We start from the raw sequence: 72,089 nt of genomic DNA on the forward strand, positions 1-72,089 counted from the left end.
GTTACTGGACCCAGGTGACTCTAGAGGATAAAGTGAGAATGACTTAACATAACAACTCCCTCATTAAAATCCAATTCATGTGCTTGTCATGGCATTGCCACCCTGATGTCGTGGTCTTCAAAAATGAAGGACAAAAACATTTGCATACAAACTCTTCTGCTTCTCCATAATTCACCCTATCTCTTGCTCCCTTTTTATTTATATAAACACCAACTGCAACAAAAATAAATAAATACTGTAATGATTAAATTAATAAATAATATATACAATGCTTACTATGTGATAAATCCTATACCAAGTGATATACAATTATTTGATCTTTACCCTGGGAAGTATGTTACTATTATTTTCACTTTACAGTTGAAGAGAATGAGTCAAAAACAGATTAACTAGCCAAAGTTCTGCAGAAGTGGTAATGAGAAACTTCTGTGGATTCAGATTCTAGAGTGGAAAGAACTAATCTCTTCATCCTGAGGGAGGATTTAGAAATTCTGAGACTAGAGAAATTAAGTTACTCCCCTTTGACTAACAGAATAATATAGTTATTTTTCTCCTTTTAAGAATAATTTAAATTTTCCTTTGTTGTCAATACATAATATTAAGACTCATTTCTTTGATGAAAGATAGTAAACATGGTACTAATAAGATTTTCGAAAGATGAAAGATTAGAAATATTAAGAAGAGAGAGAGAGAGAGGAGAGGGGCTGAAAAGGATGAGAAGTAGCTTGGGTCTATTTCACCAAGACAGGAAAAGAAAAGGCAAATTAGTTTTAATCTAATGGGAACAGAAAAATCATTTTCTCTAATGTACTCCCTCTTCTATGCTAACTTTAATTATTTAAATAAATTTATTAATTAAATCATTCATGTATTTATTCATTTGTTGTAATTGTTGTTTATATAAAAAAGGCACACAGGATTTGCAACTTAAATTTAATACTAGATCTGCTATTTTCTAAGTCTTAGCTTCTTCATTACTAAAGTAAAAGTGGTAGGCTAGATGATTTCTCTGGTGCCTTCCATCTCTGAAATCTGTGCTATGCTCTTATTCTACTACCAATATACTCTCCTAGTGATAACTAGGAGAATAGTTCAGATTTTGGAAAACTTATTTGCATCACACACATACTGAGTAATACATAATACATAATATATAATACATAATCCATAACTATATAGGGAAGAAAAAACACTAATTGGATTGTCATCATATTAAAAAAATTTTTTTAAGAACAAGTCAGATCTGAATTGGCTAACAGGATATTTATATGTTGTTGCAAAAGATTTTGTGTATGTATAGATGAGAGTTGCAACTACTCTGGGGCAAGTCTCAGCATAAAAACAATTTTACCATCTATTTGGAGGACAGAAGATGACTGGTAAAACAAAAAAGGGAGGCTAAGAGGGACTATCTCAAAAAATAACTAGTAGAATTTACTTGAAACATCAATAACAATCTCTAATTATAGTATATATCATAGACAATTCTATTTTTTCCTCATCAAATTAAACCTTAACAAAATAAGTTGTGGAATTAAATGTCAATTGCTCTCATTAAGTAGTTATTAAAAATTTGGTAAGTTTTGAAGAATTTTTTTGAAGACCAAGTCATAAATTAAATATGGTCCCCTCTTATAATCACCCTAGATCTTGAATGTCAACAGAACAATATAGTCTGGATATGGCCAGGATTAGAGATCCCCAGGAGGGCTCACATCCATGAAGATAGGCTAAGAACAAGAAAGTAAAGAGTTTCAGGGAAGGACATTAAATTCAGCATATCTGATAACTGGAATAAACAGGAACCTTAGCCTAAGATACTGTGAAACCAATAGCAACAGATACAATAGAGGTTTCATAGTGTTGGAACTGGGGCTAAAAAAATCTGACAGAAGACATTTCAGGATCTCAGCAAGGAATCTGAGGATAACTTTTGTGTCAACATTTTTCTCTTGACTCAGGGGGTTAAAGGATACTTCATGAACTTCTAATTTTTCTAACTTTGTTAACCCTCCTTAGATAATATAAGAAAGTCATTAACAGGCCCTACCCCTTAAAGGAAGCTCCTGGCTTCCTTTACAAGCTACAAGTTACAAGTTTATTTTAACACACACACACACACACACACACACATATAATATACAAATCCTCATATATATATATATATATATATATATATATATATATATATAGAGAGAGAGAGAGAGAGAGAGAGAGAGAGACATAGCTATGCATATATTATATATGCTTTATGTATGCACATATTTATGCATGTAAATGTATATGTATCTGTGAACATGAAAGTATCACCCATACAACTGCCCAACCTTTCTAGGTCCTCCTAATTTGCTGTGTCTTCACTTTCTTTTGACTCTCTGGATATCAGTATAACATAAAGGTTATGTTTTTCCATCACCCATTTTGTAATACTCATTTTCAATTTTTTGGAGATTCTAATGTCCCATTTCTCACACTCACACCAATATTGGAAAAATAATGAGATCAAATGAGATCACACAGTAAAGTGCATGGCAAGCTTAAAGTGCTCTATAAATGTTAGCTGCTCGTTGATTTATTATTGTTACTCAGAGGACCAAAAAGATATGACTATATTTTAGACAATTGTATGTTTGGCATTCAAAAAATGCCAGGTATTATATCAAAGTCTCAATAGCAGTCATTTTCCACTAACTTGTCTTTTCTGATCAGAGAATAATCATTATATTTTCAAGAATATGGGCAAAGGGACTTACTATATGATTTTAATGGTATAGTGATTTCCATTGGAGAAGAACTTCTACCATGTGAACACGTTTTCTGCAACTTCTAATTTTAGGTAGTTTTCTAGAGCCCTGAGAAGTTAAGCAACTTGCTACATAGATAGTAGCAGAGGTTAGTTTTTAACATGAATTTTTCTCACTCCTAAACTAACTCTGTCTACTGCATAACAATATCTGTTTCTTTAAAAAATAACTCATCTTACATGGGTATGGAAAAACCTTTAGAGGAGCATTTCATACTATTAAAATGCTTTCTTTTTGTAATCAACATAATAAGCAATGGGTTCTAGCCACATATTTAAGTCAATTGAGTGATGGAAAAAATTGTATTAATATAAAATATCATTTGCAAAAACCTACCTGTTCCCTGCTAATACAATTATTTATTTGTGACAGGCTCATGTTTGTGTTCAGGTTATTCTCATTTTTTTCAATTAATAAACACTTATTTTTTTCCATATATATCTTTTCTTATCCAATGGGAAAAAGAAAAACTAAAACTTTTGTAAAATATGTGTAGTCAAGTAAAGCAAACTCCCACATTAGCCAAATCAAAAAAATGTGTCTTATTCTATATCTTGAGACCATCACCTCTTTGTCAAGAGATGACTTAGCATCATAAAAAAAAAGAAAGCATAGCAGACTTCATCACTGATTCTTTGGAATTGTGATTGGTCATTGCACTGGTTCTTAGATTTTTCAAAGCTGTCTCACAATATTGCTATTATATAAATTGTTCTCCTGTAGGTTATTAATTATGAATGTTCTTTAAGTCAGTTTTTTTCCTAAAAAAATTGTTATGTTTTGCTTTTTCCTTAAGTATCATTCCCTTCTTCCTGTATCTTATTTTCTCAATGTTTTTAAATTGTGCATTCTCTGGTATGAATTTTTGGTTTAGGTTAACTGAAATTTGCATTTTTTTCTTCAGTGACATTTCCATTAGCACTATAAGCACATCTGGGACTTCATGAAAAACTGCAATTGACACAACTTTCTGATAAAAAACAATTCAGTTAAACCACCACTTGAGTATTTAAGAATGAAATTTAAAGGAAGACATAAAATGGATGAAAGATAGAAAAGATCTGCTAAGATATTTATCATAAACTTTCATCATCAAGCACAGGGAACTTCCCTAGTTATAATTTATTGATGTTAAAATAAAGATAATATATTAGTTTGTGACATAGCTATTTGGGTCCCCTTTGCCCTGACCCTGGACAGGACACACTTGAGGCTGACTCAGGAGCTGGCCAGGTCTGCAAAGACAATAAACTAACATGTAAGGTTCCTACCCTTTGGTGCTTACATTGTTTTATATTTAAGGGTAAATAAATGAAATACACAAAAAAACCTCAACAAACTCAATTTTCAGGAAAAAATCTAAGTATATTTGAATTCATTAATGATGAGTAAGTTAAGTAAGAATGTGCATAAATTCTGTTGGTGCCTATTGATTATACCCTTGGATTCACTGGTCACTTTAGCTATTTCTGTCTTTTTGCCTCCCTCTAGAAGAAGGAGCTTTTAGTATGATCTTTTGTCTTTAATATGACAAAAAAAGGAAAATATTGGATGTTGAAGGGGGTGTGGGGAAACTGGACACTAATGTCCTGTTGGTGTAAACTGATCCAACCATCTGGAGAGCAACTCTTGACTATACCCAAAGGAACCTAAAATTGTGCATACTCTTTGTTCCATCAATACTGTTTAGGTATATATCCCAAAGATATCAAAAAAGGGAAAAGGAACTATTTTACAAAAATATTAATAGCAGCTCTTTTTGTGTTGCTTAAGAATTAGAAATTGAAAGGAAGTTCATTTACTGAGAAATGGCTAAACACACTGATATATGATTATAGTGGAATACTATTAGACTATAAGAATAAGCAAGATGATTTCAGAAAAACCTGGAAAGACTTAACATATATTGATGCAAAGTGAAGTGAACAGAACCAGAAGAAAGCTGTACACCAATGACAACAATATTATATGATTAAAGAACTGTGAATTACTTATCAATAAAATGATCTAAGACAATATCAAAGGACTAATGATGAAGCATACTATCTGCCTCCAGAAAAAAATAATATTTTGAATATATAGACTGAAACATGCTATTTTTCCACTTTATTTTTTCCATTATTTTTCTTTTATTCATATCTTCCTGTATAAAATGACTAATATGGAAGTGTTTTCCATGGTTTCATTTGTACAACCCATATCTGATTGTTTGCTGTCTCAAGAAGGAAGAAGAAGAGGGGAGGGAGGTATAGAATTTGGAGCTTAAAATTAAAAAAAGTAATTTAAATTTGTTTTAATATAATTGGGGAAAAATAAAATATATTAAATTTAAAAAAAAGAAGGGACCTTGTTTGATGAGACAAGGCTCATAATTACACAATTGCTTATGGTGAGTCTGTCTCCTCTCTTCCTCATCCTTGGGTGATATGTCTCCCAGTCATGTTAGAATTTCCTAATGTATCTTGGTATTTGAGAAGATACAGCTTTTTTTCTTGACTTTATGTCTTATATCTTCCTCAGATGCAGCTTGATTGGGTTATTTTAATTATCCAGGGGCTACTTTCAAGCCATATTTTCATAATGGAAATGAGAAAAATGAAATTAGCTGCTCCAGGTCCAGGTGTCAGTCTACCCCTCCTACCTCCCCCCAAAAGGAAAAAAAAGGATTTTAGTTCTCATTCCATAAGTAAAAGTTAAGGCAGGCTCACTACTACCAAAAATGATTCCTTGCACTAAGCTATCTTCTGAGTTAGGGAAGCCTTTAATTTTTTTCTCCATAGCATCAGAACTTGTATATGTGGGTATATACATATATATGTATATATATATATATCTATTCATGCAGTTATGTATGAGTATACACATATATATTTATACATATATATTAATTTAATATATTGAATGTATGTGTGTATATATATACATATACATGTACATATACATACATACATATATATATTTAAACCTGAGACTACAAGTCTACTTAAATAAAAACATTTGGCCATTTGGTGCAGTAGAGTTGGAGGTAGTTGGAGGTGGACTTAAATCTTGTCTCTGATGCTCATTCACTAGATGTATAACCTTGAGAACATTCCTTAATATCTATTTCAACTTTCTTATCTGTAACTTGGGGATTCCTAATATTTACCTGACAAGGCCCTTGAATGGATCAAATAAGATTGTAATGATATCACACTATTTTATATATATATATATATATGTGTATATATATATATATACATATACACATATGGGGATATATATATATATGTAGAGAGAGAGAGAGAGAGAGAGAGAGAGAGAGAGAGAGAGAGAGAGAGAGAGAGACTTCTTTTAAGGTTTGAAAAGTACTTTACAAATATTATATCTTTTTTCCCCCTCCTAACAACACTGGGAGGTAATTGCTATTATTATATCCACTTTATAAATGAGGAAATTGAGGCAAACATATTAAGAGACTGGTGCAGGGTCACACAGCTAGAAAGTGTCTGAAGGTGGATTTGAATCCAAATCTTCCTGGCTGTAGGTCTGGTGCTCCATCCACTGTGATACCTAGGTGTCTCTTCAAAGTTGTATGTACATGATATTAGTTGTTTTTTTTTTCCCCAAACACATTGTAGATACTTAAGTCCTTTTTGCAAGACTAGGTAAACAGACTAGGAAAGTAAGGGGACAAAGTGAAAGGCTAGTCCCTGACATTTTTTTTTCTTTACGCAAAAGGCTAGTCTCTGATATTTTTACTTTATCTAATTCTGATATTCTCACAGCTTTTCCCCATCCTGAATCTTTTCTTGGGATCAACATCAATAAGAAATTTCTGCTTAAATCTAAGTATCTTCATCAGTCCTCCCTGATAACCTCATTTTAGCCTTTAATTACTTTCTTGCAAGATATAGGAAAGAAGGTGTTTACTTATTTTGTATTTGCCATTTGACTTTTAAATAACTGCTTTCTCACTCTGCTTTCTATAAATTTTTTTCTCCCCACAGGGAGAAGATATATCTAGTTCATCTTTTTTGTTATTATTTGATTTTTTGTTTCTGTTTTATGGGACAACATAGTAAAGTGAACAGATCCTGATTGCGAAGTCAGAAGACCTGACTTCTAATCTTAGACTTGATATACTAGATGAGTCAAGTTGAAGTCACCTTAGGCCTCAGTTTCCCTCTCTGCAAAATGAAGTATTTATATTTAAATACCTTCTGGGGCCCTTCCTATTCTAAATTCATGACCAATTATGCCTGGAAGAAAAAGCATTATGGAAAAATGTCAGAGCTGCATCTCTGGAGCCTTATCTACTCTGTGACAGAATTTTTTTCAACCATTATAACATTTTGTCAGATAACCAATTTTGTTAACTTATTAACTCATTCAAATCTCTCTCCTATTTTTACTGAATTATTTCTGTTTTGTTCATCCACCACACCTTCTATCAGCTAGAACAGACTATTGAACACTTATACTTTTTAAAGAACAGACTATTGAACATTTATACCTTTTAAAGGGTCATGCTCTTTTTTATTTTTTTTACAGTTAAAAACACACTTGAAAATCATTGAATAGTTTTTTCCAGTGGTGAAACTGAGTAATTTCCTCACTTAAGACAGTAAAACAATGCTTTTGTGAGTGTACTTTAAGAGATTCAAAAGAAAAACAAGAGGGGGAAATGAATGGTATTAAAATAAAAGAGTGTTAAAAAAAACCCCAACTATTCACAATGTGTGTTTATTTAACCTCACTGTCAAAATCTACAGGAACATGCTAGCCTGATTGGTGTAAAAATTGGAGTCTATCCTCTACCTCTTTCCATGTGGCAAACAGACTAAAAAAAGAGAGAGTCTTATAGACTAAAGTAAAACAACCTTCTTGCCAAATTTGTTGGAGTTTAAACACTTAGAAGCTGATTATTTCATTTTCCTATGAATTCTTCAATTATTCTCATCCTTTTATAATTGTATTAAAACATCAGGAATGACTAGGAATATGTTTGTTTTGTTAACCTTAAGGATTTTTATATATTTTTTCATCCTCCAGTTACCATGAACTATTTTCAACAGAAAAAAAAAAAATCCTAACGTCCCGCTAATTTAGATCCTATTTGCCAAAAAATCTCAAGAAATAAGACTGGAAGAAACCCCAGGTTAGCAAGCTGTTGCCTCTGTGCTGAGACCTGCAAACTCTTCCAAACCAATCACTGACCTAGCCTTGAAAGGCTCCAATCAGAAACATCCCACAACTTCTCCATGTGAACTCTCCCAGCCCAAGTGTGCCCACTCTCACTGCCTTGTCCCTGCTCATCTACAGCTCTGCAGCTCAGGTCCAGGGTTTGCTCATTTTCTCTGACCTCTTCTTCCAGACTGAGTCTTCTCTCCTCATTTACAGTTGGACATTTTTCCCCCTTCCTCTTCCCCAGGACAGAAGTAGGGGAAAAAAAGCAACTCTTTCCAGTGGCAGGATGGTGAGGGGAGCAGAGGTCTTCTGGCAGTCTTTGTGCTTCTTAATCCCGGGACGTCATCACCAGGTGGGTATGACTGAGGGAGCGGGTGACATTCCGGACCTACCAATCCACTTATTCCTCTGAAAATGCTTCAATGAGGCTTAGAAAACAATTTTGATCCCTTGAATTCTGCCGGCTGAGAGTTCTCCGGCTATTTGTTAGCGGGTCACTAGAGGGCTTCCAAGAGTTAGAAATGGGTGAAATGTGCTTTCCAATGAAACCTAGTCCATCCCATGGGGCTTTTTGTTTTACAGTTCAAAAAAGACGGTTTGTCTTTTAAAACAGATTTATATATTAAGAAAAAAAAAGAGGATAAATGAACTTCGCAAACGTGTATCGCTGTCTAATTTGTATGAATCATTTTGCAAGGAGCATTTAGATTACATTGAAATAGTTGAAATATGGAGTATTCTTGGCTACGAAATATTCTCTACTTACATACTTTAACCTTTAGAAAGTTCTTTGCACTAGTATCAGGGACTTCCACTTTCTTAGAGCAAAGCATAGGACCAGCTGCGCAGGTAAGGCTGCTTCCCCTTTTCCTTCTAACAATGGAAAGAAAATTAGATAAATGTTCACTTTTATTCATTTTTCAATTACTTTTGGAGGTCAGGGAAGGAATAATAGTAGTAGTAATAATAATTTATTTTTAAAAGTCAGCTGAGTTTTTGGGTCACTGGATAGGAGAAAAATGTAGCTGATTTTAGAGGGCATCAGTATGTGACTCCAGTCTGTACTAAGAGCTCCTTTAATATAAGTTAATGAAGAAAATGTCAAGAAACCCTTGTCCATTTAAAATTTAAGTGTTTATATGTAGGGCTGCTACAGACCTAAGGAATACAAAATTATATACCACAAATCTGTCACAGCAGCATGTTAAAAAATTCTGTCCATTATTTGTATCATATATTTTGTGAAACCAAAATGAGAAATGCTTGACAGTCAAATTCTGGACTAAAATAAACGATTCTGGTTTGGCAGTGGCAGTCTACTCTTTGATGTGGATATTCTATTTTAACTTGAATTTGGAAACTGCTTTATGTCATATCTGCACTTGAATCTTGGGTTTTTTATTTTCTTTCTTCTCAATTTTGTTTTTTTCAACAATTAGAGGGTATATTTATGAAAGGAAAAGAGTGTCATTTTCATCTCCTTCACTCTGGTAGGGGAAGAACTGGAGTGGTTTGAGCTGGTGACTCAGTTAATTCTGTTTCCATTCATTCTCAGATACAAATCACATTTCCCTTGTGGAGGCTGATAAGGAACCAGAATCTTGTTGTGGCCAAGTGTTACTGTCATTAAAACATTCCCAGCCCCATCACCAACCCTTTCTTTCTGCCACTACTCATTGGAGAATACTTAGGAATCAAAGAAAGGGGTCTGCTAAGACTGGAAAGCATGGATCATCCCAGCTGGAGCAATTTGCAGGCTTTAAAGTTTCTTCACCATGTGGAAGCACCGGAGAAATGACCTGCCCAGACAAGCCAGGCCAACTCATAAACTGGTTTGTCTGCTCCTTGTGCATCCCAAGGGTGCTGAGGCTTTGGAGTAGCAGACGCCCGAGGACCAGGAGAAATCTGTTACTAGGGACTGCCTGTGCTCTCTACCTGGGCTTCCTGGTGAGCCAAGTTGGTCATGTGTCACCCCAGCATCGAAGGGCCCCAGAAAAGGGGCGCCACCAGAACCTGGATACTGCTGGAACTTCTTTTTTGGAGTTACCCCTGGATGGCACACTGGCTCCCCCTGAGAGCCAAGGAAATGAGACCACCCTGCAACCCAATGTGGTCTATATCACCTTACGCTCTAAGAGGAGCAAACCTGCTAACATTCGAGGTACAGTGAAGCCCAAGCGCAGGAAAAAATATCCCCTGGCTTCCTTATCCCAGAAACAGGAGATATGGACTAAGCCATCTATCCAGCCCCATGGGCTGGCAATGGCAGCAGATGCTGATATCCCTGGGAATTCCCACAGAGACCAGACAGACAGGGGCTGGGGGCATCTTTGGAGACTGGCTCAGGGACCAGACCTCAAATTGCCCAGGACTGCAGAGAGCAACATTAGGATATACAGTGAAAGTGCCCCCTCATGGTTCAGCAAAGAAGACATTAGTGGGATGCGCTTGCTGGCTGATAGTGCAATTGGAAACATCCAAGAACTGCCTTCCCAGACTGGAGTTCGCTTGTTGGTTCTGGGGGGGAACACGAAGAACAAATGGCCGTCTTGTGGCAACAGTCCTTGTGGTTTGCTCAAGAGACCCCTGGACATGAGTGAGGTGTTTGCTTTCCACTTGGACCGTATCCTGGGCCTCAACAGAACCCTGCCCTCTGTGAGCAGGAAGTCTGAGTTCATTCAAGGTAATTTTTTCACATACTGATCTCTTTGCAACTTCTGTCACTCTTGGATAGAATCTTCTCTGCCTTTCCCTTTATTTTTCTAAATGGTCTTCCTTACTCATATTTCTCTTTTGACTAACAGCAACAACAGAAGAATTTCTTTCCATAGAGTTAAAATTCATTAATATCTTAGTATACTATGAGAGTTTTAGAGAAGTTTGATTGTGGAGGGGGGAAAAATGGCTAATTGGGCACCCCCAGAGATCTTAGCCTACTTTTCAGTGGCTTATTAAAGCTTATTTTACCTAATGGTAATTTGAAAAAGGGGTGGAAAGGAAAAGTTGGTACTTACCCTAATCAACAACCCAGGGACAGAGTTTATGGTTTTTAAGTATATTAAGGATTATTGAATACTTTTCCTAATGGAAGAGAATTAGGTTCAACCCAGAGTGCCCTGGATTTGAGCAAAATACAGAAGCAAATTTACTGGCAAGAGAAGTTGTTAACAGACTAAACCATGAAAGAACATGAACAAATTCATGGCAAATACCTTTACTCTTTCAAAGAAGTCATTTTTTTCTGATGTGGGCACTATTTTCACTATGTTGGAGACTTAACTGTGGCTGCCAAATTTATCTGCTTGAGACTAACCTAGTCATGAACTTCTCCAAGCTTAATATATGAGACCTTTTCAATAAATAATTCCTCTCATAACTTTTAATTTTCATTTTATTTTATTTGCTTTGAAAGGCAATAGGGATTAAGTAACTTGCCCATGGTTATACAGCTAGGTAATTATCAAGTGTCTGAGGTAGAATTTGATCTCAGGTCCTTCTGACTCCAAGTCTGGTGTTCTATTTACTGCACCACCTAGCTGCCATTACTTTTTTTATGGGATTTTAGATTTGAAGCTATAAAGGACCTTAGAGTCATATAATTTCATTTTACAGTCGAGGAAATTGAGACCCGAGAAGGTGAAATGGTTTGTCCAAGATCAACCAGATAGCATGAGAAGTGGGATTTGAACCCATTTTTGGGTTCCTGTGTTCCTTTGCTACAAATATTTTAAGGACCAAAGTCACTTCCAAAATGAAGTATTAGAGGAGGCATGTAAAAATAGCTGGACTGGTCACTGACCCTTCTTGCAATCCTTTACTGCATTGTCTTTTTTGTATATATATGAATGTTTGCAAAGTCTTCTACCCATATTGTTCCATTTGATCTTCATTGTTCTATCAGGTAGTAGACTTTAAACATAGGGTAGTTTTCCTTCTTGGAACATTTAAGTGTAATTAAAAAGCAAGAGAATGAATTAGTTTTCCTCTCAAAGTCCCTTTCAGTGCTGATTCTAGAATTGTGATTCTTTTGGAGGAGGGGTGGAACCTCTGTCTGCACATACCATTTAGTTTACTTCAGGAAGGGCACAATAACTGAATATGAAGATAGCTTGAGGTAAATAGCTTGAGGCCTGTCATACCAGGCCATGGTATATAATCAGACCACAAATTTGACCATGAAGTGGTTCCCAAATACTGATTCAAATTAGGATGCTTCTGGTCAACTTTTTTTACTTTTTTGAACAAGACTACACCCAGGGAGTCCACACTGAGTTTGAACTGAGCAAAGTATCCTGGAATAGGTAGGAACAAGTCAGATCTGGGCTCCTCCCTTTCTCTTTTTAATCATCTCCCTTCCTCTTGAGATTCCAATATCACAAATGGAGTAGGTTTTTAATTTTCATGAGGATGGAGTCCAAAACTTGCCTGCTAATGTAGAAGACCTTTGAACTAGGAAGCTTGGATTCAAAAAAGGCACCCACTGAGGAGGCTGTGGGATTTTCTGGCAACTTCAATTCAGTGTATGCTAGAATTATGGAGCCATATCTTGGTCTTCTGACAAATGGGTTTGATTCAGCAAAGTTATAAAAAGCATTAGGATATTTGACTCACCTTGGAACTTAACATTACTTTCTGCTATTAAAACTAAATGAGGATGCTCTAACTGATCTCCATGCCATTCATTCTGTGAAGGAGGGAAAGCTATCATACCTAGGGCAAGTACATTGTAATAGACTGATCAGTGGGAAGACCCTAGTCATGTCATGTTAGAAAAGAGCACCTATAAGCTGAAGGGATATTAGCACTTTCTCATTTTCTACTGTGGATAAAAATTCAGGAATTCAATCAATGAAACAGCAAGCACTGTTTGAGGACAGCTAGATTAGAGCATTGACCCTGAATTTAGGAGGACTTGGGAAATCCAAGCTTCAGAAACTTACTGTGTGACATTGGACAAATCACTTAATCCCATCGCCTGAAAGAAACAAAACAAACAAAAAGCAACCAAACTAAAACCAAACAGAAAAAAAACCTAAAACTAATCATTTAAAATATTAAACAATTACTCTTTGTCAGGCGTTATATTAAACATTGTGGATTTTTTAAAAAGGTACAAAGAGTTCCGGCTTTCAAAGAGCTTATATTCTAATGGAGGAAACGACATATCATGTATTGGAACGTACAAGATGAATCCTGAAAAGCTTTACATTGGCTTATGAGGTGAAGATTTGAAAAGCTGACAAACCTGGGAAACTGCTTCTAGAGAAGGTGGTATTTAAGTTTAGTCTTAAAAGACGCCATAGATTCTACGAGTTTGAAGTGAGGAGGGTGAGCATTCTAAGTTTTCTAGGGAAAACCAATGCAAAGTCCTGGAGATGGGAAATGGAGCATGTCTGAGTAACAGTGAGTAGGCTAATATTTCTGGACTATAGAATTCATTGAAGAAAGTAATGGATAGATAATGGAAAGAGAGCATGTTGTAAAGAACTTTATTATTTCATTTTATTTTATTGTTTTTGCAAGGGGTTAAGTGGCTTGCCCAAGGTCACACAGCTAGGTAATTATTAAGTATCTGAGGCTGGATTTGAACTCATGTTCTCCTGACTCCAGGGCTGGTACTCTATCCACTGCGCCACCTAGCTTCCCCTGTAAAGAACTTTTAATAACAAACAGAGGAGTTTATCTTTGTTCCTAGAGGTAATTAGGAGTCATTGGAGTTTTCTGAATTGTAGGGGATTAGAAGAGTGAACACACTTTAGTAAAATCGCTTTAGCAGTTTTGCACCACATGGATTAGGGTATGGAGATACTTGTGACTGGGTGTCCAATTACTGATAACCTGAAATGGAGCAAAAACTGAGTGAGGAAAGAGGAGACATTAGATGAACAATGTTATAGAGAAAAATAATTCAATCATTTGGCAACTGACTGAAATCTAGGTTGAAAAAGATTAAATGGAGAGATGAGAATAAATTGAGATTTCAAGTCTGTGCATCTGAAATGATGTTTTTTTTAAGAGAAACAGAAGCTTGGAAGAAGGGAAATTTTGAGGGGAAGATGAGCTCTATTTTGAATAATGAATTTGAGGTTCCTCTGAGGCATACTATTCGAAACATACCATTGGCAATTTGTGATAGGCAGCTAGAACTCAAAAGACTGAAGCTAGAAATAGTACTCTTGGAGTCCTCAGAACAGAGATGAAAATCATGTCCTATAGGAGTTGATGAGCTCAACAGAAGGAAGTGAAGAAAGAAGTCCCAGGACAGACTTTTGGGGAATACTCCCAGAAAGCATAGTGTGGATAATCATCTAATAAAAGGAAACTAGGGGGAAAATGGCCAGACAGGTAGGAGAATCAATAGAAAGAAGGGTCGTGAAAATGCTTAGGAGAGGTTATTCAGGAGGAAAGATGGTCAATAGTATCAAAAACTGCAGAAAAAAAGGCAATCAAGATAGGAACTAAAAGAAGGTCATTTGATTTGACAATGGAAAGATTATTGATAAATTTAGAGAAAGCTGATTCAGGTGAGAGAGACTTTCTGAAAGAGATCAAAAGTTGATGATAATAAAGGGAGTAAAGGCAGATTTCTTTTTTTGCTGGGATGTGTCTGAGAAAGGGAGAATAACTTGGGGTAACATTTTAAACATATGGAAATTTGAGCTTTGCTGGAGGCATCAGGGAAAAAAGAGATGGAAGCCAGGACATCAATTAGGAGAATATTGCAATGGTCAAAGGAATAGGTGGCAAAGGCCTGAACTAGGGTAATGAGTAGGAGTGAAGAGGACAGATGTGAGAAATGTCATGAAATTAAAAACAAGATTTGACCATTGTCTGGTTAACTGGGATGATTGAGAATGAGAAGTTAAGGATGACACCAAATTTGCTAGTAGTATCTTCAAAATGAAGATAAAGGAGAAAAACAGATAATTGGGGCAGCAATTTTTAGAGGGAATGTGAACAGAAGTGCATGTGAAAGTTTGGCCTCTGAAGAGAAGGGCCTTTTCTTCATCAAAAATTGGAGAATGTAGGGGTGGCTAGGTGGCGCAGTGGATAGAGCACCGGCCTTGAAGTCAGGAGTACCTGTGTTCATATCCGGCCTCAGACACTTAATAATTACCTAGCTGTGTGGCCTTGGGCAAGACACTTAACCCCGTTGCCTTGAAAAACTAAAAAAAAAAAAAAAAAGACTGGAGAATGGAGGCAAGAATAGAAGATAATGACAATGGCATGTGTCATGACAAGAGATGGGAACAAGAAAAACCTTAGTCTCTGAGAAGTTTGATTATATTATTTGTATTATATTGTCAAGGGTTGGTAAAGAGACATATCAAAGCTAGGTATTGACACTTTATAAAACAATCAATAAGGTCAATATTATCATGATATTTGTGTGCAAATACATATTGATGTATACATAGATGTCTATGGTTACACAGTAATAGACTTCAGAGGTAGAATTCAAGCCTAGGCCTTCTGACTCCAGTCATGGTTTTTCCCATCATACCCTGCTGCCTCCCTAAGAATGAAGATTGTAAATGTAAATTTTAGAATACAGTATTTGTGAGCTCTTTTTATAATTTTCTTCCCATCTTTTGGATAGTTCTTCTTCAATTATTTCCACAAAAATCCTTACAAGCCTTATTTTCATATGGCTGTAACTTAGGATTCTCAAAGACTATGCCAGCCACAAGCTTTTGGTCAGCCCTATAAATCTGGCAAGGCTTCCTATATAGTCTTGATGCCAGGCAGGCAGTCTTTCCTTAAGGGAAAAACTTAGCTAATTGTGGAGAAGTGCATTACCAGAAAATTGGAAACCTGTAGGAGATGTCCTTTTTGGGCCACAGCCCTGAAGTAGAATGTGGAGGAACAAGTCTGCAGAGTATTCAAAAAAGAAAAATGAAAGACACCTAGAGGACTTGGTGAATAGAATCCTGGATCTAAAATCAGGAGCTTCTTAGACCAAATCTAGCTCAGATACTAACTAGATGAATGACCTTAGCCAAATCACTTAACCAATGTCTACCTCAGTTTCCTCAATTGTAAAATGGGAATAATAATAACAACACCTGTTGCCCATAGTTGTTGTGAAGATCAGATGAGATAATAGCTATAAAAAGCACTTAGCCCAGTTTTCTGGCACCCAGTTGGTTTTTAAGAAATGTTATTTTTATAATATATGGCCCAAAACATAGCATATGAATATATCTTAAGTATAGGTTCATACATACAATGTCCACTTACATACATATAATGTCCTCTTCTCTTTTAACCTTTCTTGACCAAGATAGAGAGCGAAGAGGAATGAGGACTAATGTTGACCAGTGGGGGTCCTTGAAGTAACTGAAGCTACATAGGAATGTGCAGGCCAAGCACAGAGCCACTAGTTCAGTTACAGACTAGGCTATGCCTTCTGTCATTGAATGTGCAATTGGATAAAGTCTATGAGGAGTCTGGGATTTTACACTGTAATATATGTATATGCACATAAATGTAATAATACTAATATGTGCATTTTGATTGTTTTACAAAATGCCTTGGCCATTAAATAATACCTAGCTTAGATATGGCTCTTTACCAACACTACAAAATAATAATAATAATAACTAAACATATATTTTAAGATTTGCAGAGGACTTTTAAATATAAAATAGCTCCATAGTCATATATATTGTGCTATATAGTTTACAAAACATTTTATAATATATTAATAAAATAAAATTTACTGATAATCAATAACACAATGTTTAATAATAAATACTTTAAGATTTTCAAAGCACTTTATGATATAAAATAGCTATATATTCATATACATATCTATGATTTGTAATTTTCAAAGAACTTTACACATTTAATAATAATAATGATTATAACTAATATTGACACAGTACTTAAAGTTTTGCAAAGCCTTTCATAAGATAGTTAAATCTATCTATTTACAGATGTCTCTATGATGTTTAAAGGATTACAAAACAACTTGCTCTTAAAATAATAAGGTTCATAGAGTTCTTTAAGGTTTACAAAGCATTTTGCTTATCTTATTATGTATTTTGATTCTCCCAATAACCCTATGAGACATAGATCCTATACTTACCCTCATTTCATAGAAGACAGTGAGACTGAGAAAAATTGTGACTTGTCTTGGGGTACTACAGCTAATAAGGTTCTCAGGCAGTAGTTCTTTCTGATCCTCAGTTCATTACTCTATCTACCTAGATCTTGATGTATCAATAAACACAAATACACACATAATGAAAGTAAGCACAATTCCTTTAAATAGATCATTTTGTGAGAGTTGAGTCCCAGACTTCCAGACTTCATCACAACAGTTAAATGAAAGGAAGATGGAAATTTGTGAAAACTGTTTGGTGTGGGAGGACTCTGTGGTTACTTTAAAACTCATTAGTTGTTTTTTATTGGGCTGACTTCTTTGTGTGTGTGTGTGTGTGTGTGTGTGTGTGTAACTTTGTATTGCATTATTGAACCTGTGATTTCATTGACAATAGGGAACTCCAGTGAGTCAAATTGTCACAATACAATTTTTTAATTTCAGAGAATATCCTGGAGGAAGACAAGCTCAGTTCTTTGCTCAGTCACCCTGTCAGACATTGCTGATTCCAAATCTGCCTTTCTATCCACTGAATCAGCCTCGATTCACCCTTCAAACAACTTCTCTTCCAACATTTGTTTATTTACCAGCTGACCAAAGGAAGTGAAATTCAACCTTAAAGAGGCATTTTAAATTTGATCTTTAAAATGATGAGTCTGCTTCTTTAACTAAAACCATAGCATGGTATAATTCCAGATAGAAACCAGCTTTAGAACCCCCCATGCCACGCAACTGTAACTTTTAATTCTTGTGCCAAGGATAAATGATTTGAAGCATATTCTGTATGGGTGCGTGTGTGCATGGCTGTGTGTTGGAAGGCGTTCTTGGAAACAGATAGTGAAGGTCCAAATGCCACCTTTGATGCTTACTACTTATGTACCCTTGTACCTCGGATAAGCTAATTAACTTTTCTGGGCCTTAGTAAAATGAGATGGTTGGATTAAATGGCCTTAGTGGTCTCTTCCAGCTTTTGATCTCTGATAATATTATCCTTGAGACACCAAAGTCTGTGTTTGCATGGGTGGATAGGGCTGGGTTAGAGAGGAATTTATTTGGATATAGTATAGCTGCCAGGGGAAGAACTGGAAGAACTCCTGGAACTCCTCATTTTAACCACTTTTTATTAATTAGATGCCAAGCCCAGCTATTTCAGACTGTAAGTACTATTAGAATTAGTAATATAAATTCTTTAAATTTCTGTGCACTGGGTCAAATCTTGATTCAGACATCTTTTACAATGTAGATTTCTACTTTAGTATCATAAAGATCTTCAGACAATAGATCCCCTATTATGAAACTGTGCAAAAAATCTGCTTTAACCTTCATACTTTATAGATAAAGAAACTGAGGACTAGAGAAGTTACTTGTATTGCCCAGTTACACATATGGGAAGATTCAAAGCTGGAATTTAAACTCAAGTCTAGTGACTCCAAGTTCAACCCTCTCTACTGCACCTTACCTTCCTTTTTCATCTTTTTTTCTTCATATAAATTTAATCTATTGTGACATTCAATCTGCACAATACTCACAGGCTAGGAAGACAGGCAAACTAATATATAGCTTTGAACACTAATTTTTTGACATTAAGAAAACTATAGATATAGATATAATGAATTATATATATATATTAAAATTTTTATTTAAAGTTTTGAGATCCAAATTCTATTTTTCTTTTCTTTCTTCTTTCTCTCCCTCAGAGATGGTGAGTAATCAGATATAGGTTATGCTTATTTAATTATATAAAGCATTTCTATATTAATTATTTTGTACAATTGAATAAAAGAAAAAATGAAATAAAGTATAAATAACATACTCCAGTCTGTATTCAAACAGTATCAGTTCTTTCTTTGATGGTAGATCATATGCTTCATCATTAGTTCTTTGAGATGATCTGGGATCATTATATTGCTGAGAATAGCTAAGTCATTCACAATTAATCATACTTTATTGCTGTTATTCTGTTCAATGTTCTCACTTCACTATGCATCAGTTCTTGTAGTTGGTTCCAGATTTTTCTGAAATCAGCCAACTTATCATTTCTTATAACACAACCATTATAATCATATACCTCAGCTTGTTTAGCCATTCCTCCATTGATGAACATCCCTTCAATTTCCAATTCATTGACAATACAACAAGTTTTAATATATTAATGCTATATATTATATGTCTAAAGCATATATACATACTTATATGATATTTTATGCATCTATAGGTATAAAATATGCATTTATAGCATTTTGTATATAGCAATATATGATGTTATGGATAATTTTAGTCAAATAATTCCTTTTCTTTTTTTTTTTGATATCTCTGGAATTTAGTTCTAGCAGCAATATTGCTGGGTCATAACCCTTTGAGAATAGTTCCAAATTACTCTCCAGGATGGTTAGAATAATGAAATTTTGGCTTGCATTAGGAAGAAATCAAAACTTTTTCAATAATATTGGTCTGTTACATGTATGGGTCAAGCTGGCCTTTGGAGAGATTCAAATGAAGAACAGTGTTGTTTCTATGTAAATTATGGTTATGATCATCAGATTTTTTTTGGTGTGTTTCTGACAACTAGATAATTTTTTTTGAAAAACAAAAAGGTTTCCAAGTAGCTTGAAATTTATTTAGGAAAAAGATACAACTGACACTGGCCTTGTGAAAGCCAAGAACAGAGGAAAAATAAAATAACCCCCCCCCCCATGAAATATTTAACAACACTGCCAAAGCTTCCCCTTGTAGTCTGTTTGACAGTGTGAATGAATTTCAAGGGATGCTGCTGGGCAGCCTTTAAGCACTCTACTATTATTCATACTCAGCATGGAAGATACATGATGCACATGCTATTTTTAGGATGAGGCTTTATGGCCATAGAGCTGACATGTTAAATGAAGGTGGCTAGTTCCAGGAATTCTGGATGGCTCGACTGCTTGGTTGACAAACCACAGACTCTCCCATAAGTTTCCATTGACAGTCTCCTTGTTTCCTGATCTACCATACACTTTCTTATTATATTAGAAGAGAAAATCATCTTGGGTGTCCTTTTTTCCCCTGCTTTATTCCCCCTTCCCTGATGGGTTCTGATAAAAGTACAGTTAGTTGCTAGGTGAAATTTGAGAAAGAGAGAGTAGAGGAGAGAGGGGAACCTCATAATTTGGTCCAAGTTGTAGGTGAGTCCAGTAGAGCATAGAGGAGGTTTTGAAAATAACCCTGACAAATGCAATACTTTCAGAAACATCCTGGCTTCCAAAAACTTTCAAATTGCTTTGACCCTAAGCAATTTATAGTTTTACTTTGTATATACTTGTCTTCTGACATTGATGATAGCCATACCTTTGTTCTGGGCCTACCTGCTACTCCTTAACATTAGGGAATTGGAGTTATTCTTTTGACTTCCATGTCAAAGCTGATGAATCCAGGCTCTCAAGGAGGCAAAGACTATTCAACAACCCATTAAGTGCATAATGTCTCCATAATATGATTTAAGAATTAGGTGATAGAGCTACAAAAGCAGGAGCAAAATAGTCCTTGCCCTCAAGGAGCTTGAATTCTACTTGGTATGGTGGCATTGTGCAAAAAGTAAACAGAGATGAAAAACAAAGGATATACTAAATAATACAAAGTAAGTTCAAGAGGGAAAAATAATTAATAATTGGAAATATCAGAAAAGACCTTCATGTAAAGAAAAGACTTTGATATAAATAGATTTTTATCTATCTAGTCCAGGTCTCTAGTATGATGATTTGGGGTGAGGAATAGTGGGGGTGGACCAAGGTCGGCATAAGGGCTGTGTCATGTTGCCTTTCTAAAGTGAAATATTTCCTTCCATTTTGCAGGGGGCGGGGATAGTGAAACATGGAAAGCCACAGAATTTCCACTGTCAGGGAGGATGTCAAAGGCTGAGGTAGAGATCAGAAATTCTTTCCTATTGGATCAGGTCCTGAATATGGAACATAATTTCATTTTATAAGCAAGGCACATAATTAAGTTTGGTACAATTTATTTTTTAATAGAGTATCCTCTTTTTAAAGTCATTTCTATCTTTACCTAATTTTCTAGTAAATTCCTTGGATCTCCCAAATTGGGTAAGTCATGAATTCATCATATATTGCTCAGTAATATATCTATTATTGAGAAAATATAACACATCAAGGCAATCTGTGACCAAGAAATACTTTATTTTCCAATATCCCCTCATGGACTAATGGGCTCGGTTGCTTAGGCTGGAAGTTTTGCTTAGATTGCTGGGTTGTTCCAGCATTTTGTTCACTCGTTAAAAAAGTTAAGACCTTATAATACCCCATCCCTAGATCCTTATGTTTTAAAAAGTAGTTTCATAACTATTTTTCATTTGTTCTTTTAAGCAACCCATGAGGTCAGACAAGAGTTATCATCACCCTACCTTCCCAATGAGAAAAATGGAGGCAGAGAAAGATGAAAAGCCTTGCCTCCAAGTCACTTACCAAGTCATTGGTGAATCCAGGATTAGAATTTTATCCTTCTACTCCAATCTTTTTTCCAGATCTCATCCCATATCATATGTTACAATTCTTTCATTGACTTTAGATTAATCTCATGGGCAGATGTATAATAATTCTGGGTGGCTATTTTTGAGGCACTGCATCATTCATGTTTGGTTCCTTATGAACTTAAGGGAGGGGGGATTTAAAAATATAAACACTTTTTTTCCCTTTTGTGTATAGTTAGAGAAAAAAATATTTCTCTTCAGGATGATGCTCTTGCTACCACTTTCATCCTTGGAATGTTGAGATATACTGGCTACTGACATAAAGTAGGCCAAGGCCTGCATATTTGAAACAGCAGATAGACGATAAACGTCTTTATTCTAATCCTCTGTTCCTGATACTTGTGACATATAAAAGAAATTGGTCTTTCCTTAGCATTTAATTAATTCTTCAACCATGAAATAAAAGGCAAAACTTGTTTCTTTCACTTCTCTAGTCTTCAGTGCATTGTCAAAAGATTTGCCCAAATCTCTATAGCCCAAGAATGAACAAATGAAAAACTCATCCCATCTCCTAAGTTTCCCTGAATTTAAATTGAAATTGTTTTGAATCTTGAGAGCCTAGCCCATTTGCCCTCCTAATCACCTTCAGGTTAGATGGTCCTTCAAAAAAAAGTGCTCTGAGAGTTTATCTGTCTCCTTATGTTCCTGTCTAATATTTTTGTTTAAATGTCAGTCTGACTGTGATAAGCACTAGAGAAAAAGAGAGATGGATAGTAAGTACTGCAGAACTCATTAACAATTAGGGAACTGCTCCATTATCATTGGTGCCACATAATGGATTGACAATTGCCATCCACAATTAAGGAATAGCTACATTATAGTCAATGCCTTGTAATGGATTATTGACAGTTACCTCAGTCACCCAAAACTCATTTTCGGTAATGAAAATTTGCCATAGTTTCATTTGTCCTTTTCTATTTTCCTTACTGTATTATGTAAAGTTGTTTTTTTTTAACAAAGGGTTATGAGCAATGTTGTCCCTTTCCAATTTATCTTGTTTAAACAGAGGCTGAGAATTTGGCACATATGTAAAAAGTGCTTCTCATGAAAGATTTTAGGATATTTTCTTACTGAATCTACTCAGTTGGAAATGCAAACAGGAATACTCTTGGTTACATCCAACATACTTAGCATTCACCTAAAGTTTGGTATCACACAGGAGTCAATGTTCAAAGCAAAGGGTATGGATGTTAAAGTCAGCAAAGATATTACTGAGCTTATCAATTCTTCTATCTGAATTTAAAAAAATGATTTATTATAAACAATAATGAATATTACTAAGATGCTATGTGACCCAAGTGACAGAGAACTGAACTTAAGTATTTAGCAAGATCTGGATTCAAGTCTTTCAGTGACAGATTGAAGACAGGTTGGAAGGATTATAGATTGAGTGCTGGAAGGGATGTTAGAGGCCATTTAATCCAGCTTCACTATTTTACAGATAAGGAAACTGAGGCCCAGATAGGTTAAATGATTTGTTCAAGGTAGCCCAGTTGCAGAGCTGAGATTCAAAAGTAAGTTCTCAGATTCTAGGTCTCACAGTTTTCCATTCTTCTAGATAATTCCTAGAGTCTTTGTGACTAAGGTCAAGTTAATTAACCACTCAGTGATCAAGGCAGCTGTGTAATAAATTATATATAAGTTGAAGAGAATTTGCCTCTTACTTTTTACACTAGAAATTTACTACTTTGATAATAATGGTAGTCAACATTTGTATATTCACAATAGCCTGGAGAGGGAGGTGCTGTGATTATAATATCCATATCATTACATGAGGGAGATCAAGAGAGGTAATAATGAATTGCTAAATGACTGAGGCAGGATTGGAATTCACATTCTCCTAAAGTCAAATCTAAATCTCTATCCACTGTGTCACTTATCTGCCACAATTCAAAGCAAGAACTCTGCACCACAAAGACTTTCACAGTAAACAACAAACATTTATTATGCTCTTATCATTTATCTACCATCTACTCTGCCCCATGTACTTTACAGTTATTGATGCTCATAGCAATCCTATTATCACCTATTATTTTACAGATGAGGAAACTAAGGCAAACAGATGAAGTGACTTGTGCAGGGTTGCACATCTTGTAGGCTGAATTTCAACTCAGCTCTTCCTGAATCCAGGCCTCTTACTCTCTTCTGTAAGCCACTTAGCTGTATATTATTTGATAGGCATTTGGGATTAAAAATAAAATGTCTCTACTAGTGAGTAGCTTAAATTCTAAAAGTACAGACAACAAAGACATTTATATTTCATTTACAGAATGAATAGAAATAAATACAAATAGCTGGGCACTAGAAGTTAAGGGGATCAGGAAAGATTTCATGTACAAGATGGTGCTATAAGCTATTTTGTAGGAATACAGGAATTCTGAGAAGTCAATCTGAAGAGGAGATGACATCCAGTCTTAGGAGATGGAAGATAGAAAAGCACAGAGAGGAGATGGAATATCATGTTGTAGCAGTCATCTTGGTTAGATCAGAGAGTTTAGGATGGAGTATAGTGCCCATGGAAGGTAGACAGTTTGGGCAAGACTGTGTAAGACCAAACTGTTGCTAAGTAGGGAAGTTTCCATTTGATATTAGAGGCAATATAAAGACACTAATGCTTAATGGGTAAGGGAACAGCATTCTCAGGTCTACTTTACAATTGTTTGCATTTAAGTAAGTGGAATTCAGTCCATTAATTATTGTAATAACTTATTTCTTCTGGACTGTGGTAGGGATCTTTGTCTATTCTCATTGATTTCTCCCCTAATATGGCAATGATTCATGATTATGGTTCTTTTTTTTCCTGCTCTGCATCACTTCAAGCACTTCTCCATATTTGCTAATATTCTTCATATCTGCTTCCTTCCACCTCCCCACTTCCTGCCCCAAATTTGGACATATAGTTTATTTCCATTTTTTACAAGTATAAATAACATTGATGTAATCATCTTTGAATAAAATTTTGATGATATATTTTCCAAACTGTAAAAATTTGAATTCTTATTCTAAGTAGAAGGTGATGCAGAAAATAGAGCAATAGACTTACTAGAGTCCAGAAGATCTGAGTTCAAATGTAGACTCAAATACTTCCTATGTAACTGAGTAGGCTACTTAACTTTTGGTCTACCTCAGTGGCCTCATCTGTCAAATGAATATAATAATCCAGGATTGTTGAGAGGAAACAATAAGAGAATAGTTGTAAAGCACTTTGCAAACCTTAAAATCTTTTATAAATGCCATCATTATTGTTAATTTATATATGTTCATTTGCTTCAAGGGGATTTTCTTCTTTTGCTTTTTATTATACAGAATTAAAATACTTGTGAAGAGAGAAAAATTCAGGAAAAGTTTTCAGCTTACTTACTTAGGCAAGTAGGTGTTCTTTCCACTGAGTCACCTAGCTGTGGACTGTGTGGTAGGCATTTTGGATTAAAAAATAAAGTAATAATCTAGGTGGTACAGCGGATAGAGTGCTAGGCTTGGAGTCATGTAGACTCTTCTTTGTGAATCTAAATCTGGCTTACTAACTGTATGAACCTGGGCAGCTCACTTAACCTTGTTTGCCTCAGTTCCTCATTTGTAAAATGAACTGGAGAAGGAAATGGCAAACTACTCTTGTATCTCTGCTAAGAAAACCCCAAATGGAAGAGTCAGAGATGACTAAAACCAAATGAATAGCAAACATCAAGATATACTGGCAAGTCTCAATATTCAAGGCAGATGAATAGACTTTAGTTCATTTGAACCTTCCCTCATGTCATAAAGCTTGCTTTCTCTTCACTGTGACAGCTAAAATTCTATCTCCCCACCATGAAGATATCTCTGGAGAATAGAATAGTACATCATTTTGACAGGCCAGAATGAGAAGAGAAAAACCTAATAAAATTTTTCAGTCTATGTTGACTGAACCAGTGTGCTGTTTATAGCCCCTATTTCTCAGTCACTCCCTCAAATCCAACCATGTCCTTTTCATTCCTATCAAGAGTTTCTACAATTATGTTTTTTTCCTTATCTGTGGTACTTTTCTCATCAATTCCTTGACTCTGGATCTACATCTGCAAAAAGCATCATTAATCTAAAGAGTAATGTGAGTGGAGGCCCAAAGGCATTGTACCACATAGATTGTGCCAAATTAGTCTAACGAAACAATTGGAAATCTTAAGGGACTGTAGGTTACATGGAAATGATCCATATGTGACTCAAATACTACTCATTGCCTAATTGCCTTGGGTATTGCTTGTTCCCTCTGGGGCAAGGATAGCTAGGGAGTATTTCTAGAGGATGATCAGAAGAATTTGAGTGCTCCTTGAAAAATGTGCCTGAGTGTGGGGAAGAATTCAAACATTAATTTTGGGCTCTTGGCTGAAACTACCATGTGTGGGTGGCTTAGAAGGATACTTAAAGTTTAAAAATTGGGAACATTTTTTTTTTCTAGAACTTAATATGTAATTGTGATGGCTTCCTCATCATTCTTCATAACTTCCTGAAAATAGCAAAGTCAGCTCTTTGATCTGGGTCAACATATTATTTTCTGTGTGATATTCTGACTTTCTTTGATTATTGTGGAGTTTTGGGAATTAAAAAAAAGTTTCCTCAATGAAAGGCCATTGACATGTCACTTTCCATTGTTTATTAGTGCACTGGAAATTTGAAATAATAATTGAGGGACTACTAGAGGTGTGACTAAAAACACTGGAGTGACTTCAAAACATTGTTCAAAGATTTTCCCATATCTGGTGACCCAAGAATGAGTCCATGCAAAATTCATCTCCAAAGTTTCTTTGAAATTAAAGTTGAAGTGACTTAGAATCTTGAAAGACTAGCTTATCTTCCCTCCTGCTCACCCTCAAGTTTGAAATTCTTCCAAAAAAGAAGAGAATTGAGAGTTCATTTACTTCTTTATACTTCTGTTCAATATTTTTGATTAAATGAGAGTCACCTGGCTGACATGGTTTTTAGATGTTTCTTCAATTGGTGGGGTACTCTGAAGCTTCAATATTTGTTTTGGGAGGGGGATGAAGGAGGGCAAGTTTTGGAGCAGCATTTTGGAAGCTTAAACCAGAGCAGTAAAATGGAAAGAGGACTGAACTTGGGACAGGATATGAATTTGAATTACAGTTAATTCACTACCTTACTTTGGGTAAGTCACATTCTCTGAACTTGTTTTTTTTTTTTTAAAGGAATTTTAACTTTGCAGCTTTGCACCACCCTTTAAGCTCAAGATCTATGATTCCATGAACTCGTATTAATATAGTGCTTTTTAGGTTTGCAAACCTTTTGCATACATTATTTTATTCTCACAACCTGGGAGGTGGTATTATTATTCCCATTTTACAGAGGAGGAAACTGAGGCATAGAGTAAGAGATTCATCCTGGCTCATTTAGCTAGGAAATATCTGAAATTGGATTTGTATGTAAGTTTTCCCAACTCCAAGAACTTTGTCCACTTATTCTATGCTTTCTCCCAAATGTAGGATGCTAATTAGGAGAGGTGTAGGGAATAGAAGGTTGTTCTCAATCTCAGTCAAAAAAACCTGGTTTAAGTTCTTTTTCTAAGTAACTGTAGTCAAGACCAGGCTGTCTAACTTTCCAGTGCTCCAGGCAATTCCACTTGTGGCCATGCCATGGATTTGATACACCAGGAGTTCTTTACATGAACGAAATTACAGGTCTTGACCATCTTTCTATACCCTTCCCCCAACTAAAGGAAAGAGTTAAATATGAAGGCCTTACAGTTTTCAGTAAAGTCAACCATTAGATGGAAATGCCTAGGAAAGAGTGAAACTATGAAAAGAAGATAGGATGTTTAATATGATTTTCACCTTATGTTCTTTTTCTCTTCCTGACTTTTGTGAATATGTGAAAATGAATAATAAAATTTGGTGGTACATTTTCTTCTCACTTTTACCTTAATATGGAGGAATTTCCCCAGGGCTTTATCAAAGGCTATGATCTGCACTCCCCATCATTTCTGAAATGATTGCAGGAAGAAAAGAACCCCAACTGGAAGGAGGGTGATTAGGATGATTGAGTCTATGCTGTTAAAGTTATTGAGGTCACCCTAATACCAAATTAGAGGGTAGTTAGAATGTTTCCTGTATTAAAGGCTTGAGATAAGAACTTTTACATTAAGGCAAACTATTGAGATGGTAAAATCCAAGGCACTGACAAGTGAGAGAAATTTTAAAGAACCAGACCCCAGGAACATGGAATCTATTTTAAAAAAGTCTTTAAAAATTCCTGAGACATGTCAAGACATTCCAATTATCATTTCAGAGATTTTAGTTATCTACCTGTTTTCTGAGTCTGTCAAGAATGAACTGACTAGTTTATGCTTACAGCCTAGAGGCTACTTTTTAAAAATGTGTGTATGGGTCTGTTTGGGTAGTTTTAAGGTTCTTCCTGGGATCCCAGAATAAAAAGTAAAGCTCTTAGCTCATTTTCTGTGATTTTGTGGAGAGAGGTTTGCTCCAACCATATGTGTGTTTATATCTTTCCAATGCTGCTTCTGTCTATATTAGCATCTTGGCATCGTAGGGATGGAAAGGTAAGACCTTAAGACTTCATGTGGTTCATGTTCCTGAAGAGGAAACTTAGACTGAAAATAGCTTGCATACATTGTTAATCTTGACTTGTGATTGGTCATACTTGACCATTTCTCCCAATTAGTTTAGCAATAAGAAAGAAGTTTCAACAAGTCATTAGCCAGGGGAAAAATAGCAACTTGGGTGAGAGATTTTTACAGTCCAGACATATACTTAAGAAGAAATGATATTTGGGGAAATTTGTTTTCTAAGCAAGGTGTGAAATGGGATCCTTTACTAATTTATTTATTTTTTTTTACTTTGAGCACTCTCTCTTAGACAAGTCAAATGTCCTTGTTCTTCTTGAGGTTCTCAGAGCTTTATCCCAGACCTTCTCTTTTCTTTCTTTCTTCTTTTGATGACCTTCTCCATTTCCATGGCTTCAGGTGACACCTCTACTTGGAAAACTTAGTATTTTTAATTCCATTCACTCTCCCAAATGTTAATTCTGGGCATACCTAGTTATCTTCTGGACATCTTTGCATGGATGTTGCCTTGACATTTCTAATTCACTTTATACAAAGTGGAGCCTTTGCCTTGACAGAACCCTCTTTTGACCCATCTATTCTGTTTCTGAGGATAGGATTGAAATGTTCCCAGACATCCAGGTTCAAAACTTATATATCATCTTGAATTCCTTCCTCTCCCCTACTATATTTCCCTTGTCCCCAAATCCAGTCATTTCAAATCATTAAATAATATATTTTGGTATTCATTTATATTTTAATTTGAAAGAAAATTTATTATCAATATAATTGAAAGTTGCAATGCACAAAATCTTAAAAGCCTATTATCCTGGAAGTTCTTACTTCCTTCCACTTGGAATGATAAGGAGTAAAGAGTTAAAGAAGGGGCAGCTAGGTGGAGCAGTGGATAGAGCACCGGCCTTGGAGTCAGGAGTACCTGGGTTCAAATCCAACCTCAGACACTTAATAATTACCTAGCTGTGTGGCCTTGGGCAAGCCACTTAACCCCATTGCCTTGAAAAATCTAAAAATACAAGAGTTAAAGAAAACGTGAAATCACAAACAATGATCAATTCTGTAATCAAGAGATTTGGTCTAAAAGAATTCAACATAATCCAATGACTGGGAACAGTTTTGATGAGTAAGATTAAGGTATTGCAATCATAATATTTTCACTGGGTTTCTTTTAAGTAAACCAGGGGAAGTCTACTTGAGGAAGATGAGGACTGACTGAGTATATGAGCCAACTGCTAGACTTGGGGTTAAAGTCACACAGCCAAATCATGTGTTCCTACTTAATGACAAGAAGAAGCATCTTCAGCATAATTACAAAAACTTCTAGAGCTGTCTTGAAAATACAGTATTTTCTGATAATCCATTTTCTTCTCTGTTACCTATTTGTCTAATCTATTTCAATAGCTACCCTTCATCTACTTTGTGTTCTGGTTGAACTGGAATTCTTGCTGATCTCAGTTTGGCCTCTCATAATTCAATGTATTTGCCTGCCTCAGTCTTAATGAGGTCAGGGTGACTGAAGCTTGTCTCAGGGAGGGTGCAAACATCTGAAGGGACATGTTTCCTCTCTTGACTTCATGAGCTTCATGCTGCATAATGAATCAAATGTACTTTGGTTGAATTCATTGGAAAGCAAAGTCCATTAGTGACTTGTATGATAAATTACCCATGAAATAGGAAGGTGAGGACCAGCAGGCTCCATCTATAGTTCTGAAACTTACTCACATCCCAGGTGAGTTTTCCCCAGCCCAGTCCTGCTCTATTCCCTTGCTGGTGGTGACCTTCCCAACAGTGGTTTTCTAACATCTCTGGTTTGTATCTCAATGACCAAGGTCTCCCCTCATAATCTCTTTATCCTATTTGACTACCTTTTCCTAAGGACATTTGGAATTTTTCCTGGTATACCAGTGCCATCTTGAAAGGTTGAGAATTATTTATATCCTTCAAAGTCAAGCTCATCTGTGAAGGATTGCTTATCCTCTTAACTGAAAATGATCTTTCCCACTCAAGTTTTTTAAAAGCACTTGAGATTTCAGCTTAGCTTCTATCACGTTTTATCTTGTACTGAGCTAAATACAAACTTGTGTATCCTTGTGTCCTTGTCTTATCCCTCCCATTCTAAGCTCCTTGAGGCCAGGGATTATATTGTTTTTTTTCCCTGTTTTCTCTCCCTATATCTAGCTCAGAATCTTTTATGTATTAGAAGTATAATGAGTTTACTTGTATTTTTTTTTGTAGATTATATTGGAGGGTTAGGAAACTCAGTCAATTTCACTTGTTGTAAAAATCCTTGTCTTTCTGACATCATAGTATGGCCTCAGAAAAGCAGACAGCCTTGTTACAAATGGAGAGTAACTCTACTCAGACATTGAATAGACAATTATAAATGTCTGGGATTTTTCCTTTTCTGTGGTGACTGTTTTTAGAAGTGGAGTGTGACCACATTAACCAAAGGACGTTGTTTTTGGTGGTTAGAAACCAGTTCCTACCACATCTATCAAATATCTTCATATAAAAATGGTTCTTAAATATCCCAGCAGTGTTGAAGAGTCTATCAGAGAAGATCATCTGACAGAAGTCTAGGATCAGAGACTACTGAAGTTGGAAGGGATGTTAGAAATTCCTTAGTCTGACTCCTTCATATTGTTTTATTTTTTCCATTTTATTTTTTGTTTTTACATCATCTTGATTTCCCCTATGTTCCTTTTTTTCTCATGCCAGAGACTAGAGAAGAAAAGTTTTTTTATTTAAAATTTTATCTTTTAAATGAACAAAAACAAATTTAATCTTCCTTCCACCTCCCCCTACTCCAGTGAAATTAAAGAAAAAGAAAATACTTATAGCCAATGAACATAGTGAAGTCAAGTAAAAAAGATCTCCACAATGGTCATATTAAAAGTAGTTTCATTCTGTACCTGGAATCTATCTCTTCTCTATCAGGATGAAGATTGAGTGGTTCCTTCATGAGTCCTTTGGAATCTAAGTTCGTTATTATATTAATCAGAATTCTTAAGTCTTTCAAAGTTGTTGACTTTTCCACTTTTGTTATTATATAAGTGGTTCTCTTGGTTCAAGCTCACTTCATTAGGCATCAATTCATACAAGTCCTAAGTTTCTCTGAAATTACCCCTTTTATCATTTCTTGAGGCACATCAATATCCAATTATATTCATTTATCATAATCTATTCATTCTAATAATTCTAATTTCCCAGTTGATGGGCACACCCTTCTTTTTTCAATATCTTCTTTATTTTACAGTTGAGGAAATTGGAACAGAGAGTTTGGAAGTGATTTTTTTCTAAGGCATGTTAATATAGTTTATTTTTGTTTCTTTCCTTCTTTTTAGATGGACATGCCTGCCCTGTGATTCTCTGGGACTCATCATTATCTCCCACTGATAATGGAAGTCATTCTTCTGTTTCACTCACTTGGGGTGCTTATCAACAATTACTCAAGCAAAAGTGTTGGCAAAATGGTAAAACACCCAAAGCTGAATGGGGGTGTACTGAAGTACATCACCATGAATGGTCGAAGATGGCGCTTTTTGATTTTCTGCTTCAGGTAAGAAGCTAATACCAAATGAATGATTGGGTCCAATAATTATTTGAATTCTCTAAGTATAGTAGACTTGAGTGGGTGAAATTTAGCACATTGAATACAGAAGAGTTAGGATTCTTATATTCCCCAGCAAAATCCCAGGAAGTTCTTGTTTATTAAATGAAAGATGAATTTTTGAGATTGTTGTTCAGTTATTTCAGTCACATCTTCCTCTTTGTGACCCACCCTGAGTCTTTTCTTGGCAGAAATACTAGAGTGATTTGCTATTTCCTTCTGCAGCTAATTTTGCAGATGAAGAAACTAAGGCAAACAGAGTTAAGTGATTTGCTCAGCGTCACACAGCTACTAAATGTCTGAAACTAGATTTGAACATGGGAGATGAGTGACTTTGGGTTTGGAACTCTATCCACTGAACTGCCTAGTTGCCCAGAGATGAAGAGAACTCCACTATCCTACTTGATATAAAATAGAGCTAGCAATGACTTTAGAGCAGAAATCTCATATAATAAACAATGCATTTAATCTAGAGTCAGAGAAATTAGTTCAAATTTAAGCTGTGTCTCTGTTATCATGGGATGCTCACTTAACTTCTCTTGGTTTCGTCTGCAAAATGGCAGAGTTGGGTTAGATGACTTCTTATGAATTTACAGGATACTGTATTGTGAGAAATTTTAGATATAGTGAATAGTATCCTATATGTAGAATCAGTTCAAATCCTATCACACATACTATTTTTAGCTGTGTAACACTGGGCAATCTCTGTGGGCCTCATTTTATACATCTACAAAAAGAGGGTGTGGAATTTGATTACCTCTACTGTCCATTCCAACTCTAGAATTCTGATATTATGGTAGCAACTCCTCCATTTTTCTTTGGGAATTAATGACTCTCCATTGCCTTTTAAATGTTTCTCATGTAGATCTGAGTCTCAAGAATCATTAGCCCTTACTTAGCAAGCTTAGTAAACTGGATAACTTCAAAAAGGTTAAAGGATTTGACTGGAATGGTTATTATATAGAGAACAATAGTTTTCTGAGTTTTCACCTTTTTTTTGCTCATCCCTGTTTGAATCAAAAGAATATGAGTAACTGATGAATTTCAAGACTTTTTTAAGGCCTCCATATAATCTCCTAGACTTTGGTATGATAATCAGTCTGTAACTGCCATTTTCATTGGTATATTTGGACATTTTCTGTGTCACAAAGGTGCTGAGTCATAGCCTTGTTTTATTAGTTCCTGCATGCACTGAAGGAGAAGATAATTTGGATACCTCAGAATGCTGAATCAACAGAAAAGTACCTTGAGGCATTCTGGGCTACTTTAGAAAGCAAGAAAGGGATGTAACTTTGATTTAAGTTACATGATTATTTTTTACTGAAGCTCCTTAAATGCATAAAAATGCCACATTTGAATTCAATGCCTATTTCTTTCAATACCCAAGTTTATTTTTAGGGGATGGGCAAAGATGTTTCAGGAGTGTAGGGAACTTAAACAACGGAAACTTGTTACACTAAAGCAGATGAACAAATTCTCTATAACTTTGAAGCTTAGAGAGTTTCTTGGGGACATTGAGAAGTTTAATTACTTACCCATGGTCACAAATCTCATATATATCTTTTTCCTACTTCAAGAGCTGATGTCATATGTGTTGTACCATCCAGTCTATGTTGAATGAACCATTTGTTTATATTTATTCAACATTCAACTATTTTTGCTTCACAAAAGCTGACAGTCTTGTAGAATCTATTATAATTATTTTTTAAATAATTATTTTCAATTTCATATAAAGAAAAATTTTAGCATTAAAGTATCTTCCTCCCTCCGTCCCTCCCCTTCCCCTTTTTTCTTCTCTCTAAGATTATTAGCAAACAATTTGATTAAGATTATGTATGTACAATATGATGCATATTTGAAGAAAGGGATGACTAAATCTGATCTTGTTCAACTCCTTAGGTCTCAGAATTATCATTATTTCATGATAGAGTACTTTAAGACAACTAAAACTCTACAAGACTCTATATTTCATCTGGTTTGAGGAATTGGAAGATTTCACCTCGGATCTTTTGAAATCTACCATTTTTGGCAGCTTCCCCTACACCCTTTTTCTTCCCTTTGGACTACTATTATTTCTTTGACCTATTGTCTCAGAAACAGTTTCCTAGAGCATTGAAAATTTACAAGACATGCTCAAGGTTACACAGCCAGTATATGGTAGAAGTAAATTATGAATCAAGGTTTCTCTAACTGCAAGTCTGAAGCTCTTTCTATTCTCTCATGTTATATTTACAAGTATTCTATTAGTAAGAAGGAAATTCCTTCTCTGTTCATTAGATGCCGATTCACTGTAAATGGCAAAGCAGGCCTTTGTATCACCTCAAGCTCAATTTGTCAAAAAGAAAACTCATTATCTTGTTTCCAAGCCAGCTTTCCTCCTCTATTATCCTTCTTTTGATGGCACCACCATCTCTCAGTAAACCAAGCTTAAAACCTTCTAGCCATCTTTGATTCATCCCCCTCTTTAACTCCTTTATAGTCAATCATTCAGTAAATTCTGTTGATTCTTTCTTTGGAATGCTTCTGTCCACTAGCTCTTTTTTTTTTGCCAATATACTCGTTCAGGATCTAAGCACTTTTATACCTAGGATATTGGAGTAGCTTCCTAATTTATCTCACTACCTCTAGTCAGTCTCCCCTTCCACATTATACTTCTCAATCTAACCAGAATTTTGAAGTCAGGTGCATTCCTTTAATATTCTGGTGATGCATATGTACCCCTTCATAGAATAATGATTTAAATGCATAATGTAAAATCTACAGGATTACAAAGAACACTAAGTTTCTTGAACTATAGTTAAATTTTTTTAAGTATATAGAAGCGAGGTTAAGAACTCCTTCTTGCCTACATCATTTTGGATTTTTATCCTGCAGGTACTGAAAAATCACTCAACATTTTTGTTCAGGCATTCTGATGATCCAACTCCTTCACGTGCCCCCCAATCTCAGACTATTTTCCCAACCTTATCTCTTCTCTCATCAGTCTCCTTTATGAACCCTGTGCTCTCGACCCTAATCATTGCCTGACTGTTCATGCTATTTCTTCTGCCTTTTATTTCTTCAACTCCTTCACGTAAGGAAAGAATATACATTCTTCAACATTTACCTCAACACATGAGTGACAATTCATTTTGCCTCCCTAGGTTTCATTTTCTTTAGCTGTAAAATGTTGAGGGTGAATTAGATTGTCTTGAAGGTCCCTCCCACCTGATTCTGTAATCCTATGAGCCTGTAATTCCTTCTCAATTTCATTTGATCCTCAGAATTATTCTGTACAGATAGGGAAAGCAAGGTTCACATTGGTAACTTGACTTGCCCATGGACACTGGGTTAAAAGTGTTCAAGTTAAGATTCAAACCTAGGTCTTCCCTAATTTAAAGTCCTTGAGCAATGGAACTTCTTTTTATTGCATTTTGTATTCCCAGCACCTTGTCTAGAAACTTGTACTTGGTAAGTCTTTAATTAATGCTTGTTGAATGAATGAATGAATGAGAGGGTGAAAAAAATGAATGAATATCCCAGATTATCTCACCCAGGTCACCTGTCTTTCCTGATGTCTTCAACCTGAACACACTCTCTTCCATTTTTAGCACAAACTATATGGGCTCTGAGAAATTGTTCAACTGGCAACTTAATTGCCTGCCATCTTTAGCTAATTTTTAGTTAGGTGGTAGGTTGGTCAAGGAGACCTTAACTTAACCATTTTATATCCTTTCTGTACCTTCTAAGGAATATTTCTAGAACCCTAGAACTACACAAGATCATTTGGTCTAATCTTTCACATTTTCAGAGGAAACCTGGAGAGATACTATGATTTGCCAAAGACACACAGATCCTCAGAAGAATGGTGACTAGAACATATATCTTTCATGACACCTCAATCCAGTGCTTTTTCTACTTCATGGGGTGTGTTGATTGCAGAGTTCCCATAATTAAAAAATGGATAGAGTGGGACAGCTAGGTAGCACAGTGGATAGAGCACCAACCCTGGAGTCAGGAGTGCCTGATTTCAAATCCATCCCCAGACACTTAGTAATTACTTAGCTGTGTGACCCTGAGCAAGTCACTTAACCCCATTGCTTTGCAAAAAACAAACAAAAAAATGGGTAGAGTTGAATGTTCCTCAAAGATGAACAATAGTTGTATGGTTTGGGGATTTAAAAGGTTTCTTATTAAACAAAGCTTTCAAAAGTTTTCCAATGATAGGATTCTCCACCCTTCCATTACATTCAGCATGCTCATGGACTTCCAAGAACTCTCTTCTCATAATTAGGAATATAGGAATGCATGGGAATGTGACCTTATGGGTAAGGCTTGCATAACCACTTCTACAATGCATTTTGAGATGGTATCAATTAGTCTGGAATGAACTGAGCAGCAAAATGTGTGCATCTGAGTCCCTGATGCTGAGTTTAAGTTAATTATGTCAGCTACTGCTTATGGTTCATACCATAATCTCATACCACTATTTATTTTCATGATTTTAGAAAATGTTGATTATAAACCTGTTTTCATTTATGCCTTTGTATCTCTAGCATCTAGAATAAGCCTCTCATGTTTTAACTTCTTAATTTAATACATGTTTATTGAATTGAGTTGAATTGAATTGAATTGTTTTAAAAGAGTGAGGAGAGAGGAGGTTCTCTTGAGTTAATATGGATACCCCAGTAAGTTAACCCAGTTTCTGGATTGTGAAACAAGAAGAGAGGGATAATGCCCCTCTGAGAGAGATTTGGAAAGTTTGTTCAGAAAAATTATCTGCTAATACCCTTTTAGATCACCAGTTCTTTGCTTTAAGCAAGCAGTCATTCATAGGGAAGCAGTTTACTGGATTAGGAAGTTTGCTAGCTAGCTAGAATCAGAAAGCTTGAGTTGAATTTTGGTTCCACTACTGTGAGATTCTGGGCATTCTACCTCTTAATTTTTTTTCTCAAAGTGTGGTGAAAAAAACACTTTGTGAACCTGAAAATACTATATAAACATATCTTATTACTACTAATACTTTAGCAATGATTACTACTACTACTATTATTCTATCAATATTAATATCTTCATCTACTTGGGAATACAAATGCAAAGACTTAAAAAAACCTTAACTCTCAAGGAATTTATGTTCTAGTGGCAGGTAGGGAAGGGCAGAGGGAGTTAGCAGTCAGTAAAGAAATAAAGGGGAACAGATAGTCAAGTAATTTATTAATTTATTAATAAACATTTATTAAGCTTTAGCCTGTTTTGTAATTTTTTTAATCTGAAAGCACCAAGGAAACAAGTGGCAGAGAAGGATATACAAATAAATGCTATGAATCCAGGGGTGCACTAGTAAATATTTAACAACTTGCTCTCCAAAAAAATAATAGAATACTATTACTTTCTTAGACCTTCTGTAGTGTTTTTGATTTCTGATGTCCTTCATATACCTGCCTCTGTGTACCAGATAAGAGAAACTTATTGTAAAGCTTGCTGCAGTACTGGCCAAAAGCCTTCTTTGTTTTGTTGTTTAAATGGGAAAAGAAGACATTGGTATAAGGAGTGGCCAGGTGGTACAGTGGCTAGAGTACTGGCCCTGGAGTCAGGAGTACCTGAGTTCAAATCTGGCCTCAGACACTTAATAATTACTTAGCTGTGTGGCCTTGGACAAGTCACTTAACCCCATTTACCTTGCAAAAAGAAAAAAAACCCATTGGTATGAAGAAAGGCATCATGAAAGAAAGTCACAATTTTTACACAGTAAAACTTGATTTCTGGACTAGTTGGTTGCACCATATCAGTTAGAGTCTATTTGCAAAACAATAACAACAAAAGACTGTCATTCCAGGGGAACTCTAGATCACTAGTTTTAGAACCATCCTTGGTAGTATGATTCAGACATCCTAGATTGCCTGAAATCCTTCCATCTAGGGATAGTCCAGAGATGATCTGTACACCCCTGAGTTACTACTAATGGGAGCAAGTTGTTTGTGAGTTCTCTGCTGGATTTGTTTTAGATTTGGTCTTAGATTAGCTATAATTTTAGAGATTACATATTCATACTCCAAACAAATTTGCCTGTGTGTTTTATTTGCTTTTTAATTTTCCCTATCTCTCTTCTCCATATTGTTAATTTTTAAAATAATTGCCCTAATTCAACTGACTTACCCCCCCCCATCTGGTTTTTAAACTTAAGTCATTCCCTCCCTCCTCAGAATCATTTTGTATGAGTCAAATAGTTATATGACTTGGCTCAATAGAGTTAATGTCAATTTTAGTAAAATTATTTTATAGTACCACTGATTTCTTTTCTTTGCTTATTTTCATCAATGTTTTTCTTTTAAGAGCATTATGGAAAGAAAATTGATGAGAATATTATGTGAAGGCTGGAAATTCACACACACAAAAATGAGGACAAGGAAGATTTCAGGTTCCTATGGCAACATTACCTAACTAGCTCACAGGGGTACTTGAGAAAGATTTGAATCTATTTGTTAAGCCTGTGGGAGAGCTTAAAAAAAACAAACAAACAAAAAGCATGATGATATGAATACTGCAGTTGAAATGGTTTTCATCTTTCTGGATTTGTTTTAAAAAGTCATTGTTTTAAACTTGAACTTATTATATGAACTTACACTTTCCATATAAATCTGTTTTCTAAGATGCAAAGATTATGATTCTCTTTAGGCCCAGGGGTTTGCCCTTCATAAATCCTCTCTGAATAAGTAGGTGTAGCCAATTGGGAGGAGTTGTTTTTATGCAACACTAGTAGTATAAATTATAGAACTAGAAATTTTTTTTGAGGGAGCCTAAAAATAGATTGTCACTTGTCTGACAAACTCCCTCCTGAGCCTCTTAGTTATAAGGCAATGTTTGGCATCTGATAAAAAAGTCAGATGTGGATTATATTGATCCTAAACTTAGAATGAGTCCTATTGAAATAGCATCAAATGTGTTATGGAATCTAAATACTTCTGTAAGACTTTCAAAGGCTCCTGATTTCAATAGGGTGGGTGCTCCCTCCTTTTAAGCAGAGTATAACAACCTTTTCATATCTGAATAAACAATTCTCATGAACTTCAGGGGACAAATACATCATCTGATAGATGGTGAGGGTCCCTAGATGATAGAAAATAAGTTTGTCACTAGACCTATACTTGTTAGCCTGGTAGTAGTACCTGTCAAAGGAGCTCATTGACTCTCCTGGAACAACCTCTGAGAGCTTTGGGCCACCCTCACTCTCTGATTAGGCATTGGAGTAGGCTTTAAATCTATGAAAATTTACATATTACTGATTTTTAGTAATCAATTTTTTAGTATGACTTAATTTAGTAATTGATTTAGTGATTTAGTAATTAAAGAAATGTTGTCTTGACTCTTCTTCTGGGGGATTATTTTGAATTAAGATACAGAAGTAGCATTTATTTCAAAGTTTGACATTCTTTAGAGAAGATATAAAGCTTAACAGCATGGTTTTTAGTGACTCCAAACAGAGAGGGACAGTAGATGGAAACTGAAGGCAAAGTAAAAATGAAACAAATGATTTTGATGCTTTGTTTTATTTTCATATATTGCCATGCTCATCATTTATGTATATATATATATATATATATATATATATATATATAAACACATGTCATATATGCATGTAATTATTCAGATAGAACTATTTGCCATGGCTTTTAGAAGGCAAATAAATGGTACATGGAAAGAAGGCTGGGTTTGGACTCACAAAGACCTAGTTCAAATTATGACCTCAGATCTTGCCTGGCTGGGTGAACTTGGAGAAGTCATTTAGCCTTTCTATCTCATTTCCCTTATCTGTAAAATGAAAGGACCCTTTAAGGTCACTTCCAGCTCCAGATCAATGACTTTGTCATCCTAGCACATCACAGAATGCCCTACATTCCTGGGGAGAAGTTCCCAAGAGTTATCTATGGGGGTAGTGGGAGGGTTTTCTTTTCTGTAGCCTCAACATCACAATTTCTTGGTATTTATTTTACATGTATCTTGTATTTTGTGTCCATGTTCCCCACCCCTCAGAAAGGTGTGACTTAATCAGGGAGAATGTTGAGAAGGAGGTAGCTATTACAGTGAACTTGAAGGAATGGAGGGACTTCATCAGGTAGAAGCAATGATATGGCAAATATGGGAAGAAATCAGAGCAACAACAGGGGACCAAAAGAAGCCCAGTTTGGTTACTTCATTAAGTATAATGATCAGGACAAAATTCTTTTGAGAGAAATTTATTTCAGGCCACCTTATAATATGCTTTAGACTTAGGGATGCCAGATTTTAGAGACTGGTAGTTAAAGTCCAAGGTAGTGGCTAATATAAAGGCAGATAATCGGTGGAGTAAGCATGGTCTTAAGCAAGAACCCTAGATGATTTAATTGGAGAGAGATGGAAAGTGTAGAAAGAGAGTGAGAAATTAGTTACCTGATTGTGTATAAGCCTCAGTTCCCTCAACTGTAAAATGGGCAAGATCAGATGAGGTAATGTGGTAAAGTGCTTGGCATATCTTAAAGACTATATAAATATTAATTAATATTAGCATTTTATTATTATTCATTAATATTTTTATTATTTTTTTACCTAATAACAATTTTCACTAGATTTTGCCTCAATTTTGTATTTTCTTCTCTACTTTTTTTTTAGGTTTTTGCAAGGCAAATGGAGTTAAGTGCCTTGCCCAAGGCCACACAGCTAGGTAATTATTAAATGTCTGAGACCTGATTTGAACCCAGGTACTCCTGACTCCAAGGCTGGTGCTTTATCCACTATGCCACCTAGCCGCCTCCTCTACTTTCAATATATTTGTATTTATTCACTTTATATTTGTGCTATAAATATTTATATGTGCAACTTTCTTCCCATAAGTATAAGCTTCGTGAAAGTCAGAGTTAGATCATTCTTTGTCCTTGAATCTCCAGTGCCTGACAAAACGCAGTTGCCTATTAAATGTTTATTGATTGACTGAGAAAATGGATAGGACTGTAAGTCACAGTATTGCCCAATAGGATTTGAGTTTCTGCTTGAGGCTAAGAAGTGGGAATCTTGATTGTTTTAAAGGACAGTCCTTAGATGATAGGTCAAGATCCTGGGAAGCTGAGGAGGCCTTTCAGAATTTCAGCTATAGAATTCAGATGCATTTGGCATTGTGGAGAGAACAGGTCCTCGGGTTAGGTGGAGACTGATCTATTCTACTGATGATTTGAACCCTGAGGTCAAACACATGCTGAGTCCCAGGAACAGTCTTTAGGGAGTGGTGATAAAAATCAAGTGAAGGACAATAGTGATGCCTATTGTTGGATGACTGAAGCCCTGGTGAATTTGACACCTAATTGAAAATGGTCTGTACTCCCAACTATTTCTGCTTGTAAAAAAAGAGAGGATTGGGGGGGGATAGGAATTCAGATTCTGTGTATTTGTGTGTGTGTGTGTGTGTGTGTGTGTGTGTGTGTGTGTGTGTGTTAGAGAGAGAGGAGAGAGAGAGACAGAGAGAGAGAGAGAGAGAGAGAGAGAGAAACACCTGTGATAGTTATTGGTCTAAAGGTAAGCAAAGTCATATTTAAGCAAATATTTTTTAGTATCTGGAGATGGGGTAGGGAATAGTGAGGGGGGGAGTCCCTGGTAGGTAGGTAGGATAAACTCTTTGACACATCATGAACATAACAGCAGATAACAAAAGAGATCCAGCCAAACAGTTGGTGTCAGGGATGTCTGCCTGGGCTTAGCTAAGGTGAATATCATCCTAGAACCTTTAATTCAACAGGGATCTGGAATTTAGAAGAACCATCAAGAACAAAGCAATGGCTCTACTCCTAAGTAATACAGAATTCAGGGAAGAGTAGCCAACATTGATTATAAACATGGGGGAATAGGACAGGCAACCTATGATTGAGGGTAGGCTAGTAATAATAATAATAATACCACAAATATTTTGATTTAGATCTGTATTGTTTCTGAGAAAGGGAACTTCCCATGAGACAATACCCTTTACCAATGTATATCATCAAGTTTTCAGTCTGAGAATTAGACATTTGCTCAGGTTCACCTAGTATGGGTCAGAGGCAGAATTTGAAACCCTTATGTGCTCTGAGATGAGTTCTCTATCCATTCTGACAGGTGACCTTCATACAATAAATAGTTGATGTTTCTATACATATATATGTTTCTATACGTGTGTGTGTGTGTGTGTGTGTGTGTGTGTGTGTGTGGCAGCTAGGTGGCACAATAGATAGAGCACTGACCTTGGAGTCAAGAGGACAGGAGTTTGAATTCAGCCTCAGACACTTGACTTTCACTAACTGTGTGACCTTGGGCAAATCACTTAACATGGATTGCCTCACATCCAGGGCCACCTCCAGTCATCCTGATCATATCTGATCACTGGACCCAGATGGCTCTGGAGGAGAAAGTGAGGCTGGTGACTTAGAAAAACACCCCTCACTGAAATCCAATTCATGTGCTTCTCATGGTATCATCTCTCTGATATCATGGTCTTCTTTGATATTGGACAAACATTTATATTATATTGTATTATACTAAACCAATTTCTTTATGCTATATTATATTACACTGTATTATTCTATATTATATCATTATATTGTATTAATTATATTATATCCTATCATGTATTAGTATATATATATAATATATAATTTTATGGTTTTTAGAAATGCTTTACATTTAGTCTTCTCAAGAACCCTGAAGAGTTGGTATGATTTTTATCAGAGGATCATAGATTTGAGTTGGAAAAAATGTTTGAGATAATCTAGTTTATTCTCCATTTTATGGCTGAAGAAACAGAGGTTCAGAAATGAGATTTAAATATGGTTTCTCCTGACCTTAAGTCAAGTCTTTTTTTTACTACATCACTTTGATTGTAAGAGAGAGGTGCTTGGTCACAAATAAACAAATGAAGAACCTAGTTATCAGAACTGGCGTGCAAACCCAGAGTAAGTTCATACATGGAAATGTTTTATTTCTAAAGGTGGAGGTTACGAGTGCCAAATGCTAACTTGGTAGAATAGGAAAAGGAAGTGTTCCTAGTTATGGAGGGAGGAATCTTGTCTGGGGGTGATCAGGAGAAAGAATTGTAGACTGCTCCGGAAAGACACTATTTTGATGTAGGTAGGTTGCAGGAGAGATTCAAGCAGAGAGAGGGAGTTAGGGGAGTCCCAGGTTTCTCACGAGACCATACATAACTAGTGTTAAAGGAGGCTTCACTTAGGACAGTAAAAAAAAAAAATACAAAACGGATAGGCAATGAAGGTTGGAGCTAATTTGTGAAATTACAGACTGAGAAATTAGAGTTTTACACAATAGGTACTGTGGAATTTTAGAGCAACAAACAGTAAGAAAAGAATTTCACATGGTCAAGAATGAGCTTCTTTTTTAAAAAACCTACAAAAAGCCCTTGAACATTTGCTTGTTTCAGGATTGCATAGGCATGAGAAAAAAGGAAGAAAAGAAAAGAAGCTTCTTTTTTCCCCAAGTAGACCATAGTATTTTTATTGGAATATGCTGGGGGATATCATTTTTAAAGTGAAAAATACAACTTTTTTTAAAAAACTGACATTTTGATTAACTTTATATGTGTGCTACATTATGCTGTCTCTTCTAACTCAATGTATAAGTAATCTAGCAGAAAAAAATATACAGCAAACAATTATTATGTACTTTCACATAATTTTTAGGATCTCTCTTCCCAAAGAATTATCTATCATAGAAACAGAAGAAGGGGGTTCTGGCAAATAGTTCAGAGGAAAGAAACTTTATACAAAGAACTCAGTTTCTAGACTCTACACAGATAGCACTGAAGAGTGATGATGATGATTGGGGACAGTTAACAAGAGTCAGAGTGTGTGGACACACCTATAGGAAGGAAAAAAAATGTGGTACTGAATTATTATCATAATCAGTGGAGCCAAGAGTTTACTGTTATCAAAATCTGGAACTAGGTTGAAGCTGTGAAGGAGAAGCTGGAGGCAGATGAAGAAGGTGTTGAGCAAAGAACTGTTCAGGTAATGTAGTTGAAGAAAATGTCAGTGAATGACTGTCTCTTCTTTCCTAACCATGCATGTCTCAACATCTTCTCCCTTATGTCATAGTCTTCTTCAGATTGAAGAATTTCAAAAACCATCAACTCTGGTTGCTCAGAAATCATTCACATAGGGGATCTAGTTAGAATGAGTTTGACTTTAAAGAAAAATGTTTGATATTTTTGCTGGAAAATGAAATATAAGTAACACAATCATTTGGCTAGAGTTGCCTTCAGTAAACACAATCCTGGTTTAATGTTGGGAAGGAATAGCTCTTAGGGATAGAATATAAGGAAGTCTATGTCAGATATCTGTGAAGATTCTAAGAGGACAGCAAGAATTTTGGGCCCTTCTATTTTTATTCAGTAGGACTAATTTAAATAACCAACTGGAAAAGTTTTCTTGCTGAGTGGTAAGGGTAATGGTACCAAAAAGGGAAGAGGGAAAAAATACCTTGGTAGGAGAAGTAAATCTTACTAAAAATATCCTCATGAAAAGAAAGTTTGGCAGAAACATCTGAATTCTTTTGAGTTAATTTTAGTTAGTGAAATGCTTAAAACACATTTTCTTAAAAGATGAGAAATGGATGAATATAGGAGGTTACAATGGACAAGACTAAATTTTTTAATTCAGATAAGAAGTGAGAAGACATTGGAATTTCACCATACTTTAATCATGATCTCTCCTGATGTTTGGTAGTCAGTTTGAAGCTATTTTATTAAAAAAAAATTAAGAACCTTTCCTAAACATCACCCCCTTTGGGGATGACTACCTAAGCAACACCACAACAGAAAGGCAGACATGAACTATGGTGCTTAGGAATGCACCAGTCAAAAAATGGGAGTGTTTCAACAATGAGCAATCTACTTCCATATCAGTGAGAGTCACCCTACTGGACTTTTGAAAGCTGTCCTCGCCCTTAAAAAAATAAGCAAAAGTTGCTACAGAATGTTCCTCCACTAACTGCCAGGCAGAAAGGCACTAAACTTTAAGGAATGGATTAAAGGGTTGAGGGTGGATTATTTTTAGTCTGACTATGAATGGAAATGGAAGGATCTAGTTGGTTTTCTGAGAACTGGTAGAAAGAAAAAGTTCAAAGAAAATGAATTATAGAGAAGGAATGGATGCACTAGGTTTTAGTTATCTGTATGACAGCAATGGCACAAAAGACTTTATCATTTCTTAAACATTATAACAAAGAACAGGGATTGTTCCAAAAGAACCCCCCCCAAATGTATAAAATCTATCTTTTGGGGGCTTTACAGGGGTCTGATCTGTGATTTTTGATGGTGTAGAAAATAGAAATATATATATATATATATTATATATATATATATAAATTTGTATGTTTGCATACATATATGTATATATGCTTAATGTTCATTTGGAATAATTTTTGGTCTTTTTGTCTACTGGTTATGCGAATGGGTACAATTAGATTTAATTGGATAACATTTTGCAAAAGGAAAGTTGGGCTGAATACAAAAACATTTCTTAACAGTAAGGTCTGACAGGCTCAGACTGCAGCAGTCTGCCAAGGGAAATGGTGGAAGAAAGCATCATCTTTTGAGTCATTCAGAACTAGATTGGACAAAGCACTTTAAAAATACACCACAGGAAACAACCTACTGCTGTCAAGGGAATAGCAAAGAGAACCCAAATAGATCTTTTCCATCTCCAATTTTAGTTGATTTCATGCAGTTTGAAAATAGATTGGTAGAATAAATACCCATTCACTGAGAAATGGGACATATTCTATAGAGTGATTGTTATTTAATGCCAGGGAAACTCTTTATAGCCACATTTTTGTTAGCAATTGTAGTGCAGAGAAGAATAATCCAAATGCAAATGTGTTTGCATGAGCCTGTGATAATCATTAGTCAACCACACTGATATAGTGAGCACAATGTTCAGGGTATGGAAAGAGGTGTCACAATAGAATATAGTTCTCCAAATACTTAAAAATCTGCTGAGGCATATACAGACTAGGTTTTTGACTTGCAGTCTGACCATCTGTACTACATCAGTGAATTCATATCTAGAAATGTAAAAAAAAAAAGAGAATGAGTGAATTGCATGGAGACTCTGTAATATTTCTTGGCTAATGCCTATGTGGGGAGAAGGAATTGGGTGGAAAGAAGCCTAGATTTCTGGATTTATTTTTTGCCCTGTTCTTTTTATTCTTTTATTGCATTTTAAAGATTTTATTTTGAATTTTACAATTTTCCCCCTAATCTTGCTTCCCTCACCCCCAGCTCCCACAGAAGGCAGTCTGTTAGTCTTTATATTGTTTCCATGGTATACATTGATCTAAGTTGAATGTGATGAGAGAGAAATATCCTTAAGGAAGAAAAATAAAATATAAGAGATGGCAAATTACATAATAAGATAATAGGTTTTTTTTTTTAAATTAAATGTAATAGTCTTTGGTCTTTGCTTAAACTCCACAATTTTTTCTCTGGATACAGATAGTATTCTCCATTGCAGATAGCTCAAAATTTTCCCTGATTGTTGCCCTCATGGAATGAGCAAATGCATCAAGGTTGATCATCACCCCACAGCCATCAGAGTGCACAATGTTTCTCTGGTTCTGTTCATCTAACTCTGAATCTCCAATTAGCAGGGCAGCTAATTGGAGATTCAAGGTGGCTAATCTCTAATCAGGTGATTTCACTGGTTCTGTTCATCTCACTCAGTATCATTTCATGCAAATCCTTCCATGCTTCCTTAAATTCTCATCTCTCCTGGTTTCTAATAGAATAAAAGTGTTGCATGACATACATATACCATTGCTTTGTTAAGCCATTCCCAGTATTACGGTTTTGCAGTCTTCCTGTAGTTCTTTCAACTTCTCTAATATTTTGGATGCTATACCATTGGATGCATACATATTCAGTATTGTAATTACTTTATTATCTATGGTACCTTTTAGGGTGATATAGAGTCCTTCCTTATCTCTTTTAACACTATCTATTTTTGCAGCTGTTTTGTCTGAGATAAGGATTGCAACTGCTGCTTTTTTCACTTCAGCTGAAGGAAAATATATTTTGCTCTAACCTTTTACTTTTACTCTATATGTATCTCAATGCTTCAAATGAGTTTCAGCATATTACAGAATTCTGTTTTTTAATCGACTCTGTTATTCACTTACATTCTAAGGGAGAGTTCATCTCATTCAAACTCAAAGTTGTAATTACTAACTCTTTACTTCTGTTCATGCTATCTTCCCTCTGTTTGTATTTTCCCCCTTTATCCATATTCCCCAGTATTTTGTTTCTGAATACCACCATCTTCAGTGTGTTTGCCCTCCTATATCAACCCCCTCCCATTTCTTTCCCCTTTTGCCTTTCCTCCTTCCCTTTGCTTCTGTTAGTTCCCCCTTTTCTCCCCTTCCCATCCCCCCTCTTCTTAACGTAACTGAATGTGTGTAAATTAACTTTAAGCTAAGTCTGATAAGATGAAGATTCAGGTGATTCTCACCTCCTCCCTTCTTCCCCTCTATTACAATAGGTCTTTTGTACCTCTTGATGTAATGAGATTTACCTCATTCAATCTCCTCCAACCTCCCATTTCCTTATGGTCCCCCTTTTAAAGGAGGTATTGTTTTTAAATCATTCCATCTGAGTCACAGAAAAGTTATGAGTGTCCATCACTTCAGGCTATGTATATTCTGTCTAATAGAGTTACAATTCTTGTGAGTTATTAAAGTCTTTCTCTAAGGTAGAATCTAGCATGTTTCACCTTATTGGATAGCAGCATTTTTTCCCTTTCCCCTTACTTTTTAACCTTTTCATGTGTCTCTTGAGCCTCCTGTTTGATGTCCAAATTTTCTATTTAGCTCTCATCTTTATATCAGGAAATGTTGGAAGTCTCCCAGTTCATTAAATGTCCATTTTTTCCCCTGGAAGAGAAGGCTCAGCTTTGCCAGATAGTGGATTCTTGGCTGCATTCCAAGCTACCTTGCTTTTTGGAATATCTCATTCCAGGCCCTACAATCCATTAATGTTGATGCAGCCAGGTCCTGTGCAATCCTTACTGTTACTCCTTGGTATTAAATTGTTTCTTTCTGGTTTCTTGCAGGATTTTCTCTTTTATCTGATCGTTCTGGAATTTGGCCACAACATTCCTTGGTGTTTTCATTTTAGGATCTCTTTCCAGAGGGGATCTATGTATTCTTTTGAAACCTATTTTGCCCTCCGGTTCCATGATATCAGGGTGGTTTTCCATCAGTAAATCCTGTCATATTAAGCCCAGGCTTTTTTTCTCTTCAATGTTTTCAGGAAGTCTTATAATTCTCAATCGGTTCTTGAGGTCAGTGGTTTTGCTGATGAGGTAATTTACATTTTCTTCTATTTTTTTGATCTTTTCATTTTGTTTAACAGAATTTTGTTGTCTCATGAAGTCATTAGTTTCCACAGATTCTATTCTTTTTTTAGAGAAGAATTTTCTTCATTTACCTTTTGCAACTCCTTTTCCAATCGGTCAATGCTATTTTTGAAGGAGTTTCCTATTTGCCCAATTGAGAATTTGAGAGAATTATTTTCTTTTTGTATTTGTCCAGTTGTATTTTCCAATGTTTGGGGGTTTTTTGTTGCAAAGTGTTATTTTTCTCTTGAGTTTCTTTTCCCAACTTTTCCAATTGATTTTTAAATTCCTTCCTGAGTTCCTCAAGGAAGCATTTCTGGGTTGGAGAGTTATTCTAGAATCTAGAAGTGTTAGATCTCCCTGGGTTAGAATCTGGTGCTTCTAAGTATTTCTCCATGGGTCCCCTTTACACTGGTTTTTCTTAATTTTTCTAGGATCTTGTGTTGGGTGTGGGGCTGGCTCTCAGAGGATTGCTTTTGAAGATCCTAGAGTTTTTGTTCACTTGGCTTAGTGATTCTAAGGATGGTCAGTAGGGGTGCTGGTTGCTTTTTCTGGAGGGAGGCAGGAGGGCAGTAGGATCTGAGTTAAGCTTGAACAATGGGCTGGAAGCCAATCTCCCTTTAAGCTGAGTGGGCACCTTAGTCCACACCTGTGTTTGAGGGGATGGGGGGAGGGGGTGGGGTGTCTGGCTACCATTTGTTCCTGAAAGAATGCTCCAAAAGTATGAAGTTCAGGTCCTGCACCAAGTTGGATGATTTACAGGCTGCAGACCTACCCTCCCCTGGCGAAAGACTCCACCATCAAAGTTGGTTCTCCACTGACCTCTCACCAAGGTCTCTGTCCTTTGGCTCCTTCACCCACCCACCCCATTACTGTCTCTGCACTGATCCTCTGGTCTCCTCTCGCAGTTCACTCACAGTCCCCTAAGACTGACCTTGTTGGTAGGTGTTCTTCTCCTAGCTTCTTTTTCTGGGTTTTGTAGATGGAGTTTCTGTTAAGAGGTTTCTTTCATGTTATTTTTGAAGGGACACAGGGAGCGCTTAACACAGTGCCTGTCTTTTCTCTACCATCTTGGCTGGAAGTCCCTTTTTTTCCTGTTCTTAACAGAACTACAGGTAATATCTTGTTTAGATAGATTATGCTTCATTTTCTTACCCAGATGTGGCCAAGAAATTACTTATGCAAATAAAAGCTGTATCTTTTAAAAGAGTTCAGTGAAACTTTTAACAAATTTTCTGAGTTATCCTCATTAGACTAATTATTCTCTTTAAAGTGATAATGGGTAAACCTGTATGATATGACCATTGGATCAGTTGACTCTTTGGACAAACTATTGTTCCCTCATCATGACCCCTTGAGACAGCTGACTTGCTTTTCTGTCAACTTGCAGACAGATTCTTGAATTCTTGCCCACTTTCAGGGCAGGTCTTTGACTTTCTGTTTGTGTACTTAGACATATCTCTGTTCTTATGACCATACTACTGCCACTCTTGTATGAAATTTCTGACTCTTTTTATATCTGCTGGTCATCTTACTTGAAATATCTACTCCTCCCATTAGCAGTTTGCTCTAAGTTGTATGTATGTAAATAGCCATGAAGGGCATCAGATTCCTCCTATGTACCATTTCTCTTTTTAGTGCATGAATTATTCTTAATTAAGCATCATTACAGAACAGCTCAGGATGACTGGCTTATCTTTTCTAGTTCTAGTTAGATTAGACAGTGCCAGGCATGGTGGAGTAGGGGTTGGGTGGGACAAGGAAGAAGTGAAAGCAAAAAGTGAGAGGATGGTGATCAAACTTAGATAATATTCTTAAGCAGCAAAGTAAGGTTTTGATGTCTCCCTTTACAATGTTGGCAGAGGGGCAATGCAGAACTTTGTTTCAGTGAGTAGCAGGGTGCCATTAAAAAAACTACTTTGTTTTCTGAAAATAATCCATTTCATTTGTTCTCCTTTGGGCCTGCATTATTGACTGTTTGACAAGCTAATGGTCAATCTCTATAGTCTATCTGTTCAATTACCTAGCACAGTCTAAGTAATAAGCATTCTTCATTCATTTGATTTTTTTGTCTGTGTGGATTTTTGAATGACCATGAACTTATTTAAGTGATTCTAATATTCTTGGTCTTGATGCAATGTATCAATGTGTCACACGTATAGACTGAAATAGAAACCAGACCTATACCTCTGACTATGTCTAGAGCATAATCTGGTGCTCTATTCTGCTTACTTTCCAGAAAAGTTATGAACATCTTCAAATTTAAACTGACTGTAATAAGAAGACAGCATGGTGCAGTGGAAAGGAAGTGTTGAATTTATTACCAAAAATGTCCATTTGGGGGTGGCTAGGTGGCGTAGTGGATAAAGCACCGGCCTTGGAGTCAGGAGTACCTGGGTTCAAATCCGGTCTCAGACACTTAATAATTACCTAGCTGTGTGGCCTTGGGCAAGCCACTTAACCCCATTTGCCTTGTAAAAACCTAAAAAAAATGTACATTTAAATCCACTATTCCTATGTGGATTGCACATGTCTCTACAATTAAATTATGAATTACTTAAAAGCAGGAAGTGTTTTTGCCTTTGTATAGATAATATATAAGACTCTTTTCAGCTCTTAATCTAGTCTTATCATCCTAGTAATAAAGTCTATAAAGTAGTTTGGACTACAAATGGGGGTGAAATAATCCTAGGACTGAGAGCTACTGTTTGTCTTGTTTACATGTTTCCTTCCCAGAGAAAGACAAAATGTGTAGGTTACAGTTACATGATCTACCAGACAAATATTCATTTGGTCTTTGGAAGAGATCTAACATTGAGCATCATCATTATAATTGATGATAACTATAGAAAACTTTAAAGTTTATAAAATACTTTATAGACATTATCTCATTTGAAACCTCAAAACAATTCTGCTAAATGTGAGCTGCAGGAATTGATGTCCTCTTTTTCTTTTTTCCCTTGCCTATTTTACAGATGATAAGACTAATTCAGAGAGGTTTGGTGACTTATTTGCCCATGGTCCCAAGATTAGCAAATATTATGAGCAGAATTTGAATCCAGACCTTTTTGGTTCTAAGTTTGATATTTTGTTCATTGTGATACTGCTATTAATTTTTAATTTTACTGAAATTTTTATGTTTTAGGAGTTGCATTTTTTGGGGTACCAAAATAAAGCAAGGGATTCTTCTGGCCACATATTTATGTGTTATGTCTATGTGATGGATAGAGATGTCAAAATGTGCTGATTGATCTGGTTTTGTTAATATTATGATGAGCTGGAACTAGTTAACACTATTAGAGGGTTTTCTAAGGTTCACAAAGTACTTTACACATGCTATTTCAAAACAACTCTATGGATGTTATTATCCCATTTTTATGAATGAGCAAGACTTATAGAGGTTAAATGATTTGCTTTTTAAATCCTGGTTTCAACTGATTCCAAATCCAACTTCTATGCCCTGTAGGATGTGACTTCTACTAGGCCATACTAGTCATAGTTAAATCATAGTGTCCCAAATTATGACTTTACTCTGACAGTTGACTTTAATTAAATTATTTTATTCTCTTTGATCTTGGTAAGTCATTTCCTGAAAAAGTTTAGCCCTGATCACTTGTAAAACTCTTCTGGTAATCATAAATGTTGGTGATATTTAGGAGCCTGGCTTATTATTATTTTTTCCAACCTTTGTATTTTCAGATCTACAACCGCTTAGATGTAAACTGCTGTGGATTCAGACCTCGGAAAGAGGATGCCTGTGGTCAGAAGGGGGTGAGGCAGAAATGTGATAACCAAGAAACTGTGGAGCTAACACACATCATTCAAAGAAAGCATGATCCAAGGCATTTGGTCTTTATAGACAATAAAGGTTTCTTTGACCGAAGTGAAGATAATTTAAATTTCAAATTATTAGAAGGAATTAAAGAGTAAGTTTATGGATTATAATAATAATGCGCTCATACTCATTTCAGTGCTAAAAGCTAAAAGGCTGAGAAAAATTAGGCTTTAGGCTTTACTTCTAACAGAAAAATAAGGAGTCTGGAGCTAGGGAAGTAATACTAAGTAGAGCAAAACTTATGTACACAAGGATTTATATCTTTAGTCACTTCATGCTACTAATGTATTGTCACTTTCAATGGTGTGAGTACTCCTTTCACCCTGGCAAATGATAGCCATTTCATGCCTTCTCATCCTGAATGTCAAATTGTCAACATTTATTAAGTGACTACTATGTGCTTTAAGCACTGGGGATTCAAAAATAAAGAATGAAATAATTTCTACTTTCAAGAATCCTATATTCTGTTTGGCATGATGCCATTTAAATATATGTGTATATTATATGAATATACAGAACAAATAGGACTTAATATCAAGTATTTTTAATACATTGCATAAAATTCAAGGTAATTAAATTCATGTTACAGCTTACTGGGATGGCTTGCTATAGAAGACAGTTCTCAGGCTTTGTCTTGAAGGAGAAGGAAAAGAGGGTTCCTTTGAAGTAGAGGTGAGGAAGAAATTTCTCCTAGGACCTGGAGATAGTTCAAATACAAAGGTATTAGGATACGGGGATGGAATTCTATGTGATGAACAGAAGAGAGGGGGGGGGGGGGGAGAGAGAGAGAGAGAGAGAGAGAGAGAGAGGGAGAGAGAGAGATGGATAATGAAAACGGAAAGGGAGGGTCAGGGCAAGGCAGGCAGAATGTGAAAGACTTTAAGAGTCAAATAGGGGAAATTATATTCTCTCTTAGAGATAATAGAGAACCATTGGCGTTTGTTGAGTAAGCATTGTGGTCAGATCTGTGTTTAAGAAACATCACTTTGTCAGCTGTTTGGAGGACAAACTTGTAATAGGGAAAGACTTGGGGTAGGGAGACCAGTTAGGAGATCATCCCAGTAGCTCAGATGATGAGAGCTTGAACTGATATGGTAGTTATGTGAATAGAAAAAAATATGAGAAATTTGGAGTTTCCTCCTCCAGCAATATGATGGGTACATCACTTTTTCTGGTCATATATAGCCTCTATCTTTTAGATCATATAGAATCTACAAATTGTGGACCTGTTGAAAGAAGGCATTGCTGCTGGATGATGGTTGTCCCAGTTAAATTTGGAGAATCTCATCCTAGTGTGGATATGGGATAATGAATTGATTATTTGTAACACTTCTTGAAGATTATTTATTAAGTTGCTATCTATGTTGGTGAAAGGAGTACTCTCAGAGTGACAGTATTATAGATTTTGAACTATTGAAGGATCTTCTAATAACATTATCCAGGGATATTCAGGAAAATTTTTATTAATCAGATCTCTGGAAAAACATATGCTTTATATATATATATATATATATATATATATATATATATATATATATATATATATATATTGAAATTTAATCTTCATTAAAATTTTATATCATTTTCTTAAGTCTAGGTAATTGACAGAATAGTAAATCAGATCTTTATTTGAACATTTGTCAATTTCCAAGGTGTAAATGTTTCTTATGAACATTTAACAATCAACTCTTGGGAGCAGGCCTGGCTAACTCCAGGACACTACTACTCAGTACCATTGATTTTATACATGCACACATATACATACATAAATATATATATATATATATATATATATATGTATACATACATATATATATACACACATATATTTATTTTGGGGCAGCAGCTAGATGATACAGAGGTAAAGGCAGTGGCCTTGGAGTCAGGAGGACAGGAGTTTGAATTCAGCCTCACACTCTCAACTCTTACTAGCTGTGTGACCTTGGGCAAGTCACTTAACCCTGATTGCCTTGCATCCAGTGCCATCTGCTGTCATCCTGATTCATATCTGGCCACTGGACCCAGATAGCTCTGGAGGGGAAAGTAAGGCTGTTGAGTTAGTATGGCACCACCCTCATTCAAATCTAATTCCCGTACTTGTCATGGAATCACCTCCCTGATATGGTCTTCTTTGAAATTTAAGGACAAAAAAATTATAATATCAAACACATATAATATATTAATATATATATATATAATATTTTATAATGTATGATACATGCATACAATAAAGATATATGTAAGTCATAAAGTATTATGGAAATAAAAGTTATTTTATACATTTTTTGTTAATACTTTCACATCTACTATATCACAATTGATCTTCATAATCACTTCAAGAGGCACTGGGTTATAATTATCCATGTTTTAGACCTAAAGAAATAGAGGCTCAGAGAGGTTAAATGAGCAGTCCAAAGGCAAATGATTAATGTGTCATTGTATAAAGTAATTACTCTATGTTCAGAACTCTTTTCACTGTGACATATGGCACGAGAAAGAACCATGAGTGCCGCTCTTGTTCAGTCTTCTGCTAACACATTTAAATGACATGTCTGGAGTAAATTCCCCTGGAGACTCAGGGGTTAGAGGATAATACTTGGAATTGGAGGTAATTTTATGTTTTTATAATCTTTAAAATTCCAGCTTAATTTTCCACATGACTAATTATTATCTTGCAAATCTTTCTGTGGACTTGAGACAGAAGATTTTGGTCATTTTCTACCTTACTGCACCCAAGTCATCCTTTTGTAGCAAGGGAGACTCAGAACCTAGATTGTCATTTAGTGCATATGCCCATTACGAAGGATATTATATAATAAGTAGGACTCCTTAAATGCCTCCTTAAGTTATGACTTCCTAGAAATAATAGTCATCAGAATACAACATCAGGGACCATCCATCTTGACTTCAGTTGTTTCTTTCACTAGAGAACTAGATTTTCAGATGGGAGGAATGATTAAAATGGAAATACTTTTTTAAAAAAATGTAATTTATGAACAGAAAACCAAAATGAAAAGATGATTAATTCAAGATTTATCTGTAAAATAGGTTGATGAATCAATTTTTTTGAAGAATCTAGAAATATATATTATTTTGTATTTAGAAAACATTTTTGTCCCTTTGGGAAGATTGAATTTGTTGATTATGGATAGTCTCCTCTATGTCATCTGCAACAATTCCTTCTCATGTCTACTCTCCTTTTACAATTAAATTAACCAGACATCTATAGACTTCACAAATCATGGATTATTAATATTTTATTTAAATGTATAGCCACTCACTTATATAATACATTTTTCCAGAGTTCAAAGAAGGTTGTAAGTACATACTTCCATATTTAACACTCTGCTCCTCCAATTCTCAGATTTCTCCAGTGACCTTTTTTGTACCTTCTTTCAGGAGGCTCAATTTACCTGCTTCTTCACATATAAACATGTCCCATCAGATCCTTCTAGGCTTCTAGACTACAGACTGCCATGCTCAGCCCACTTGATTTAGATTTGAGGAAGTTGTATGGAGCTCCTACATGGATCCCATTTTGTGCCTAGTATTCATGGCAAAAATATATGTACTGAAATTATTATTATAGTTTTATTAAACAATTACCTGCCCTACTCTTAACTGACTTATAAGCACATTTATCCTTCCTGATAATTAAAAATGATCACTTTGAATAAAACAAGATAAATGATTAAAGAAATGTTTTCAAGCCAAGCAATGGAAACTTTAATGATTCTTTATTCTGCTCTTCATATTGACTATATGAATATATCCACAGATAGCAAGATATGAGTGATATTGAAAATTCATTTAAATTGGATGACATTTTTGTATTGTCATTGTTAAAAGATATGCCAATAGTGTGACAATGACTTAAATGGTCTTTTTTTTTTAAAGAGACCATTATGTACTATGATAGTTGTTGGGAAAATGATATGCAATTCCTAGATTGAAGTGTCATTTTTTATTTTCAGGTTTCCTGAATCTGCAATTTCAGTTCTGAAGAGTCAACACTTAAGGGAGAAGCTCCTTCAATCCTTGTTTCTTGACAAAGTTTATTGGGAAAGCCAAGGAGGTCGTCAAGGAATTGAAAAACTTATTGATGTGATAGAACAGAGGGCCAAGATTCTTCTCACCTACATCAATGCACATGGAGCCAAAGTATTGCCTATGAATCAGTGACTTTGAAGGGCTTGTTATTAATGTAAAAATTGGGATAAAGGTATTAGAATATAGAAATACTTGATTATTTCTAGAATACTCCTATGGAAATGTTTCAGAAAATATTCTGCCTATACTGAAAAATCTACTTTTCTCTTTTTCCATATATATTGAACTGGATCTAGTAGAATGTAAGCTCTTTGAGGGCAGGAGCTATTTTTTTGGTGTCCTTCCACCCCCACAAATACTCTAGACCTATTTCCTTGTATTTTAAATTCTTTTTTTCCTTTTGTAATGGATTGGTCTAAATACTTGACCATAGAATGGTTTCAAGGATTATCTCATCTAATTTTAGTCAAACCAGTCAAATCATTTAGTTCAATTCAACTCAACAAACATCCTTTTTGCATCTGTTATGTGACAGGGAAAATACAAAACAGAAACAATGCAGTCCTTGTCCTTAAGGTGCTCACATTGATTCCTTCAGTTAGCAATGTACTGTTCATTTCTATAATGACACCATAAAGACCTTAATTGTTACAGTGACCAAAAGTTATTTTGGTTCATGGAGCCTTTTGCCCTCCTAGGTTTGGGGGAATCTTGGGTATTGTGATCTTTCCATTCAGAATAGAGATGCCCATCATGGTAGCTCTCTCAGCACTGGCAAATGCATGTCTAGAATTCACAAAAAATACTCAAACATTTCAATGAGGGACTGTATAGATGTATTGGACCATTTGTTAAAAAAAAACCATAGTGCATCCTCTAGCATTTCTACCAAAAAACTCTGATATATATATATATATATATATATATATATATATATATATATATATATATATATATATATATATATAGTGAAGGTACAGTATTGCTAGATCTTTTGGAAACAAATTTCATTTCATGTTCAGACTACAAATCTGACTATATAGCTCCTCTCTTTCTAAAGAGAGATATAAATTATATCTTGTGACTTGGAACCAAGTGATTCTTAGACTGGAAGTTGTTTTTTTAGAAAACACAAACACATATATTTACAGAGGGTTTTTCTTTTTAGGGGAAGAGGAGAAAGAATTTAGTTTGTCATTTTTTGAAAGATATATACAATGAATCCAGTTTTATGATACTTTAACAATTTCTTTGGATTTGGTTAGAATGACAATAAATATTTGAAGCTAGTTCACATCAACTGTAATGTCTAAATGTATTTCTCTGCTATCAAAGAGAAAATATAATGTGTTAAACCCTAACCTGTGTGATGTTTCCTCACCACGATTCCAATCTCAAGACAAGTTGCCAACCCTTTCTTATTGTTACATCCTAATATTTTATTCATATTAACATGGATGAATCTAGAAGGGGAAAGAGATAAGCATTTATACATTGCCCACAATGTGCCAGACAAAATGCTAAATGCTTTATATAAATATATCATTTGATACTCTCAACAACCTTATTATTATTATTTTTTATTATTCTCATTTTAGGTACTATTATTATTCTCATTTTAGAGTAGAAGAAAGTAATAACCTGGGTCTCTTTGCCTTCATATATTGTTGAAGAAAAAAGTAGGCATTTTGATATTCACCCCTAATTTAATTTTTAAAATAATTTTGGAAAGTTTATTTTTAGCTTCTTTTTGCTTACTTGAAAAATAGATATTGAGAATTTCTTTAAGAATTGTTTACAAAAATATTGTTTACCCACACCTATATATTCTATGCTGATATTAATGTGTTCTTAATTTTCTCTTTTTTTAAATAAAGAGTAATTTAATAGCAATATTAATAACATCAACAATGATATTTTAGGAAGTAAATGATAATTTTTCTGTAGATTGATTTAATTTCTATCTACAGAAATGAAAAGTAAGACAACTATATTAAATTAAAGGAAAGGTGGGAAGAAAGATATTATTGGATCTTCTAGTACTAGGTTTTTCAAGGCACTTAGTCTTTATTACTTTAAGAGATGTTTACTTATTGGCAGGACTTGCCCTTTGCAAAATGATAATTGAAGTTTGTCTTCAGCATTTCTATTTATTTGCATTTCTCTTTGTGCCCTTTCTTCAGATACTTTCTAGCTATATGACCCTGGGAAACCACTTTGATCACCAATTTTTTTTTCTAAATTTAAGTCTAGAATGGATGATCCTATGATCTAGGGAAGTGGTAGCTAAGGAAGTAATTCACAGGAATGGTGCCTTAAGCCACAGAGGAATCGTTTGACACACCATTTTGAGGAATAATTGGCAATATTGATTTGATTAAGGTTCTCAGAGTAAGAGGTGGCAAAGGATGGAGGGACTGGACAAGGGGAGTAGAATTTGGTGAAGGAACTTTTCTCATTTGTGAGTTCCTTTCATATGACCAAATACTCCTGATTTGAAATGTTATTTTGTTAAGTAACATTTGAAATTTTAATAGTGGCTTTCTGGAAATCAAATACTTCAATCTAAAGGAGTAATTTTAATGATATGAATTCCAGTTGAAATGGGTGGTTATCATGAAACAAATTTGCAAGGCAAGCTTTTTGTATCCTTTAAGTACGGTATTGAGGGTGGCTTCCTCTTTCTATACATAAGGAGGCTCAGATTAATTTAAATACAGTGAATAATTTGAAGTAAATAAATATAATTCGAGGAACAGCTGTTCATTTCAGTTATCTTCAGTCTTTCATTACCTGTTTTATTAAAATTAAATTGGTGAATTATTCATGATGTATTATTTATGAATAATGGATTGCTAAAGGCCAAGCTTTTAATTCTCGAAGCTAATGTCCTTCATTTTTCTTCCTGAAAGCAAAAATGGTGTTAATAATGAGAAAACTCTGCTTATTTCTAATGAATTTAGTTCCCTCCTCTGTGGTTTGGTTTATATCAGCACATTTTCTGACTTACTTATAAGCTGGTAACAAATTTGAAAAGGTTGATTAACCTCAGCAGAATGATATGGCAAATAAGGAATCTTCTTGAAAGATTCATTTTCTTTAAATGGATGATGTTAAGGTGACTAATCTATCTTCCCAAGACCTATAATAAAACAGATGAGATGTTTTTCAAATAGGGTATTCCTTTTCCTTTGGAGATAGGCTTAGTTCGATACATCCCATGTAAATGAATGCTCAGTCTTTATTCACCTGCCATGAGCTGAACCTGCCAGCTATCAATTGATCAGAATGTGTGCCAGTTATGTGGATATTTGGCATTTTCATCTATAGAAAGCTTTAGGCTTTCAAATTTATTCTCAAATATTTGAAAGGCTGTCATGTGTAGAAAAGACTTAGATTTATTCTACTTAGCCCCAGAGGCCAAAACTTGAAGCAATAGATAATGGCTGCAAAGAGAGTACTTTTAACTTGATGACAGGAAACACTTCCTAGCAATTAGACCTATCCCAAAGTAGAATGAGCCATCTAGATTAGGTAGGTTCCCACATGTTTTTTTAGGCATTTGGGGTTAAGTGACTTGCCCAGGGTAACACAAACTTGTTAAGTGTCACAGGCTGGATTTGAATTCAGTTCCTTCTGACTCCAGGACTCCACTGATTCCAATGTTCTATGTATCACCTAGCTGCTCTGGATTATCCTTTTACATGGTGATCAAGCAGAGGTTGGGTGACAACTTGTTGGGTCTGTGATACTGGGGGTTTCTTCTGAATTACACCAGAGGACCAATGAAGTCCATTCAGCTCTAAAATTCTTTGATTTGTCAGACTACATGCTCTAGTAAATAAGGTGCTATACATAAATTAACTTACATTATAAATTCCTTTGGGGGCTTAGAATCTGGGTATATATTTTTATGCCTGCAGGGTGACACGGACAGTTGTGTTTACAAGCTATGTTTTAGCATCAGTAAGTATTGAGTTTATTAGCTTTCCAGAGCATAAAGAAGATATGGTCTTTAACCTCAAAGAGTTATCATCCATTAAACTAAGTAATGCTCTGATTGATATTGTTGTGTTTTTAAATGTCTGGGGCAACGATGAATGGGATGTATCCAATAAAAAATACTTAGATATGGATACATTATTACATTGTCCTGTGAACCCAAACAATGCTTATTTGATTGAAGGGCAAACAAAGGCAGAGCCAGAGCAAGTGTCAATGGTGAGGAACCAAATGTGCTATGGTGCAAGGAAAAGTGTATCCATAAAATAATATGGTTTAATCCAGAGACTGTAAAGCTCACAGGAACCCTTGCACTCCTGTAATCTAAGCACTTCATTTGATAGAGCAGGAGAAGAAAATATCAAGAGGCTGTGTCCTATCCTTGAAAGGAATCAAGCGTTTATTAACTACCTACTACATGCCAGGCTCTGGGTTAAGTAAGGTACTTTACAAATCTTTATCTCATTGGATCTTCATGACAACTTTGTGAGGTAGGTACACTTATCACCATTTTACAGTTGAAGCGACTGAGGCAAAGGTACTTGTCCTAGTTCTCACAGTTAGTAAATGGCTGAGGGCAAATTGAAGTTCAGTTTTTTTTTTATTTTCAGTTTCTATCTACTGAGCTTCCCAGCTCTATCTCTTGAGCCTCATGGTATATAGAATGTTTAATAGTGCTGAGATACAGACCCAGTTCATCAAAATCTGTCCAAATTTTCTAGCTCATTGAGTCAGGAAGGGATGTCAGTGTTCTACTCCTAGAATAATAGAATTTGAACGTCAGAAAGTCATAATATAATTGATAACTTCATAATCTACAAAAGAAAAATCTAATTGTATAGAGTTTAAAGTTTGCCCATACATACTTATAAATCAGAATATTACTTGTGAAAATTCTAGTGCATGTTTTAATTTTGGAATATTGGGGAAGTAAACGGTTGAAACAAATTCCCCTTTTATAAAAGAAACTCTGGAAGGTGTATTATTGAACTCTAAATGTTTGGAAGCTTCTCAACATCTTACAGGAAGAAAATTAAATCCATTGTTATTGAAATGGAGTTGCCGTGAAAGTAGCAATTTTAGTTAGTGAAAAATAATTTAGCTCTATCATCCCTTTAATGTGCATAGGGGCAATGGCATCATACTTTCCTGGTCATGGAGGGTAACCCTAAGTGGAAGGGGAAATCAGCAGTGAGGGAAGACATTACTATAATGGAATTTGACCTAACCACACAGGTAAAATTTCCTAACAAGAACATAAGAAAGAATGTAAGCTGGTAAACTGTAGTATGCGAAGTGACATATCCTGGCAACATCTTTTGCCTATTCCTCATTATATCCTCTTTGTTATTTTTATTCTTAGTCAAATGGAATTATGTCAAGTCATACTGGATCTTTATACTTAATTTTTAAGGTAAAGATATCTGTAGACCACTCAAGGTCACTTAAAATGCTTTTTCCAGAATTACACCTTTTTGGTAGGAAGGGAGAATGCAGTTATTTGGGAAATAATCTGTAATTTACTGTTATTAGCATTTTTGCTATTTTTAATGTTTGATGGAGGATCATTTGCCTTTAGAAATGCTACTGATTATGTAATACAATCTTCCACTGATTTGTTCCTCTGTATTCCTCTTTATGATGAGCATGTGACCCTCGGTTATTAAAGTCAATGCCAGTGGTGTGAATGCTTTGGCAGAGCTTACAAATCTAGAAAGGCTTTAGTTATGAGCCCAGATATAGGCTCTATGTCTATTGTCTATGAATCAGTCTAAGTTCATAACAGCTTATCAGTTGAGAATTGACCCTTTAGGTGATGAATTTTTTTTTTTTTGACTTAAACCAATACATTAAACCATATATTTGGGAGAAGCCATTCACAAGTTGAAGGAACAGTTATAATCTTTGTAGCAGAGATTTAGGAATATTGATAATGACTTTCCTTCAATAGCATTTCTTCTTTTTTCTGAGTATACAAATGGATCCTGAATTTCCTTTTGTGTCAGGGTTATTATTTAGATTAGGAACATATTGTACATATAGCTTTCTTAAAATTTGGCAGAATTTTTAACAAAATATTTCATATTATTCTTTCAGAAAAAGTGGAATGATTTAGGCAGATTCAGAACTATTTACTTTTGGAATCTTTGGGGAATAAATATTTGGAATAAATTCCCCTTTTATGAAACTCAGACAAGTATATCATTGAATTCTAAATGTTTGGAATTAAATTTTTCCTGTAAGTTTAGATGGAAGTCTGCCATTGAGTGCCTCAGTTGTCTATTTTTGACCTGTTATTTAGCATTCTTATCAGTAATTTAGATGAAATTATATTTGACATAGTCATAAAATGTACAGATAATTCAAGAATTGGAGAGATAGCTAAGAATTGAGTGATAGAATCAGAAATCAGTACGTTCTAAAAGCTAACCCATTGGAATGTATAGTCTTAACACTTGGGTTAAAATAAACATGATAAAAACCTCTGTGTCACAAATATAAGATAAGGGTAGCATTCTCAGGAGACAGTTCTGGAAAAAAAAAGATTTAAGACTTTTTTGTGGACAGTAGGTTATATGAGTCAGCAGTATAACATGGCAGCCAAGAAGTATAGTGTTCTCTTAAGCTACATTAAGGAGCATCTAGTTTTTAGGACTAGGAAGGCATTAGTCTTGCTGTATTCCTCCCTAGTCAGAACACATCTAGATTATTGTATGCAGTCCTGAACAGCACATTTTCACAAGAATGCTGACAATCTACAGAGTATCCAGAAGTGGGCAAGCTCATTCTTTGAAATTCAATTGATCCTACAAACTCAATTCTCTGAAGGACCAGAAATTAGATAAAAACAAATGGAAAAACATATCCCTTTATCCCCTCCTCAAACTTCAAGAGCAGTGAAAAATAAAAACATTTTAAGTTTAATCTGAATCCTTAATATATCCTCCATCATTTTCTCAAGATAGGAAAACAACAAAACAGTATATCAATTCCTCTTTCATGGCATTTGCCAGTTTCTGAGGTGTAAAGAATTAAAATGAAAATTTAAAATTCAGCTCTCTTGAGCCAGTTCCAGTTGGCTCCAGCACATCCCTGAAGGATTTCTAGATTATGGTAAATGTGAGTTAGTTGGAGCATTTAGAGATGGAGGGGAAAACATGTTAAATGTCTTCAAATATTTGAAAATGTTGAGAAGAATCATTGATTTGACCACAGAAGGCAGGAAAGAATAAAGGATGCATAAAGGGAATTTAGGCTTGCTATAGGGATATACTTCTTCACAATTTAGAGTCTAATGATATGGAATGTACTGCTACTACAAATAGTGGATATTCAGTTTTCACTAGAGTTTTTTTCAAACAGAGGTTGGATGACCACATGTTGGTTATGCTGCAGAAGAAAATCTTATCATGGAATAAATTAGAATAGATGGTTTCTGAGCTCTTCGAACTGTGAGATCCTGTGATTCTGATTAAAATTGGGCTTTTAAGTCATTTTTTTTAAATGGTAACACCTCACTCATAGTATCACCTCATTCTTTGAAATACTTCTGATCCTACAAAGTCAACTCTCTGAAGGACCAGCAATTAGATAATAACAAATGAAAACTTTACCCCTCTATTCCCCTCCTCAAACTTCAAAGTGATGAACCCTAAGTGATCAAAACAGATGTCAGAATGCTCAACTGCTAGAGCTCATGTGCCTTATTAAGAGACAAAACTCTTTTGACCTAATATTTTGTTGCCCAGCTCACAGTTTTGAAAACTGAGAAATTTCAGAAGAAAAAAAAGGATTATGTGCAGTGTTTCTACACTAACACAAATCATACAAGACAAAATTGCTAAACGACTTATTACATGGAAGGAGACAGAAAGAAAAAGTACAAACAGAATCCAAAATTGAGGAAGTACATCAATTTGAGGTCATATATCTCTTAGCACAGGTATCTATCATTGCATATCTTGGCATTCTTACAGGATATCACTGTCTACTACAATGATGAAAAATAAATAATGAAATGCTTTCATCACAACAATCCTAAGAGGTAGGTTATAAGTATAATCAAATTTTTCAAATGAGAGAACTAACACTAGTTATTGTCTAATTTCATATGTCAGCTTGAATGCAAATCTTTTATTTTTATTTTTTGCAAAACAATGGGGTTAAGTGACTTGCCCAAGGTCACACAGTTAGTTCATTATTAAGTGTCTGAGGCCAGATTTGAACAGAGGTCTTTCTGACCCGAGGGTCAAGTGCTCTATCCACCTCACCTCCTAACTGCCCCTGAGCTCAAATCTTCACCCAGGTAGGTTGTGCAGTAGACAGAACACCAAGTTAAGATACACCTGATACACCCTTACTAGCTGTATGAACCTGTACATGCTGGAAAATGTTATTCACCTCCAGAGAGAAGACTGATTAACTCTGACTATAGATTGAAGCATATTTTATTTCTTTTTTTTTTCTGACCACAGTGCAGCTAATATAGTAATATGATTTGCATGACTTCATATGTATAGTGTATTATATTTCTCAATGAGGGAGGAATATTCTGAAGAAAAAGAAAAAAGTTGGAATTAAAAATAAAAAAATGAATAAATGATATTAATTATATTCACTTTAAGAAGGTAGAAATATACTTTAAGGAAATTACCATAAAAACTGTTTAAGCTTTGACACTAAAAAATAACTATTTGGAAGGTTCATTTATGTGCAAATTTCATGTCCTTCAAGATAAGTTGTTCTACTATATTGTAGCAAGTTAGATGCAACTATCATCAAGCTCTTAAATTCCTTTAATGGCCCCAAATTTCTCTACGAAACAAAGCCTATCTTCTAAAATATTCTATGATATTTTTGGACAGTTCTAATTATTATGGTTTTTTTTTTTTTTGCAACGCAAATGGGGTTAAGTGGCTTGACCAAGGCCACACAGCTAGATAATTATTAAGTATCTGAGACCGTATTTGAACCCAGGTACTCCTGACTCCAGGGCCAGTGCTTTATCCACTGTGCCACCTAGCTGCTCCAACTGTGCCACCTAGCTGCCCCAACAGTTCTAATTATTAGGAAGTTTTTCCTTATATAGGTCCTACCCACAATCATAGTCCCAAAGTTAGTCCTCTGGGTTCAGAGAACATGGGTTCTTATACATCACTATCTGAAGTCAATTGTTTATATCTCTCCCTCCATCACCTCTAATCTTCTCTTTTCCAGGATAAAACACCTCTGGTCCCTTCATCCATTGAAGGCCATCATCGGGCTGTGATTTTGGCCTGGGAAGGACAGAGCCTCATTTTTTCCGCCTTTATTTCTTTTTTCTCCACTGGAGTCCTTTAATGGTTCTCTCGGGTATGTGATCTTGGCAGGTGAACCTGGGTTCTTTAAAGTTAGGTCAACAGAATGCAAGCCCTATTAGGACCTAGCAAGCTGGAAAGACTTCTAGCATGGGTTAGGTATTAGATTATGTACAGTTTGCCAGAGCAGATTCTGAAATTATTATCATTAGAATTAAGATTATCACAAATCTACAGCAACTCAAATATATTACTATTATTATTTTTGTGATGATAATGATAATGACTATAGGATTTCATGAAGTACTATCTTCATGTGATGATTTGGGTCAGTGAAGGAGTACTGTGAGCAATGAAATTGTATATCTTTTGAAGTAATTCCCATTTAAAAATACCCTGGACTTTCCCATTATAGTCAGAAAGCCTTGATAGTTACTTCTCTTATAATGACTTGGAACCCATGGAGATCTTTTTTCATAAATGTTAGAGCAATTTGGGTCATAATATTATGTTTAAACTTATACACACATTCCTGGAAGAGTGAATATTTTTTTTTTCAGTCTGACCTTGAAATGGCTATTTTATGGAAGGAAAAACAATATAGCTAGATTACTAATCCTTTTCCCCAGGTGGCAAGATTTCCTTGGAAAGTGCAATGTACAGCTTTATTTCCCTCTGTGCATCTAAATTTTTGGAGATGGTTCTAAATATTACTCTATTCAGTATTAACTACGTGTATGTGAAATTGTGACCTCTTGTCCTATTGAGAAATGCCTATTTTTTTAAAAAGGAAGAAATTCTATGCTTTGGTTTGAGGGGGTCCAGATCCCCTTGTGATTAAGAGCTGATGTCAAAAAGTAGAAGAAACTTGCAGACTACATGCATTGCAACCACAAGAAAAAAATACATTTTAAAGAAGAAAAATGGCAGAAATCCAGTCTTACAACAGTGATGCCAAGAAAGAAACCAGCTGGGTACTAAAAAAAAATTCTCTGGACAGTACGTTTTCACCCCATGATCCAATTTACACACACAGCTGATTAAAAATACAGCACAATTTCACCCCTCTTGGAGTGGGAGGGGGGTTGGGAAAGAAATATATATAGTTTAAAAATCATCACTTGTCAAAAATCTCACAATTTTAAGACAGAGAGCTGAAGAGAAAGAAGTTCTGACCAGACAGTAGATCTTATCACATGCTAAAGCAAATCTCTGCTGCATTTCAAAAGGCAAAGTGGGCTCCAGAGTGGGAGAGTAACCACTGAATGAAATGAAGACAGCTGTGGTTTGGCAAGCTATGCCAACATTTTCTTTAGCTCTGAGACATCGCACATTGTTTGGTTCCTAAGGTACCTTATGTAGTTAGGTCTGCATGCACACAGCTCTGTTGGCTTTGCTATTGCTAGGGAGAACAAGAGATCTTATTCTGTGTCCTCTTGTTTCAGGCCTCAGGGAGTATTTAAAATTGAAGTCAACATTTTCTCCCTCCTCCCCCTTTTCCACCACCACAAGCACATTTTTCTGAAAAGAGCAGTCCAGTTTTGCTGTCTAATTCTGTGGGAATTGAGTGTGAATGGCTGCATGTGTTCTACTGGCACTTCATCTCTTGTTTAAGAATACAATGAAAATGTTTATAGCTAGATTGAAGCCTGCCCCCCTTCCCCTCAGATCAGGTCACAGGCCACTGATTACATGCTGGGCTGTCCCATGGGCAAAGGGACTGGAAGGCAGTATAGGCAATGCCATTTTGCTGCTGGTATGTCGTTATTCTCTCCATCCCAGTGGGTAAATAAATACCAGCTGGAAAGATATTATGTTAAGCATCTGGCTTGGCAGCAGAGGAGACAAATTCATAATCAAAGACATCAGCCCCTGATCCTTAAAAAAATGTTTTATGGGTGCACTTTACTCACATTTCTGTTACTTCCCAATAACTCTCTCCCTCCCCACTCCTCCTTTGTAACGAAAAAGAAGTACAGTTAAATCTAACAAACTTTACCCACTGGCTATGTCTGACTATACATGCTTCATTTCTCAGCTAGAACCCATTCTGACAAGAAGGAGATTGGCTTCATTATTAGTTTTCTGAAGTTATGATTGATGATTGATGATTCAAATCGATTGGAATGCTGATTTCATCAGTGTTGGGTTCATTTGCAATTATTTTGACCTTTAGTTCTGTTGTCTTTGCTTTATATCTCTTTTCCCTCTGTTGAAAGTCTTTTTATGGATTAGAAACTATATTCTTTGTATTATAGTTTCCAGAGACTTTCTAACCAACTCTTTTGTACATTTCCTGCTTGTGCTCTATCATTTATAGGAATGAAATAGTGGCTATGCAAATATGAGAACCAGTATTTCCTCAAGATGCATTTTAAAAGATCCAGTAAGACTGGGCTTGGTTGTAGATTACTGTAACCGCTACTCCTCATGAGACTGAACTCTGGAGTTCAGAGCTGCACTTGACTAAGTCCATCAGTTGTCTCATAAACCTAGGACCAATATAGTGCTCTCTGGAGAGGGTCAGGATTGCCTCCCATGCCAATCAGTAATGGTACTGGACACAAATTATCTCTATACTTCCAGTCTAGGTGAGATAGGGAGACCTAATCACAAATAAACAAACAACAACAAACACTTGTTAAAGTAAATATAGATCTAGAATTTTATATTTTAGAACAAATAATACAACCTAGTCTTTTGAACAAGGGACTGTGGTAGGAAGACTGATGAAGAAATAACCCTAAATGATTTTAGAGACTGAAGGCAAGGAGATGGATGAGTAAACTTTATAGTGATTGAGATAATGTAGATTTGAACTAGGAAGGTGAACATTGGAAATGAAAAGGACAGTATGGATGGTTCATCATTTGCTATTTGGACATTTAAAAATCAGTGTTCCAGAGATATCTTCAATTTAACATATTTAAAAGCAAACAACTTTCCCTAAACCATTTCCTCTTACATCTCATTGCTGAAGTAATTTTCTTCTTAAGCACATATCTAACCATATGAGTCTAACTCCATAAGTCTCAATCAATGCCAGTGGTTTCCTAGTTCCCCTATAATAAGACATATATTTCTCTGTTTTAAAGTGCTACATATCCTGGCCCCACCCATCTTTCCAGTTCATTGAACATCATTCATCTTCTCAAACTCTGAGATCCAGACGGACTGACATCTTTCTTCCTCACTCATAAAACTTCTCTTATCTCTATGTCTTTGCAATGATTGTTTCCCATGCCTGGAAGGCACTCCTGGCTCATCTCAAGTCCTTCCCTTCTGTTAAGATGCAATTTGGCCATGAAGCTTGATCTTATTTCTCCCATTTTTAATATCCTCCATCCCAAGTTATTTTGCATTTAGCTACTTTGAATTTATGAAATTTGTATTTACACTGCCTCTATTTTTACTTTTACTTATCTCCTCCATTAGAATGTAAGCTTGTTGTAAGGTTGTCTCATTCTTTGTATGTTGATTACAGATTCTAACAGTGTCTGCCACATGGTAGACACTTAAATATTAGTTGGTGAATGGAAAGATGGATTGAGGGATGCTGTATATATTGCAAGATTCCTTAAAAAGATATATCAACATAGAGTGATGCAGGGGATAAAGCACTGGCCCTGGAGTCAGGATGACCTGAGTTCAAATCCAGCCTCAGACATTAAGTAATTACCCATCTGTGTGACTTTGATAAGTCACTTATTCCCCACTGTCTTGCAAAAAAAGAAAAGACATATCAACATAAAGAGCTGATTTGAACAGTCATTCAAAGAGAAGACATAAAGAAGGATTGCACATGCTAAAGATATTGGAACTATTCACTTATTTTAGGTGAATGAAATGTTTGATCTATGATGGAATCAAGCCCTATTACCTGAAGAGTAATCCAAGAGAATCTTTTATAATATGGATTCTACTATGAGAAGAAAAAATCAGTGATAAGATATAATTAAAGATATTTATCATTTTTTCTACTAAAAATATGATGAAGGGCAGCTAGTTTCTCAGTGGATAGAGCACTGACCCTGGAGTCAGGAGGATCTGAGTTCAAATCCATCCTCAGATACATAATAATTACCTAGCTGTGTGACTTTGGGCAAGTCACTTAACCCCATTGCCCTGCCAAAAAAAAAATGTGGTGGGAAACTATTTTTTTAAAGAACTTCCCCATATCACAGATTTTTTTATTTTAAAGAATTGATGAAGATACAATTTTTATAGGCTATTAGCCAAACAAATGGCATTTATCATAGCTTGCTAGTATCTTAGATTTAATCTTACATTATACCATCAGTGCCCCAGCTGGACTATACTCCTCCAATCCAGAACTTTCTCCTGCTTACAGAACAAAGCCTTGATAATATAATTAATATAATGATATAATATAATATGATGCAATTAATAAAATATGATATATAATATAATAATAAATTTTAGTTATCTTGAATATATGAATCTAAACAAAGAGAATCCCCCCCACCGTCACCACAAATCAAGGCAGAAGTGGCAAAAAAGCTCTTTTCTCTGTGTGTGTGTGTGTGTGTGTGTGTGTGTGTGTGTGTGTGTGTGTGTAGATTCGAGAAAACCACATTCCTATTTTACTTACTATAAAACTCACTCTGTACCTGAATGGAGAAGATAATTTTATTTATTCTATATAATAATGTATATGTATAAAGCTTTAATGTGCATAAATATATCTTTATGTGGTCTTGAAACAGGAGAATGTTGTTCATAGTTTTTATTTTCCTTGCTGTGTTCTTTTCTATATATCCTACCAGAAAAAAATTACGCTTTATTTCCAGATCTGTGAGGTTCTCTTGCCTAAATTGTGTATTGAAATGGAGCATGTGATGAAGCAGGATGGTCTTTGTTCAAGATTGTAAATTCTTTGTAAATACCTTGTGGCATACTAAGGTAAGAAGGTGCTCAACATTGTCATAGAAAAGAATTAGTGGAGTGTCTAGGGTGAAGCAGTGTTTCTTATAGAGGGTGAGGTTCCTCACATATTCTTGTTTTTGGTTCACAGCAACAACCAACAAACCCCAGGCAATTGCAGAGTCTTCTGGAGTAGATTTTCAGCCCCTCAAAACACTTACTCCTAGCCAGTCATGCAAATATTTATCAAGAGCTTACTGGGTGCCAGAGACTGTGTTAAACACTGGGGATTGCAAGAAAGGCAAAAAACCATGATTCTGACCTCAAGGACTTCAGAAGAAAAAAAACAAAAATTGGAGGAGTGGATGAAAAATACTTACTGTCTAGACCAGTCAGTTTCAACCTTTTTTCCCTACTATAAACCCCTTGGTAAATCTGATGAAAACTTATAACTCTTGATGAGAATTGCAAATTTGAAATTATGTTCAATTAATATAATCAGACTTGATTTTTTGGTTAAGGCCTGATATGGATCATCACACTTAAATTAGGCTAGCTTTTATTATAACTTGTTAGCTTTAACTTCCCCCCTCTCCTTTGTCTCTTGTTTTGTAAGACTTCCCCTTTTCTGTGAGTTAAAATTATTTTGGGGCTATAGGCTAATTTCTCATTTACATTCATGAAAACTTACAAAACATGACATGTGGCTCTCATAGCATATCAATGAGCTGCTTCATCAATCATAGGCACTCAAGCCAATGAGAAGTCAAGTTTTAATTTAGAGTCACATGGATCTGGGAACCTCAACAACCCTAATGTTAAAGTCAACCCACTTCTCTATTCCTATAAATCCATGAATATGCATTAATATCATGAAAATGTATTGTATTAATCTCAAAAATATGTACTTTGATTTGTTCCCTTTTCTAAGATTATAAGAATGCTTGTATTCTGTCATAATTATCCTTGGCCACTGAGGAGACTTGGATCCAATTTATTGAAAACTACTAGCTTTGCTAATAAATTTATCATGCTCAAAACTTTATGCCTCAGTTTATCTTTATTTTACACAGAACGTTTCTCAGTCATATTTTTTAAAGACTAAATAAAATTCATAAAATTTCAAAGGGAATTATTGGTTAATGAAAATAAATTGAGTGAAGTAAATCTGTAAACAAGAAATAAAGTTGGAAAATAAACATATTTTTATCTTATTCAATTTAGGGACCCCTTGAAATCTATTTATAAAATCTTTAGAGGTCCACAAGCCCTAGATTATACAGCTCTGGTTTATCTATATTATGGTATGCAGTGTTTTTTTTTTAATAATTTGTAGAGTTTGATTATCATTATATAAGGACCATGGAAACATTGTAAAGACTGACAGACTGCCTTCTATAGGGGGTGGGGGGAAGGAAACAAGAATAGGGGAAAAATTATAAAATTCAAAATAAATAAAATCCTTCTAAAAATCATTATATGAGGATATCCATTTATGTGTGTATAGTGTAACTACATACACACATATATGAATATATACTTATTTTGGACAGACATTGCAAATGGAAAAATTAAACCCAGTATTCAACAAAAGGAAGGAAAAAGGATAGGTTGACTGTAGCAAACTCTAAAATTCCTTTAATGACTATATTACTCCAGGAAACAGAGGCCATATTTTTAATATTAATATGCTGCCAATATTAACTGTAGTTAAGAGATATGGAACACCTGAAGTTTCCAAAGTAATGAAAATGAGACACTAAGAAGATGACAGAGAAATACCTGGTGGGTGGGAATAGATGTCCAGGAAGAACTGGAGCAAATATCATGAAAGAAATGTAAGATCAGAAAGAAGATGCACTACCCAGG

At 35.3% G+C, this 72,089-nt stretch overlaps 1 protein-coding gene across 2 annotated transcripts; it reads left to right on the forward strand.

Annotated features, from left to right (window-relative positions):
- The first annotated feature begins 8,049 nt into the window (after positions 1 to 8,049).
- On the forward strand, positions 8,050 to 56,943 carry GASK1B (golgi associated kinase 1B). 2 transcript variants are annotated; one of them, XM_074229056.1, is made up of 5 exons: positions 8,050 to 8,325; positions 9,529 to 10,656; positions 31,508 to 31,722; positions 51,852 to 52,078; positions 55,962 to 56,943. In XM_074229056.1, the coding sequence occupies exons 2-5, from the start codon at positions 9,768 to 9,770 to the stop codon at positions 56,167 to 56,169; spliced, it is 1,539 nt and encodes a 512-aa protein (XP_074085157.1). In that variant the 5' UTR covers positions 8,050 to 8,325; positions 9,529 to 9,767; the 3' UTR covers positions 56,170 to 56,943. The 2 variants fall into 2 exon arrangements, with proteins under 2 accessions (XP_074085157.1, XP_074085158.1); XM_074229057.1 differs by lacking the exon at positions 8,050 to 8,325 and adding an exon at positions 8,357 to 8,822.
- The last annotated feature ends 15,146 nt before the right edge of the window (positions 56,944 to 72,089 follow it).

This window comes from Macrotis lagotis, chromosome 3 (genome assembly GCF_037893015.1).
Source record: "Macrotis lagotis isolate mMagLag1 chromosome 3, bilby.v1.9.chrom.fasta, whole genome shotgun sequence".
NCBI classification, from domain to species: domain Eukaryota; kingdom Metazoa; phylum Chordata; class Mammalia; order Peramelemorphia; family Peramelidae; genus Macrotis; species Macrotis lagotis.

Coding starts and splice junctions, on each gene's coding strand:
- GASK1B (XM_074229056.1), top strand. CDS start 9,768: ATGACCTGCCCAGACAAGCCAGGCCAACTCATAAACTGGTTTGTCTGC. Junction 31,723..51,851: donor TTTTTGATTTTCTGCTTCAG/GTAAGAAGCTAA, acceptor TTGTATTTTCAG/ATCTACAACCGCTTAGATGT. Junction 52,079..55,961: donor TTATTAGAAGGAATTAAAGA/GTAAGTTTATGG, acceptor TTTTATTTTCAG/GTTTCCTGAATCTGCAATTT.